Source organism: Anabrus simplex, chromosome 10, assembly GCF_040414725.1.
Source record: "Anabrus simplex isolate iqAnaSimp1 chromosome 10, ASM4041472v1, whole genome shotgun sequence".
Lineage (NCBI taxonomy): Eukaryota > Metazoa > Arthropoda > Insecta > Orthoptera > Tettigoniidae > Anabrus > Anabrus simplex.
In genome coordinates, this window is record NC_090274.1 from 49,612,666 (window position 1) to 49,684,754 (window position 72,089).

A 72,089-nucleotide genomic window follows, 5' to 3' on the forward strand; every position below is an offset into this window, starting at 1 on the left:
TAAATAAATCGAATGTGTTCAGTAAGGAAATATTTTGATGATGATGATGATGATGATGATGATGATTGTTGGGTTTTTATTTGCTATTTGCTTTATATCGCACCGACACAGATAGGTCCTATGGCGATGATGGGATAGGAAAGGCCAAGGAGTGGGAAGGAAGCGGCTGTAGCCTTAATTAAGGTACAGCCACAGCATTTGCCTGGTGTGAAAATTGGAAACCACGACAAACCATCTTCAGGGCTGCCGACAGTGGGGCTCGAACCCACTATCTCCCCGATGCACCTCGCTCGGTGTTAGTTGTTTAAAGGGCCTAACAGATAGGTCATCCGCCTAATGGCACGAAGTGAAACGAAATTAAAAGTAAAACTTCAAAATGTATCCACTGACTAGAATCTAAAACAAACACAATCAGTGGATAACATTCACCATGCCTTAATTACTGGGATGATGCATTATTATCTAAGGAGGTCCAAAATCCAGGTCAGTGGCCCCTCATAATGGTACAAATCACCGGTAAAGCAGAACCACGGTGTTCCTCCTACAGTGGTACTAATCACAGGCCACGTATACTCATGGTGTTACTCACATAAAGGCACTACTCCCATACTAATCCTCCCCCGGTGATACTAATCACAGACCCACTTGGAGGGCATAGCGGTTCGCGTTCCTTAACAAGTGGTGATTACAGCTCTAAAAGGGAGACAACCAGAAACGTGCATTAGTACTAATCGCAAGTAAAATCGACCCATGGTCTTCATCGCGCAATGGTCGCAAGTAACGTCGAACCGTGTTGTTCCGCACGTAATGGTACTAATCACATGGTTTTAATATCATCATGCCCTGGTCGCCCCTTTTATTCAGCTCTTGTGACAGGCAGGGTGTATTCTTCGTCTGCATACCCCACCCACAGGGTATTACCACAATCGATGAACGCTGCACTGAAGAGTAAACAGCGTCTCTACACGTGCCATTCTCAGAGCAACGAAGTCGTCAAGACCACGACTGGACCGACTCCTCGACTCTGAAGGCCCTGGAGTGAAGTACATTTCCAACAGGATCTCTCTATCTTGAGTCTAGTTACTATGGAGTGACAGTTGCCACTAACATCTCTGTTATTGCTCTGAAGACGATCCTGGTTGCAGGTTTGAAACGCGTCTGCACATATTATGTATTCCACGATCTAACGTCCCCAAAATTATATATTATAACTAGTGGACCCGTGCAGTGCTCCACAGCATTCCTTATAAATAGGTCAGATAACTCGTCTTGATACGCCTGTCGTAGTCACATTGTCTTTCCTGCCCATTTCAATAATTTTATGAACATTTAATACCGATAATATAGTTTGTGGATTTTCCAAAAATAAAAAATAAAGTGTTTATTTTTAAAGAAGATTCCAAATACCAATTTTAACGTCTGTAACATCTTCAGTTGTACGATCCCGCCCGTATGTGTGTCTTACCCTACAGTTTTCTTTCCCAAACAGTAAGTCATAATACTGTATGTTTACCATACCGATTGGGAACGAACTTTGACTTAAACGGCATTCAAAGTGTCACAGTTCATCTCAGCTACCCCAAACACTGTGAATTCGTCACTAATATCGTCATTTTCGGATTTTTAAGTTTCACCCACTTCCTTTAGGGGTGCTAGGGTTTTTTTGCCCCTACAGCAATTTTTCCAGATAAAAGTAGAAATAAGTTTTAAGGAACGCATCATAATCTTAACATACTGTTGGGTAGGCAACCCGCTGATCGGACTTGTCTTGCAGTTAGCTTATCTTCCCCTATTTTATTTTTCACCCCTTAGTGCCGAACTACCAATCAGATTTCGTTCAAACCACTTCATAATCCCTCTCAGATGTAATAAGAACAAACTGTGAAAATTTCAGCGAAATCGGTCCAGTAGTTTTTGAGTCTATTAGCTTCAAACATACCAACATCCAATTTTATATTAAAAATGTCATTATTTTAGTAGTCGTGAGAATGCCAGGAAAAGCTGGACTGAGAGATGTCTGAGCGGAAGATCCTTCGCTAAATAATGGATTCTAAGATAACAGATTCATATCATTTTCATTATCTAAAGGCTTTGCCTTGTCGCTGCAACCATTGATCTCGTCTTTCTGCGATCCTTTCCATCTCTCCATAACCTTCCCATCCCATCATCTCAAATACTTCTTCAATGATCTTCTTCCGTGGTTTCCCTCTGCCTTTGTTTCCCATCACCTTGCCTTCGAACAAGTTCTTTATGAAGTCATTATGCCGGAGAATGTGACCAAAAACTGATGCTTTTCTCCTTTTATCGTTGTTATTAAATGCCTCTGGGGGTTTATTTCTCTAAGCACTGCTTCATTAGTTTTCTTCTCAGTCCAGCCAGTTCTTGTCATCTTCCTCCATAGCCACATTTCCACTGGCTCTAGTCGTTTCACGTCCTCCTTCAAGAGAGTCCATCCTTCACAGCCATATAGCAGCACACTCCAAATGAATGTTTTGATAAACAGTGTCTATTTCTCAGTATCTAAGGATTTATTAATTACGAGCTGCTTCTTCTCTTCTTTTTATTTCCACAGTGCATCTGTTGTCATCGGTAATAACTGATTTTAAGTAGCAGAACTTGTGCACCTGTTTTATTAAAATATTTCCAATTCTGAAATGTGCCTCTGGCTTCATTTTAAATTTGCTTACAACCATAGCATTAGTTTTATTTACATTAATGTTAAGTTGGATATCTTTTAAGATGGTTTTTAATTTGTTGAGCATGATCTGCATGTTCTTCTCATTGTCAGCCAGAAGTGCAATGTCGTCCGCCAAATTTAATACAGTGTACAGTTGTTCCATTTATTTTAATGCCAAGTGTTTTTGGTTTAAAATTTTTTATGGCCTCTTGAATGTACAGATTAAATAGAAGTGATGATAAAGAACACCCCTGTCTTACTCCTTTCCTGATCATCACCCTGCATACTGTTTCATTACTTTCAATGTTTATTTTTTGATTGATGTAGAGGTTTAGTATTGCTTTTCTGTCTTTCCAGTCCAAATGAATATCCTTCATAATTCTGAGCAGTCTTTACCACTGAACATTGTCAAAAGATAACAGATGGACAGTATAAACTCCGAGGAAGAGAAGAGGTATAGAGGGATAATGAACGGCTGATGAAGTCAATAAGGAAACGACGATTGAATTTCTACGGACATCTGTTCAGGATGGATGCAACCCGACCAAGGAAGCAGATTTTTAATGTGTTCGACAACAGACCTAACGTCTCGTATAAGTGGTTCAAGGAAGTAAGGAAAGACCTGAAGAGCATGGGACTGAATCAGGAGGACATCTCTACCCCATCAAAATACAGATCAGTGATCAACAACTGTAAGGGCTTCCACGATGAGCAAAAGAGGGAAGACAGGCGACCAGAGAAATAATGCAACGTTTTGGGGCTGCGAAAAAAGGTTTCCAGAAATATTTTATACTTGCTTGACGTGGTCTCTAATGACCCTAAACGAGAATTACAATAGTGGTCCTGAAAGTCTACGTCGTAAAATATACGCGGATCTGGAAAGATGAGATGAAAGACGAGGTACGCAAGAAGATTATTATTATATCATGAACATCTCCATATCTCATCGCCTACAAAACAGTCCGTAGGGAGGCAAGAAGATTGTCACTAACAACACACATTTTAATGTTAAAAACATTCCTTCGCAGACAAAGAGGGGGACACGAAATGAAATGAAATGGCGTATGGCTTTTAGTGCCGAGAGTGTCCGAGGACATGTTCGGCTCGTCTGGTGCAGGTCTGTTTATATTTGACTCCCGTAGGCGACCTGCGCGTCGTGATGGGGATGAAATGACGATGAAGACGACACATACACCCAGCCTCGTGCCAGCGAAATTAACCAATGATGGTTAAAATTCCTGACCCTGCCGGAAATCGAACCCGGGACCCCTGTGACCCAAGGCCAGCACGCTAACCACTTAGCCATGGAGCCGGACTGGGGGACCCGAAACTACGCAAAACGTAAACTTAAGCAATTTCCTCATTGTGCCGAACGTTGAAGAGATAAAGGGCCCTGAAAGGTATCAAATTGCGAGTCTCGGATAGCTCTATTAATGAAAGGAAATTTCAAAAATAACTTCCGGCCTAAATGTAGTTCCGAAAAAAACCTAAAATCGCTTGTTTCTTTACTCGTTTTCTTTTGTATTCAAATCCTAGCCAAATTAACTTATTTACATAATTCTTTCTGTAATGTGTTCCCTGGTTCAATACCCACAAGTGTTTTTTTGATTTTTTGAAAAATGTTCTCACCGAATGTAGTTATAAGGGCTTAAGTGAAACTCTGCATTGACTTACATTAGCGCTCATAGTGGTGATTAAGTGAAACAATGCACTGACTCACATTAGCGCTCGTAGTGGTAGAAAAAGGCAAACTACAGGGGTCGAGTCATAAGTCAGGGCAACTTTTTTTTTCTCGCGAACAGGAGACAACACGGAAAATCTAAGATATGCATTAGGAAACGTACGGTATGTACTTGCGTATGATGCCATTAGATGGTGTATGTAAACAACAGTGTGGGTCTAAGAATGCCCACAAGTTCAGTGTGTGAGTGAGAGCGTCACAAAATGGAAGTCAACAAGCAGGAGCAACGACCGTATATTAAAATAGCAGTTCTCAGTGGCAGAAATGTACGCCAATGCCATGCAGAGCTGCGGGAAGCATTAGGTGTGTGACTATGACCTAATCTCCAAAGTCAAGAAGCCATTACGTGGACAACGGTTTGCTAACAAAGAGGACATCGTAACAGCATTACGGAGAGAGGTGTCACACACTAGCGATACACATGCAGCGAATGGTGTTCAGCGACTGCCCCACCGCTGGCAACGCACAGTGGAAACCTTGGGTGATTATTTCGAAGGTCTGAAACAAGTGGATACCTGTCCTTTGTACGTAGTTTTGTGTATTTGCTGTTTATACCATAATAAAACAATGTTTACCAATGTTCTGTCACTTTCCTACGAGAATCTCCTGAAGTCAGAATTTGTCTTCAGGCACTGTGCATAAGTACATGCCCTATGTTTCCAAATGCATATCTTAGATTTTCCGTGACGTCTCCTGTTCGCGAGAAAAAAAATAGTTGCCATGACTTATGACTCAAGCCTCGTACCAATCTAATCGACCGGAGAACGATGATTAAGGAAAGGATTGTAATATTTTGGAATGCATAAGAAATATATTATCATACTCTAATATAGTTTACTAGCTGCCTCTGTGGATCAGCGGTAGAGTGTCGGCCTCCGGATCCCAAGATAGCGGGTTCAAACCCGGCATAGGTAGTCGGATTTTTGAAGGGCGGAAAAAAGTCCATTCGACACTCCATGTCGTACGATGTCGGCATGTGAAAGATCTCTGGTGACACATTTGGTGTTTACCCGACAAAATTCATTAAATCTCAGCCATAGACGCCCAAGAGAGTTTCGGTTTACTCGGTGTGCCATCTAGTGGGGGCCTAGAGTAAAACGGAACGTCGAAATTGACGAGCAGACAGCCAGATGGCGTCAAATTGAAATGTCTGCACACGGTAGCTGAGGCCATACGATTATTATTATTATTTTTATATAGTTTACTTACCTAAAATTCGTAGCTGCTATTCCCTACGATGTTTTCAACATTGAGTTGTCTGAGGGATTAGAACTGTGGATTTTTTATTTGTTCGCTCTCACATATTGAAGGTTTTCGGCGACGGAAGGATACCGACGATGGGATTCGAACCTACCCATCTTCAGATTGCAAGATCACAGCTACGCAACCCTAACAACACACAGCAAAGTCATCTCCGTACAGGCCATGAAGGCCCTTGGAGGGGTGGAAGGTAAAGCTTCCACCATTCGTAACCTCGGCACGGGATGGGGTAGAGTGGTTGCCTCTACGCCCGGCCGCCTTTGCCCCCAGGAATTAACCTGGTACTCAATTTTGGTGTAGGCTGAGTGAACCTCACCGGAAGTGGAAATCTCGTTTCTTAAATTTTACGACTTCCTGACGGTGATTTGAACCCCACGTCCTTCCGGGCGCCTTTACCGCCTCGGCCAGGCAGCCTCTACCCTAGCAACACGATGTTAATAATTAATGTTATTGGTTTTACTTCCTACTATCAATTTTTACAGTTTTAGAGGACGCCGAGGTGTCGGAATTTAGTTCCGCAGGAGTTCTTTTACGTGCCAGTAAACCGAGCTCGATAGCTGCCGTCGCTTAAGTGCGACCAGTATCTAGTATTCGGGAGATAGTGGGCTCGAACCTCACTGTTGGCAGCCCTAAAGATGGTTTTACGTGGTTTCCCATTTTAACACCAGGCAAATGCTGAAGCTGTACCTTAATTAAGGCCACGGCCGCTTCTTTCCCATTCCTAGCCCTTTCATGTCCCATCGTCGCCATGAGACCTATCTGTGTCGGTGCGACGTAAAGCAACTTGCAAAAAAAAAACGTGTCAGTAAATCTACCGACACGAGGCTGACGTATTTGAGCACCTTCAAATACCACCGGACTGAGCCAGGATCCAGCGTGCCATGTTGGGATCATTAGGCCAGCGCCTCAACCGCCTGAGCCAGTCAGCCCGGCCAACAATAGACACTCGATATGTAAAACTTTATGAGAATCTCGACAAGAGAGGAGAACCCGTTAACTACCGATTCATATCAGGACAATGCAAATTGTAAGCCAATTACTGCGGCATCAACCAAACGAGCACTTCGCTAGGAGACTGATGAAAAGAATTAGCAGTTAAGTTGGTCTGTTTCAGGGGCCAGCTCTAACCCTTATCTCTGTATGATAGTCATGGATGAACTGTCAAAACACATACGAGATGAAGTCCAATGAAGCATGCTCTTTGTGGACGATACAGTACTTGTGAGTGAAAGAACAGAAGCATTACAAGGAAAGCTTAATATTTGGTAGGATGTTTTGGAAAGAAAACAGCCGTCATGGCGAATTATCGAATGTCGGGACAATTTTTGAAACATGGAAAGTCAGTCATTGGCTACTTGTCACAACAATGATCCCACACTCGTTCAGGTTAACCCTAGAACGATAGCGCTGCTCGCATTGTTGTTATCGTACACTTTTGCTAGTTTTCATGAATTGTTATTTTTATTGTCGATTTAAGAGGGTTTAAATAATTGTTAAAATCCGTATTGTAATGGTAATATTCTTCTTATTCTTCTTATTCTTTTCATCATGGGGCCTCTAAATATTAGTTCCTAATCAGCGTCGATCTCTAAGATCGTTTGCTACCATGTTTTTCCTTCATTCCCACCTAGATATACCTGCTCCCTTCACAAAGCTGCAGGTTGTTCTTATTGGGTCTTCTTCTTGGATTTTTTTCTCTCTCTTCACCTGGTAGTCCTAGAGTGGAGAGTCTGATTCTACCCAGCGTCTCACATTCGAAAAGTATGTGTTCAGCCGATTCCTCTGCTTCATTGCATTTCCTACATATATTGTCTCTTATTACTCCAATTCTATGTAGGTATTTTTTCAGATGGCAGTGTCCTGTCAACAGTCCTACTACCCATCTTATATTTTCTCTGCTAAGTTTCAACACTTCTTTAGTATGCTTCTTGTTTGGTCCTTTTATCAGTTCCTTTGCAAGCCTGCGCCCTGGAGTATTTTTCTAGTTTTCCATTTGTTTCTTTTGTACCCATTTTTCTATGTAGTATCGGGCTTGTCCGTAGAAAATCCCGCATACAGGTTCTGGGTATCAAAATGTGGCTCTGCCCATTTCGTGGCCAGTTTATCTGCCTTTTCATTTCGTTATATATCTGCATGCCCTGGTACCAATATTATTTTGACAATGTTGTACTTTGAGAGCTTCAGGAGAAGTGAGTGGCAATACCAGACAATTCTGGATATTATCCGGACTGCCTCTAGTGCCTTAATGGTCGCTTGGCTGTCCGTAAAAATGGAAATGTTCTTATTCCTATAGTTCATTTTCAGATTTTCTTCAAGACAATGGTTAATATTAATGACATGTTTCATTTTTTTATTTGACATGACTAAATTATAATTACAAGTACATCTCAGATTTAGTGAGGTACACGAGTAGGAGCGTAGGAGCAATATAGCAGTTACCAAACCAAACCCCATGGCACTACAGCCCTTGAAGGGCCTTGGCCTACCAAGCGACCGCTGCTCAGCCTGAAGGCCTGCAGATTACGAGGTGTCGTGTGGTCAGCACGACGAATCCTCTCGGCCGTTATTCTTGGCTTTCTAAACCGGGGCCGCCATCTCACCGTCAGATAGCCCCTCAATTCTAATCACGTAGGCTGAGTGGACCTCGACCCAGCCCTAAGGTCCAGGTAAAAATCCCTGACCTGGCCGGAAATCGAACCCGGGGCCTGCGGGTAAGAGGCAGGCACGCTACCCCTCCACCACGGGGCCGGCTATAGCAGTTACACGGAACATTTTATAATAGACAATGAATAATGTACATGACGCACTATTCAATTCTAATGTTGGTCATAATAATGTTATCTTTATCTACCCCTGTATCCGGCCCCATGGCTAAATGGTTAGCGTGCTGGCTTTTATTCACAGGGTCCTGGATTCGATTCCCGGTGGGTATACATTCCGGATCTTTTTCTTTCTTTTGCTAGTTGTTTTACGTCGCACCGACACAGATAGGTCTTATGGCGACGATGGGACAAGGAAGGGCTAGGAGTGGGAAGGAAGCGGCCGTGGCCTTAATTAAGGTACAGCCCCAGCATTTGCCTGGTGTGAAAATGGTAAACCACGGAAAACCATTTTCAGGGCTGCCGATAGTGGGGTTCGAACCTACTATCTCCCGAATACTGGATACTGGCCGCACTTAAGCGACTGCAGCTATCGAGCTCGGTCATTCCGGATCTAGACCACTGTCATCTTCTTCAAAATCGTCATCTTGTTCAAAATAGTCGATTTCTCCTTCGCCATCAACGAGAATATTCTGAATTTCTTCTTCCGTGAGATCTCCATCCATTTCAGACTGTTGACCATAGACGAAAAATCTAAAAAATATAGATACAGAGTTCCGGTGTATATTTTTACACAACTACTAAGTGCAATATTCAACTTTATGTAATCAAATGTAAACTCTACGGTGATAATTGGTAGCAGTTCGCCTTGGAGACGAAATAAATAGATTTTAGAAACTAATCCTAAACAATACTTACCTCATCTTTTTCGTCCACTCGTTCTGCTAGCAGGAAGGAGGTTAAACATTGCTCTATGCACTGCCAGACCTAAGAGGGGATAGAATAAAGGGGGGAATTGGGGAAAGGTGAAGTGTATCATATGTTCGTCGCGGAGGCGAGCTCTACAGTTCTAAGGTTAAAACAGGTAAAGATCTGGTTCGATAATCTTGTTGGTTTCATTCTTGGCAAGTGGCCATGAAATGCAATTCTTCTTCTCCGCATGACATCAGAGATCTCCTGGACATGAATTACAGCTCATGGTTATGTCGACATCTGTATTCATCTTTCTCTGTAACTGGGCCCGAATTTTCCTCAAGAACTTTCTTTCTTTAATTTCCAATTTTTTTTTGTTCATAGCAAGGCATTCTGCTGCATACAAAGCCTCTGATCTCATGACAGTGAAAATAATGTCCGAGTTTTGCGTTCAAGGATATGGACTTCTGTCATAAATCTTTGGTCAGTTGATAAGCCAATTACATTTTATTTATGCGAGACCGAAAGGTTCTTTTACAGAGATGTTTGGTTCTATCCACTCACCAAGATATTTAAACTTAGCTGTCCGTTTGATTAACTCCTGGTTTACTTTTAGCTCTCTTGGTGCTGGCTCCATTATTATTATTATTATTATTTTTTTGCTAGGGGCTTTACGTCGCACCGACACAGATAGGTCTTATGGCGACGATGGGATAGGAAAGGCCTAGGAGTTGGAAGGAAGCGGCCGTGGCCTTATTAAGGTACAGCCCCAGCATTTGTCTGGTGTGAAAATGGGAAACCACGTAAAACCATCTTCAGGACTGCCGATAGTGGGATTCGAACCTACTATCTCCCGGATGCAAGCTCACAGCCGCGCGCTTGTATGCGCACGGCCAACTCGCCCGGTATTAGGCTATTATTACTATTATTATTATTATTATTATTATTATTATTATTATTATTATTATTATTATTAAAACTTTAAGGCCGAAGAAAAAACCTTTCTTTTTAGATACGTTTCGATGCATAATTTCCTGTAAGATACAGGACACGAATCAGTTTCATTTATATAAGTTTTTACATTAATTTGTTTACAAAATATTTCTTACACGTCCCGGATTCGACATTTTAATATTGCAACCGTAGGAAAGCCTAATCAAAAGTGTTTTGTGCTCACATTCTGTATATTTTCTAAATGATCAGGCTAGAATCTGTTCATAACTCTATTTTCATGGGGCAATTTATTATTTGATTATGTAGGAAGACATCTGATAAAGTAATTTGAATGTAATTTCCGGGTCGTCTCTCCCTTACAAATATGAAGCTCCACCCAGTTTTCTTCATATTCCTTACATTCAAGCGAGGCGTTGAAATGACAAAAGACATTGATCGAATTCCGCGTTGAATCATGGAAGTTCTTTGCTCATCTTTTGTGAACTGCTGATGACGTTCTCTTTCACCAAACCCACGATGACGTCGCCAAGGCCGCTTCGTAACACGCAGTTACAGTTCGCCCGTCACTTTTTTTTTTTTTTTTTTTTTTTTTTGCATTTGTTCTCTTCCCTTCTCTCTCTGCCTCTCGTTCTTTCTTGGCAACTGGATCTCGTGAGAGGAATCTAGTTCGATGTTGAAGCAACATTTTAGACCTGAAATGATTCCCCATTATCCACATACCATTCAGTACATTACAGTCTTAATATGAATGAACTAACGTATAATAGAGCAATTCACTGTTGGGTGCACCCTCCTTCAATCTCTCTCTCTCATTTTCATAACCTACGGAGCCAGTACGTAACAGATAATAGCTTCAGATAATAGGATCTAGAAAAGGCATTCGATAATGTTGATTGGATCAAGCTGTTTGAGATTCTGAGAAGGTGATCAGGATCAGATACAGAGAACGAAGAAGTATCCACAATCTGTACACAACTCAGTGCGAGGGCTTCAAAACAGAAGTAGCAATCCAGAAAGGAGAAAGACAAGGCTGCAGTTTGCACTCCCCCCTCCCCCACATCCCATTTCAATGTGTATAGAGAACAGGCTGTAAAGGAAATTAAAGAAGAATTTGGAAAGGGAATTACAATCGAAGGAGAGGAAATCTAAACCATGAGATTTGCCGATGATATCATCTGCAGAAGATCTGGGACCTGTTCCACGAACGAATTTTGCTACTTTTCAACTTTGCACTTTTCACGTTTAAATTCTTGTAAAGTGGCAATGTCTTTCTGTTCCGCCCTGATCTAGGCTGTACTTTTTAATTTCATCGCAAAGTGAAAAGTCTTTGCGAATGAGTGAACCGATCAAGTTTATTCCATGGGCAAACTGTATAATACTCTATGATTTTAATGCTTTATTTTTCGCGGTGAACTTGACGGTATAATTGTAGTACCGTTAGTTTTAAAGTTTTGATCATGGGAAAGAAAGGTTATTGCAAGAAGTTGTTAAGGAGAAACGGGACATCCTTTTTGGCAACTTTAAAAATAACCTCTCAAATGACGACTAGCATCAATGCCAACGAGAGTGCCGTCAACACATCCACACACAGAAGGAAATTCGCCCTTCATTTGAAATCCCGTCGCTATATTATGTGGATTATCAGGTCAACCTACTATGTTAGGAAATATTACATTTACTATAACATCTACGACTGTGGTAACAGTTATGCAAATAATTGGTTTGGATGTCCCATGCATTGCTGCTACAACGTGCAGCTGGGCACCATTTACTAACCAATGTAAGCATATAAGAATTTGTTCTTTTTCGGAAAGGGATCGACTTCTTTTTATTGCATGACCGATCATTTCAAGAATGAGTTAGCCTGTGTTGAGGTAATACGAAAACACCTGCGAAATTCCGTTGAAGTGATGATAATTAATCCTGTCTTTGTACGTTCTCTTATTGGATTCTTCATCACTAGGGCCCGGATGTTTACGCAGTAATAGGTTAGAATGCAAATTACTGAAGCGAGTAACAAGTAGAGTCTACCCGGACGACGGTAATGCTATGAGGTTTGCATAAACATTAGGGGTTATTTAGTAACAAAATTATTTAGTAGGAAATGTCGACTAGCCTGCTCTAACGTAGTGTAGTGGGAGTAACATAAATTCTAGGGGGTTCTAATGGGCCGAACCCCTAATGTTTATGCAAGCTTCACAGTATTACCGTCGTGGGGTAGATTCTACTTATTACTCACTTCAGTAAGTTTGCATTCTAACCTAATACTGTATAAACATCCGGGCCCTATTCATCACTGTCCTTACTTAATGATAACAAAAGCTTTAGTCGTAACATGTTTATATCACTAAACCAAAATCTACGCCGAGAAACTGGTGTACATACTGTACTTGTTAATTGACAGATGAAAAGGACACCATCCCTTTGCATCTCTTTGCAAGATTTCTGAAAACTTTTCACTTCATTTCTTCGCACTTTGCATATCTATACCAATTGAGGAACGTAACAGGCTTGAAAAATGAAAAGATTCCTAACTTTTCACTTTGGAAGCTAAATCTGAAAGCGTTGGTGGAACAAAATCTGAACTGAAAAGTGCAAAGTGCAAAGTGAAAACTTGCAAAGTTCGTTCGTGGAACAGGCCCCTGGAAAAATTGAAGGGTTGGATGCAAGAACCAGGCAGCTCCATTTTTGCTAATTTTTCAGGGGCTAAAAGAAAACTGTGTAAAATAATTATGAATGATGGTATAAATACTTATTTCTGTCTCTACATTAATTATGACCTCCTTGATGCATTCAATCTGTACTGTAGTAGAAATTTCAATTTTCATGCCTTTTATAGCAATACATTAATTTTGGAGCCACCTCCCGAGGCTGAGTGGGCCCCGTTCCAGCCCCCGTACGACTTTCAAATTTTTGTGGCAGAGCCGTGAATCGAACCCGGGCCTCCGGGGGTGGCAGCTAATCACACTAACCACTACACCACAGAGGCGGACGACGATACTTTAAGAGACGGAATTAGCCATTTCTCCTGGATGATGAAAGCTTTAAATATCGATTTACGAAGGAATATGCTCGAATTCTTATTAACACAGTCAGAAATGACTTAATCAAAGAAGCACGAGGTGGATCTATATCGTGCTAACTTCCAAGTTCTCACAGCACTTCATACATGGGCGAAGAATGAGGTTAGTAATTGTTATTAGTAACCTCATTCTTCCTAATGAGAATAATATACCGCTGAAAGGTGTGGATTACTATTCTATTCTTGTTTATTCGAACATGATATCGTAACTTTTCCCTTGCTTTGTCAAGAGTTACAAGATGATTCGGCTGATCTTCACGGCCTTTTCGATATGTTAAGTATATTCGTGCTACCATACGACTTTTAAGAAAGTTTTGCTCGTGGATTACTAGCAAAAGCGATCATAAAGGCGGTGAACGTGCAAAATACGTCAGTGAACTACAGGAAGAGATTCCTACGGCTTGGAACGAGTGTATACGTGCTGTATAGTAATACTGTCGGCCGTGGTAATACAATGCATATACCGTGTTTATTAGTAAGAAAAATATGCAACGCTTATACAGGGTTTATTCATTGTATAACTATAAAACTATCACTATACAGTTTTATTAGTAAGACGGCACGAATATTAAGGTGGTCATATACAATAGAAATATTTTTTTAAATAATAATCTCTAGCAATGTTAAATTCTTCTTTTGGTTTATTATAATCAAACTAAGAGATTCTGAAGTTCATTTTACACTATTTTTATGTTAATTATTTATTTTAAAAATGTATTTGATGCTGTTTACACCGAGGTACTTAAAGTCGTCTATCTCTCACATTTTAAAACCAAAATCCATGAACTTTGAACAAAAGCAATCTACGTTACATGGGGAATGTTCCCTACCACGTTTGTTTGAATCAGTCACAAGTAAGGGTTTTAAAGTTATATTATAATGTAAGTTTCTTCAAATTTTGTTTGACAAAATTGTTTAAAAGGTTGTTAAAATTGCATTTTTATGGATATCATTTCCTCAGTGCTAGGGAACATAGACACATGTATTAGCTTTAGTTTAAAACAAAATTCATGCAGATACCATTTCTGTGACAAAAGTTAAAGCATTTTGAATGGCTTTAAATGTCAGAAAATGAATTAATGAATAAATCGCATTTAAAGTTTACTTAGTATGTTTTCACTCACATGCTGTTTTTATCACATGAGAAACCTCTTGGGACATACAAAGGTCCTTCCTTGGAAGCTGTATGGCCTTCCTTTATCTTTGTCCGGACTCTAAGGTACCTCCTTCTTGTAGACTTTCACACACGAAGTTGGTCTGAACGCTTCACTGAGTTTACCATGTACTTTCCAGGAATTATGTCCATTCTTTTCATTACCTGAAGCTCTATTCGTCTTCCACAATTACAGTGACATACAGCATCCATCACAGCTTTTAATGTGATGAGACCAACATAGGAGGTTTTCGGACACCGCAGCCAAATGGTGCCATTGAACGACTCATTATTTTGTATCTTGCCATGCAGAGACTTAGCAAGCATATCAGGAGCAGACAAGTGTTGTATTCTGGTGTGATTGCACATGCACTAATATGAAACAAGTGAAGAACGATATGCTACTTGACGGAAACCAGTGGGAAATTATAGAGAAATTCAATTTAGGCTCGAAAGGAATTTTATAGATCTACTGATACGCAAGACATGACAGCTGTCAGTCAGAACAGTCACGCCCTCCCACAGTAAATAATATATTTCGACATGAAATATTAACTGTATATTTATGAACCAGACATTTTCCAAAACTAGAAGAAATTTCCTACAAAATGGAATAAAAATTTTAAAATATGAAATTTCAGAAAAATTGTGTATATGACCACCTTAACCTCATACTTCGTCGTTATATCAGAAGGAAGATACCCAAAAAAAAAAAAGACATATGAAACTATACAAAGTCAGGAAACGAACAGGCCACGACAAGCCGGTGACAGAGTAAGTCCACCTACGAGTCTCAGAATCTCAGAGATAACATGAGGGGTCGACAGAAATGTAACCATGCATATGTTAAGTAATATTTGCGTAACGAGTGTATCATTGAAATGACAAAGACATGGAGCGAATTCCGCACTGACTCATCTCATGACAGTTCTTACGAGGCGATGATAATCTCGAATTGTCCCTTAAGAATCACAATTACCGCCTTTACAACTTCCTCACTTATATCTTTCTTTTAGAATAGAATACTCCCATTCCCAAGTTTTGGATCATCTGCAACTGGGGTGGATGTAATACGTTATTGTAATTCAAAATGGATTTTGATACATTGTCACTGTTTATCTAATACTGCATTATACATTAAACGTGTTAACCATTTCAACCCAATTTCTAAACTGGAATTTTTAATATTTAATTAATTTATTTAATTAATTAATTTTATTTATTTATTTATTTATTTATTTATTTATTTATTTATTTATTTATTTATTTATTTATTTATTTATTTATTTATTTATTTAGTCCTAGAAGTTAACAGAAATATATAGTCTTAGGACAAACCCTCCCAAGTTGTATTAGCGCTTACTTTTGTGTCATAAGTCTTTATAGAGTTATTTTACAATTACAACACACATTTTGAATGAATAGAATGAATTGAATGAATGTCTTCTTAATTTGTGAATGCATCATTTCATGATTGAATTGTATTCGTGCATGAATGAATGGATGAAGAAAGACTCTTTTTCATCTAGTCACGGATAGCCATCAACTGGGGAGAGAGCATTCGTTAATGAATGAATGAATGAATTAATTAAAATAATGCTCTCAGCCTATCGCTGGGGAACCCGGCAGTTAAGGAGAGAAAATTCCATTTTCTATGAATGAATGACTGAATGTATGTATGAATGAATGAAAGCATGAATGAATGGATGGATGAATGAACTGACTGAGTTCCTGTAGAAAAAATAAATAAAAGACCTTCTTTCTTTCCCACCCACTCATATTAGGGGCGCACAGTTTGCAGGACGTATGCGGATAAGGGCCTCAAACTGAGTATAATTACCGGTTTGCTTTTATTTTGCTTGTTTGAAGCTAGTCTCTGTCTTATTTTTTTAAAACCACCCTTGGATTCTTCTCTTCTTCTTCTTCTTCTTCTTCTTCTTCTGCTTCTTCTTCTTCTAAGAGGTTTGCGAAGCCCTACAGAAACTAGCATCAGTTTCATCTATATTCGCCGGGTTCTCCGTTTCATCCATCCTATTTGACCTCGCTTGACCAACATACGCTCATTGCTCAATCACACCAAACCCCGCGGCTTAACAGGCTCAAAGGGCCTACCAAGCGACCGCTATGAGGTGTCGTGTGGTCAGCACGATGAACCCTCTCGGCAGTTATTCTTCGCTTCCTAGATCGGGGCCGCTATATCACCGTTAGATAGCTCCTCAACTGTAATCACGTAGGCTGTGGATCTCGAACCAGCCCTCAGATCCAGATAAAAATCCCTGACCTGGCCGGGAATCGAACCCTACACCACGAGGCCGGCGTCATTCCTCAGCAGTTGGAATTATTTCCTCTACTTATTTTTTTTCCTTTTAATAGTAGTTTAACGTCGCACCATTGAAGGTTTTAGGCGACGGAAGGTCTAGGATTGGGAAGTGGTGGATCCGACACATCGAAAAATGAAGGTATCGGCCATAGAAAGGCAGGAGCCACGAAGGCGTGAAAATGAAAGACTCCCTAGGCCTCGAGTGCTCGAATACCGTCGGAGTCGGAAGAGAACAAGAGTCGACTAAGAGAGGTCAGATAGGATAGATGAAAGTGAGGAGCCTAGTACAAATAAGTGGAAGCAATACCAGAACTCAACTCATGGCCCTGTGGTCGCCAACGCACCCTCCCAAGTTGAGAGCCCCTGGGGCCCCTTTTAGTCGCCTCTTACGACAGGTAGGGATACCGTGGGTGTTCTTCTACCGCTCCCACCCACTGGGGGAATAGGATTGGAAATGTAGCGGCCGTGACCTTATTTAAGGTACCGACCCACCAGGATTTGCCTGGTGTGAAATGGGAAACCATGGAAAACCATCTTCAGGGCTGCCGACAGTGGGGTTCGAACCCACTATCTCCCAAATGCAAGCTGACAGCTACGTGACCTAAACAGCGCAAGCACTCGCTCGGTATGCATTCATCCTTTCACACTTCCAGGTTGCTAAGACTTTTAAATATCGGTTTTGGAATTAGTTTGGCAGTGTTAATTCTTGTTTATAATGTTAAATCTATATTATAAAGCCAAAAGGCTAACTCACTCACACACTGACATTAATGTTTACCCACTTCCAGATGTGCTTGAAACTTGAAATTCGGCAAACTGTTAGCTGTTAGGCTGTGACCTAAAGAATAATTCCAAAAAGTCCAAATGTTAAATGTTAACCCCCCCCCCCCCCTCCACAGAAGAAAATGGCTGACGTAAACTTCTCTTGGCCAGCAACCGATGGAAAAATTTCAAAAAGGTCCAATGTTTAACATTTTACCTCCAAAAAATAACAAAATATGGAGGCAATTTTCATGAAGGTGCAGACCATCGTTTCGAGGTATTTTGTGGCTAAACGGTAAGTCGTATTGCAAAACGGACAGCACATTCAGTACCTATCATGAAGAGATCTATAACTTTGGTCCTATCACTTTTAGTCGTACCGTATTTCGATCCCTTATGCCTTAAATAGATCTGCATTTTTTAAATTTTACGTCAATTTTGTACATTTTCAATAATTAATTTTTCTGTTTGGCACACTTACAAGACTGATAGAATAATGAAAATCAACAGATTCGTTGGCACGTCCGTGGACTATATGCAAGTCAAATCGCATGATTCTACCTGCCGTGTAAGTATGGAAAAGCGAAAGAAATGTGTGGAAACTGTGGATACGTCTAAACGTCAAAGAACCAGAACTGTAGATCGTTTCAGCGTCGATACGCCTCCTAACTTCCCAGACTGTAGCTGTCCATTAGGTGAGGAGAGTCATTTTTCAACGTGTGAAAAACGTACGGAATTTGCCCCAGAAGGAAACGTTTACGTATATCGCCAATATACGTAAAATGTCCGAGGACTAAACACTTCGGCCACTAAAAGCGCCGTCTGGAGGTGCAATCAATTTGTCGATACGACATACCATTTCTCCACAGTAATTTTTTAAATGACCACTTATAATGAAGAGCAACTGGGGGTTTGGGGGCCGAGCCCCCAACGAGCAAAAGCGAGTCTTGTTTATAATACAGTATCTTAATGTTTGGCCTTTCTCCAAAAGCAAATCTTGGATATGCAACTGATTTCCCTATACATACAAAGTCTTTTAGTTTATTTAAGAATTACCGGAAAGGAAACCATGCAATGTTCGCTGTTTGGTAAGTCATCTCTGACAACACGCTGAAAGAATCTCTGCTTCTCATTTCTCACTATCTCCAAGTAAATGTCAATTCGGAGGAACACAACCTTGAAAATAGCCACGACTTCTTCATTACTGAACCCTTTCTCTTGAGAGTTTCATTTGAAGGCCGTTCTCTCTCCCTCTCTCTCTCGTCTCGTTCACACTCGGGGACCCCACGAAGGAAGTCTGAACATTGCCAAAACGCCTACAGAAACTTCACCGTACTTTTAGTCAAGATAACAGAACATTGCGACTTATAGATTTAAATTAAATGCTAATGTAGTACCAACGTAGCTACTAAATGTGATCCCCAAGATGTGACAGAAGTTGGTTATATGAAGGAGATACTACACTAGCGTTGTCCTGCCCCTTGGTGAAATAGTCTTCGGTTCAGTGGGCACCATGTTCGATTTCCGCCTGGGTCGAGAATTTTAGCCGCGTTTGCTTAATTTCTTTGCCACGCGGACTAGATGCTTTAGTTCGTTTTAATACTTATATCTTCATACACACGCCGCACACACCGCAATACAACAACCACACAAAGACGCAAGAATGTGAACACCACCCTACGGATCGGCTTGGCGTCAGGAAAGGTATCCGGTCGTAAGACTAGGACTATTCCAGGAGTGCAAATTAGCAGACGTCTAAATTCCTTCCGCGGGACCCTGAGATATCGTCAGGACCTGTAAAGATTGCAGAGCAGGAGGACCTTGGAATTAAGAGGTCCCGCAGACTTCGCCACAAAAATAAATAAATACATACATACATTATCATTAAAGACTGGTATGCCTTTCAGCGTTCAGTCTGCAAGCCTCTGTGAATTTACTAAACGTCACCACAATCCTCTATTTGCAACTAGTGCACTGGCCTCATTTAGTTCTATACCTCTTATCTTTAAATCGTTAGAAACTGAGTCTAACCATCGTCGTCTTGGTCTCCCTCTACTTCTCTTACCCTCCATAACAGAGTCCATTATTCTCCTAGGTAACCTATCCTCCTCCATTCGCCTCACATGAACCCACCACCGAAGTCGGTTTATGCGTACAGCTGCATCCATCGAGTTCATTCCTAAATTAGCTTTTATCTTCTCCTTCCGAGCACCCTCCTGCCATTGTTTCCACCTGTTTGTACCAGCAATCATTCTCGCTACTTTAATGTCTATTACTTCTAACTTATGTATAAGATATCCTGAGTCCACCCAACTTTCGCTCCCGTAAAGCAAAGTTGGTCTGAAAACAGACCGATGTAAAGATAGTTTCGTCCGGGAGCTGACTTTCTTACAGAATACTGTTGATCGCAACTGCGAACTCACTGCATTAGCTTTACTACACCTTGATTCAATCTCACTATATTACCATCCTGGGAGAACATACAACCTAAATACTTGAAATTATGCACCTGTTCTAGCTTTATATCACCAAGCTGACATTCAGTTCCGTTGAATTTCTTACCTACTGACATCAGTTTAGTCTTCGAAAGGCTTATTTTCATACCATACTCATCGCACCTATTTTCAAGTTCCAAGATATTAGATTGCAGGCTTTCAGCACAATCTGCCATTAAGATCAAGTCGTCAGCATAGGCTAGACTGCTTACTACATTTCCACCTAACTGAATACCTCCCCGCCATTTTATATTTATAACTAACTAAATAAATAATAAATAAATAAATAAATAAATAAATAAATAAATAAATAAATAAATAAATAAATAAATAAATAAATAAATAAACTCTCTTACATTCTCTTAAACTGCATCCTGGAGAAGATCATAAGGGAATGGAAGGCGTTATTGTCCGGCCCCGCGGGGTAGGGGGCAACGCGTCCGCCTGTCACCCGGTGGCCCCGGGTTCGATTTCCGGCCGGGTCAGGGGGTTTTTAATTGTAAATGATTAATATCCCTGGCCTGGGGACTGGGTGTTTGTGCCGTCCTTAACATTCACAACACTCTACACTTCCGCAATTCCAATTACACGCAGATTCATATCATATGTTGCAAGTAGGGGCAAAAGACCTCTACAGGTCGACGCCCCGAACAAATAGCATTTTTAATTAATAATAATAATAAGGCATCATTACCACCAGGACTAGGACTGAAGCTAGGGTACAAGAAAGACAACCTTAATGTCTCATGCCTATCCTTTGCCGACAACTTCACCACCATACTAACATTATAGAAAAGGCTACCCACTACCTACAGAACCTTCATATTGTAGCGGGTAGGGCTGGCTTGAAGATCAACATCAAGAAGACTGAATTGATGACCAATATCAATGAAGCCCCTTCCACAATACCACTAGAAGACACCACCATCAGGAAGTTCCCGGCGGTCAAGTACTAGAAGAGTGGATCTCAGCAAACCAGAATGAAAACCTAGCAATAGACACCAGGTGCACCTACTCTGAGAGAGCTTATCACTCCTGCAGAAGCATAAACTCATCAAAGTACCTCTTCAAGAACCTCAAACTCAGGATCTATAAGTGCGGTAGTAAAATTATCTGTTCTCTACCCCTCTGAGTGTCTTGTGATGACTAGGAAAGGCCCTCTCAGGAAACTAGAACTCAAAGAAGAGGAGAATACTGGGACCCATATGAGAACAGGGAGCCAACTACAGAATTCGGCACAACGATGTGCTATACAAACATCAGGAAGACATCGTTACTTGCATAAGGAAAAGGCTCTTGGTCTTCTATGGGGACCTAACCCGCATGAAATCCTGCAAACTTACCAACAGGATCTCCGCTTTGGCAGGTAGAGAGAAGGCAACCAGGAACAAGTAGATCTCTACGGTCAAGTCGGATCTGGAACAACCGGAGATCCTGCGTAAGTCTATACATGACCACCCACAGTTTGGGCAAGCCATCCAGCGGGGAATTTTTCCAATGTCACTTACAAGTAGGAAGAACACAGGAACCAGCAGACTTATGTGGACGGAGGAAAGAAAGCTGACTCACAGCCAGGAAATGAAGTAGTACTGGAAAAGGAAATAACAGAAGGCCCAAGTGACGAGAAGATACGGGCCCCGCGAACCTCAGTAGACCCAAACGAAAAAGAGGAATAATAATAATAATGAGAATTTTACTGGAATGTCCTTCTGATCGCGAAAGATTACGAAACTATGCTTTTACAGAATGGGTTGAAAGAGTTTGTTTTTACAGTTCCTACGTGGATATCAGCTTATCATTTCTTGTATCCTTGAAAGCGAGTTAATATCCATCATCGACTTGCTGTCCAGCTCCCTGGCTAAATGGTTAGCGTGCCAGTCTTTGGTCACAGAGGTCCCGGGTTCGATTCCCGACAGGGTCGGGAATTTTAACCATCATTAGTTAATTTCTCTGGCACGGGGACTGGCTGTATGTATCGTCTGCATCATCATTTCATCCTCATCACGACGCGCAGGTCACCTACGGGAGTCAAATCAAAGGACCTGTAGCTGGCGAGCCGAACATGTCTTCCGACATTCCCGGCACTAAAAGCCATACGCCATTTCATTTCATCGATTTGCTGGCCCGTCGTAACTTCACCAGAGCCCCTTTAGCCGCCATCTTTTTCAGGATTCCTGTAGGGCCTTCACTGCTACAGTAGCGGTCTCGGAGCACGCACTTCACTCCCACAGGCTCTCCCTTACTTTATGACTTTGTCCATCTCCCACGACGTGGACTAAAGTTTGGACTTGTGGGAATGAATGGAATGAAACAAAGAAGGAGAGACATTTGAGAGGGATAATGCGTGGAGCTTAGGAAGGTAGAATTTCCAATACCTGGGAAGTATCAGAGTAAAGTGGAAGAAATAATAAGGAAATAATCGAGCGTGGAAGACAAGTAGAAGAAAAGTGTCAGAACCCTGAATTGGAGCAAGGATGTCCCTCAGAGAAGCAAAAGAGTGATATACAGGACGTATTATGTACCTATTCTGACGTACGCAGCAGAAACTTGAGTAATGAAGCAGAGAGCCGTAACTAGGATACAGGCAAGTGAAATGAAATGTCTGAGAAGCAGGATAGGAGTGACAAGAATGGACGAGAAATTAGATGGTTAGAGATATAGTAAAAGAAGATCCACTACAGAACAGGATAGAGGCATCTAGACTCAGATGGTATGGACACATGAAGGAAAGGATACCCAGGAGGATGCACAAAACGGAGTTAACAAGAAAACGATTGAGAGGAAGAACCGAGAGGCAGGTGGATAAAAAGGAGTGGAAGAGTGTGTACAAGGAAGAGAAGCGGACTGGGCAAGAGTGACGAGGGAGAAGTGGTGGGAATACAAGAGGAGATGGAGAGGTTTATGTCCCATGCAAACCTGGTCAACAGCTGGAAACTGCATATGATGATGAAGAAGTGGATGTCAGGTAAAATTATTACAGTCGAATCTCGATATCTCGAACCTCGATAACTCGAATTTTCAGTATCTCGAAGTAACTTCAATTTCCCGGCCGTTTGTGCTATTCTTCACGTGTATTTATTTCTCTGTTACACGAATTTCTCTAAAAAAACATTTCCTCCCTTGAAGCAAAACATACTCTCGAATTTTGTGCAATACGGCATTTATGGTTTGTGAGGAACATTTAACAAGTAATTAAAGGTTTACAGTGATGCTGGGAGCTATTATGACGGGGACCGAAAAACTAAAAATTCTAATGATCGGAAAATCGGCGAAGCCTCGCTATTTCTCGGGTGTGAATTAATTACCGGACACGTACGAAAGCAATCCCCGAAGTCGCGGATGACAAGCTCTATTTACGAATCCCGGCTGCGTGGTATTGACAAGAAGTTTGAACGTGAAGGGAGGAAAGGTTAACCGTAACAAACAGAAGAGACTAACGGATTTTTTTCCAACGGTGTTAACCGAGGTATGTTTCTTGTTTCACTGCTGTATGTACTGTACCCTGTCTTTAAAAAAAAAGTTACTTTAATGAGGGTTAGAATATTAAAGTGATGCTGTAAAATAGAGTTTATTTGTATATTCTTAAATCATCATCATCATCATCATCATCGTCTCTTACCCTCCAGGGTCGGCTTTTCCCTCGGTCACAGCGAGGGATCCCTCCTCTACCGCCTCAAGGGCAGTTTCCTGGAGCTTCAGACTCTTGGCCGGGGATACAACTGGGGAGAATGACCAGTACCTCGCCCAGGCGGCCTCACCTGCTATGCTGATCAGGGGCCTTGTGGAGGGATGGGAAGATTGGAAGGGATAGGCAAGGAAGAGGGAAGGAAGCGGCCGTGGCCTTATGTTAGGTACCATCCCTGCATTCGCCTGGAGGAGAAGTGGGGAAACCACGGAAAACCACTTCCAGGATGGCTGAGGTGGGAATCGAACCCACCTCTACTCAGTTGACCTCCCGAGGCTGAGTGGACCCCGTTCAAGCCCTCATACCACTTTTCAAATTTCGTGGCAGAGCCGGCAATCGAACCCGGGCCTCCTGGGGTGGCAGCTAATCACGCTAACCACTACACCACAGAGGCGGACATATTCCTAAATACTGTTCAAAATAATGTATTCATTATAAGCCCGTAGTCACATATGATTCAATTATGTGCTCTACATGCTCACAAATAGTATTCTCTATATGTCGGAACTTCGATAACTCGAAATAAAATTTGGATCCCGAGGTGATTCGAGATATCGGGGTTCCACTGTATTATTATTATTATTATTATTATTATTATTATTATTATTATTATTATTATTATTATTATTATTATTATTAGTCTTGCACTGCTGTCTTTTGTAACATGAGTGGCACGCTCTCTCACAAATCACGATGAAAAAAGAAATCACCAAGACAAGCTCTGTAACTGAATTTAAACAAGTCTATTAGCCTAGTAGTAGGTTCTTCCTTTTACTGTTTCTTCCACCGATCATTTTCGAACTAGAACTTATAAATAACTAAAAATGAAATAATATGAACAGATTAACTGAAATTAGCCTCTACAGCATCCGTCGGGTCGGAAGAGAACAAGAATTGACCAAGGGAGGTCGAACAGGAGAGATGAAACTGAGGACGTTGGCACAAGTAACTGGGAGCAATGCGAGAACTCGGCTACTGGCCCCGTGGTCGTCCGTCAGCCCACGCTCCCAAGTTAAGAGCCTCTGGGCCCCCTTTTAGTCTACTCTTACGACAGGCAGAGGATACCATGGGTGTATTCTTCTGCCCCCAGCGGGTATTTGGGAGTAGAAATGACATGGATGTTTCGTTAACGAGTTAGAAAATAACCTGGGAAGAACCACACTAGGAATGAGTACAGCAAATCACTATACTTCGCGATCGGAACGCTGATCCTCCCTCGGTCTGATGGCTCATCACTGCTGCCAACTTGACTAGATATATACTGAAATCACCAGGCAAAACCGTAACACACTAACCTGAATGTAGACACGATTAATGGAGGTTACCTTACCCAAGTAAGTGATAAATTAAGATATTCATAATAAAGTCGACTTTCAAGCTCAATGAGGAATTAAGGATATAAACACCCTCTCTCACCCTCATTCAATTTAATGTTTTATATTTCTGTCTTGTCCGCCTCTGTGGTGTAGTGGTTAGCGTGATTAGCTGCCACCCCCGGAGGTCCGGGTTCGATTCCCGGCTCTGCCACGAAATTTGAAAAGTGGTATGAGGGCTGGAACGGGGTTCACTCAGCCTCGGGAGGTCAACTGAGTAGAGGTGGTTTCGATTCCCACCTCAGCCATCCTAGAAGTGGTTTACCGTGGTTTCCCACTTCTCCTCCAGGCGAATGCCGGGATGGTACCTAACTTAAGGCCACGGCCGCTTCCTTCCCTCTTCCTTGCCTATCCCTTCCAATCTTCCCATCCCTCCACAAGGCCCCTGTTCAGCATAGCACGCGAGACCGCCTGGGCGAGGTACTGGTCATACTCCCCAGTTGTATCCCCCGACCAAGAGTCTGAAGCTTCAGGACACTGCCCTTGAGGCGGTAGAGGTAGGATCCCTCGCAAAGTCCGAGGGAAAAACCGAACCTGGAGGGTAAACAGATGATGATGATGATATTTCTGTCTTTATTTGGATATGTGCATTAATATTACCGTATTCTTCCGGTGTTTTGGCTGGTGTAAATAATTCAGCCCCCTACTTGGTCCGACTGAAGTGAAATCACGCTGTAATAATACACACAAGTATATTAAATACACATATGCCATAAGTCAATATCAGTACACAAGACTGCAAGCCGTACCAAAGTCGACAAGACAAGGTTAGGTTGATAACGAAGTTTCCTTCCATTTCAACTGATTTTCATTATGAGAGAAACTTAGGCCTATCATAGAAACAAGATTAAATAATCCCCTATTAATGTTACAACTCTTATCATAAGTTCCGTATCACTACGAAATGATCATTGACTTCCCTTTTAAATAAAATCCACACAAACTGTTTTCAGTAATCTGACCGGGTTAGGAATGGAAAGGAATGAATGAAGCCCCCTTCTAGCGGCGAGGATGGGAATTATGCCGGCTGCCGAAGCCTGTCGCATTCTTCTTGGTCTTCCAGCTGGTCTTCTACCTGTTCCACATAAGCACATGGTAACCTTGTGTTATTCATTCGTTTAACATCCGAAACCATTTAAGTCTAGATGACCTAAGTCTTTCCTCCATCGATTCATTTATACCTAGGTTAGATCGGATCTCATCATTTTTCACGTGATCAAGTCGTGTCTTTTGCAGGGCAGTTCTAAGAAATTTCATTTCACAGGCTTGAATCCTACTACGATCCTTTGATGTTAGTGTGCAGGTTTCCAGAGAATATGTAAAGATGGGAATGAAATATGACTTGTAGAGGGTCATTTTTGTTCCTTGTGGGACCTTCTTATCCCATAGTAGGTGTTCTTACGCTACTCTTGCTCCTAATCACTACGGGATCAGATAACGCTTCACCTACTCTAGACTAAATCTCTGAGTTCTATTTTCTAGAAATGTAGCCACCCATTCAACCTCTCTACTATCAAGTCCAATAGCCCTCATTTTCGTCTGTAATCGCAATGAATGAATGAATGAATGAATGAATGAATGAATGAATGAATGAACGCTCTCAGCCTACGGGTACGGAACTCCAGAAGCTGAGGAAAGAACATTCCATCTATTGTAACCTTATTCCCTTAGTGTAATCGCTTACATGCCGAGTAGTTTCGTTTATCTATTTATGAATTTTAAACAATCAGAGAAAATAATAATTGTCTGTTAGAATAAAATAGTAATAATAATAATCGTATGGCCTCAGCTACCGTGTGCAGACATTTCGATTTGACGCCATCTGGCTGTCTGCTCGTCAATTTCGACGTTCCGTTTTACTCTAGGTCCGCTAGATGGCAGACCGAGTAAACCGGATCTCTCTTGGGCGTCTATGGCTGAGATTTTAATGAATTTTGTCGGGTAAACACCAAATGTGTCACCAGAGATCTTTTACATGCCGACATCGTACGACATGGAGTGTCGAATGGACTTTTTTTCCGCCCTTCAAAAATCCGACTACCTCTGCCGGGTTTGAACCCGCTATCTTGGGATCCGGAGGCCGACACTCTACCGCTGATCCACAGAGGCAGCTAATAAAATAGTAATAATTATAAACATATTGTAAATAGTTGCATAACATTAATAAAACAATAAGGTGCGAGCTTAACCCCTTGGTAATTGATACTTGAAATAATAATAATAATAATAATAATAATAATAATAATAATAATAATAATAATAATAATAATAATAATAATAGTTAAAAGCTGATGTAGATGAACGTATCTCAAAAATGGAGAGAGCTTATAGACTTACTAAAAAAATCTACAACAAGAAATGCATGTCATGGAATGCCAAAATAAGGCATTACAACACTGTAGTAAAAGCAGAATGTCTGTATGCGAGCGAATGCCTCTCGATGAATTACAAATTGGAGAAGCTGAAGAACCTAGAAAGAAGAATAATACGGAGAATCTTGGGCCCAATCCAGACTGAAACCGGCTGGAAACTTCAGAACAACAATGAAGTCTACAGAAATGTGGAGAAAATTTTAGAGACCATGAAAAAAGAGAAGGTTACCATTTCTCGGACATTTGTACGGAATGGACAAAACGAAACTAACCAAAGAGTTATTCGACTACCAGTGAAACAAGAAGATAACGACGGCCTGGATTAAGGAAGTTCGTAAAGATCTAGAGAAGTCCAACATCCAGGAAACTGAGATGTCAGACAGGAAAATATTTCGGACCATGACTCAAAATTTGGAAGGGTTTCAAGTCGAAAGAACTGCAAAGACGGAAACATCCTCGACGGATGAACAGAAGAAAGAGCATAGCGCCCATATGGAGTACTGGAGGAAGAGGAAACTTCAACGAAAAAATGGAATTGTAGCGTGATCCTCAGTGGTCGATTCGCAAATAATAATAATAATAATAATAATAATAATAATAATAATAATAATAATAATAATAATAATAATAATGTCGCCTCTGTGGTGTGGTGGTTAGCGTGATTAGCTGCTATCCCCGGAGGTCCAGGTTCGATTCCCGGCTCTGCCACGAAATTTGAAAAGTGGTACGAGGGCTGGAACGGGGTCCACTCAGCCTCGGGAGGTCGACGGAGTAGAGGAGAGTTCGATTCCCACCTCAGCCATCCTGGAAGTGGTTTTCCTTGGTTTCCCACTTCTCCTCCAGGCAAATGCCGGGATGGTACCTAACTTAAGGCCACGGCCGCTTCCTTCCCTCTTCCTTGCCTGTCCCATCCAATCTTCCCATCCCTCCACAAGCATAGCAGGCGAGGCCGCCTGGGCGAGGTACTGGTCATTCTCCCCAGTTTTATCCCTGACCCAAAGTCTGAATCTCCGGGACACTGCCCTTGAGGCGGTAGAGGTGGGATCCCTCGCTGAGTCCGAGGAAAAAAACCGACCCTGGAGGGTAAACAGATTACGAACGAATAATAATAATAATAATAATAATAATAATAATAATAATAATAATAATAATAATAAAAATAATAATAATAATAATTTTATTGGCTGAACGTCCCACTAACTACTTTTACGGTTTTCGGAAACGCCGAGGTGCCAGAAGTTAGTCTCACAAGATTTATTTTATGTTCCAGTAACTCTACTGACATCAAGCTACCGAGCTCGATAGCTGCAGTCGCTTAAATGCGGCCACTATCCAGTAATCGGGAGATAGTGGGTTCGAGCCCCACTGTCGGCAGCTCTGAAGATGGTTTTCCGTGGTTTCCCATATTCACACCAAGCAAATGCCGGGGTTGTACCTTAATTAAGGCCACGACCGCTTCCTTCCACTTCCTAGGCCTTTCATATCCCATCGTCGCCAAAGACCTATCTGTGTCGCTGCGACGTAAAACAAATAGCAAGAAAAAAAAAAGACATCAAGCGGACGTAAATGAACACCTTCAAATACCACGGGACTGAGCCAGGATCGCACCTGCCAAGTCGGGTTCAGAACGCCAGCGCCTCAACCGTCTGAGCCACTCAGCCCGGCAGGAAGATCTGCTTTTTTCCCCTCTGTCTTGTGTTCCCTTTTTATTTTCTTTAATCACAGTTTTATTTACGGGTTAAATTGACATTTCTCACTTGGGAATAAAACCGTATAACCCAGTTATAAAATCGATATCGTTATAAACTTAAACATAGAAGCAGTAAATGGTCTCATTGATCAAGTTAATAACCTTTTAAAAGTAGATTTGTTGTTTGAGAGAGTACAACGTTTTTAAACTGTACTATATAATTTCTCATTCTGTCCCAGTCACACGTTCTCTCTCACACAACTACATTTCTCCCCTCTTTCGCCTTGGTATATTGTGAAAGTAGTTCCCCCTCTCTTCCCCTGTCGCGGCGCTCGCCATACACTCCACTTTACCAGCACTCTACCCCTCCTACCTCAACCTCTCTTCCATCCTTCCCCTCTCTCCCCTCTTCAACGGCATCATTCCCCCGCTCATATCTCCTACCATTTTCCGGATCCAAGCTAGTGAAAGCAAAGAACACGCCGTAAAGTAGACTGACCAAAGCTGCAGCAATATCCCTGCTTGCGTATTAACAAGTTAGTTACTTTTGGTGGGGAGACGCCGCTAACGTAAACACAACACTTACAGTCACAGTTTCAAGTTAAAATCACAAATTACTGTGCAGAAAGTGATATCCTATTTTTTTTAATCAATGCATGGGCATTATTTAATTTTTGTTAAGTAGTAGAAGAGAGAAAACTTTATGTATCTAAGATGAAGATACGTTTTTCCAAATTAGTGCAACGACATGATAGCATGTACTGAAAAAGAGAAGAAATGTGTCGTGTGATTGTGTTACGTACGTCGACCTTGAACTGGCCACCAAAAGAAGAAGGAAAGGAGGAGAAAGAAGAGGAAGGGGAAGCAGATCTAAACACACGAGTAGCAACAACAAATAATAAAAATAAATTATATGAAATGTAAAGGAAAAAAAAAATACACAAGGAAAGGAACGAGCAAGGCGAACACTTGAATGCAGCTGCAGCAGTTAAATGTTGACGACTACGACGAACCAAGGACTAACGTACTTCGGATGTTCTGTATTATTTACCTTCTCAGGGCCTTAAACACAACATTGTATATATAACTGTTCATCGATAGAAACCAAAGAAGTGTACAAACACATGTTTTTTTTTTCTTTTTTAAGAACACACCAAAGACTAGACGGAGTGTGAAAGTGTGATTTTCTGAGGTACCACGGTGTTACATATAGACACAGACTCTCACTTTCGTTCCTGCTGCCTGTCGTGAGTCGAGAGAAACGCTGGGAGTGTTGGAGGCCTGATCGCTGTGGTTGGTTGTGGGTGCGAGCGAAGAAGGGAACAAACAAAAAAATCTTGTACGGACATAAAACGAGGCTGGATACCCTGACTGGATGAATTAATAATGTGTGTGATAGTGTGTATAAATCGTTTTTTTAAAACAGTAAAATAACGAAAAACCTCTTTTGTGCATGCGAAATTGAAAGTTACATAGAAAGTTAACTTCCAGAAGAGTACAATTATTTATCTCTTTAATTTATTAAAAATACAGTGATGTGTATTTTGAAAACGGCTAATTTAGAATCGTGACAGTGAAGTGTAAAGATATACATATGTCTGAATGGAGTATATAATATATTTTAAAGAAAAATTGTGCCCTGCATTACATACGCCACTCGTCCATAACTATCGAACGCGTGTGAGATTTTTAAAAATTATTATCATCAACTATGATGGCAAATGTAAATAGTGTTAAGTGTATTTGTGTCAGAAGACGTTACTTTCAAAACTGCTGTTGTGAAACTTCGCGAGGACTAACCAGGAATTGACGTCTAAAACATCCTGCTAACGCCTTCTACGTGCCTTATGGACTAATATCATCGCTGACCATTTCTGGATTAATTTGGTAAGTACTGATTTAAAAAAAAGCTACAATGGTGCTATATGTACGTGATTTATAAGAAGGTGTAGGAACAAACTGTACGATTTTGTAACTCAGCTGGTTGGTAACTTTCACTTTTCCGAGCTACCGTATCAACAAGAACACGGAGGAGATTACTTTATTTTCCTTGTACTCATTTTTAAAAGAAAAAATGTTCACATTTTTCTAAAGCGAGTGTGCTATCTATGTTTGCTGCACTCGTTTAAGGATAATGGAGAAGTGAAAAGCAGAACTATTGGAACAATTCACACGTACAGACTATAAAGTCGGGCGAAGGCAACAATCGATTAATATTCCTAGTTTTCGTTCATCATTAGCAAACTGCAACAAGAAATCTATTTTACATCCTAAAGTCTTGAGAGAATATAAGCTGTCATAAAGTCTCTGCAATATTTTAAAAATATTCTTACCCCATATTAATTAAAGAGACATAACATGAATGACGTCTAATCGTGAGGAACTTCATTCTGACCTCGAGTTTCTACTACTGGTACTGCAGTTCGACTCTCCAAATGTTGAAAAAATATATATGAACAGGTATGCTCTGTTTTTTTAATCAATGAATGCAATGAGAATGGTATGAAAATTAGCCTCTCGAAGACTAAATTGATGTCAGTAGGTAAGAAATTCAGCAGAATTGAATGTCAGATTGGTGATACAAAGCTAGAACAGGTCGATAATTGCAAGTATTTAGGTTGTGTGTTCTCCCAGGATGGTAATATAGTAAGTGAGATTGAATCAAGGTGTCGTAAAGCTAATGCAGTGAGTTCGCAGTTGCGATCAACAGTATTCTGTCAGCTCCCAGACGAAACTATCTTTACACCGTTCTGTTTTCAGACCAACTTTGCTTTACGGGAGCGATAGCTGGGTGGACTCAGGATATCTTATTCATAAGTTAGAAGTAACAGACATGAAAGTAGCAAGAATGATTGCTGGTACAAACAGGTGGGAACAATGGCAGGATGGTACTCGGAATGAGGAGATAAAGGCTAATTTAGGAATGAACTCGATGGATGAAGCTGTACGCATAAACCGGCTTCGGTGGTGGGGTCATGTGAGGCGAATGGAGGAGGATAGGTTACCTAGGAGAATAATGGACTCTGTTATGGAGGGTAAGAGAAGTAGAGGTAGACCAAGACGACGATGGTTAGACTCGGTTTCTAACGATTTAAAGATAAGAGGTATAGAACTAAATGAGGCCAAAACACTAGTTGTAAATCGAGGATTGTGGCGACGTTTAGTAAATTCACAGAGGCTTGCAGACTGAACGCTGAAAGGCATAACAGTCTATAATGATAATGTTTGCATGTATGTATGTATGTTGATTTAATAGTTCCCGTAGTCCCTGAATTCAGAGAGAGACAACACTATCAAACTCGTGTATTCTGCCGGTGTGAATTATGTCTCAGATTCTGTGTTATTGTTGTCTGTAACAGCTGGGTAGTCGTTTTCTTACGTCGCACCGACTGGGACTGATCTTAAAGGGATGATAGAACAGGACTGGGAAGGAGTCTTTAGTGGGATTCGAACCCACCACCTCCCGAATGCAACCTCAACTACATGACGTGAACACATAGCTCCGTTAGGTTAAAGAATTATTTTGTGGACGAGTTTTATAAATGTGCGTGAGGACTAGAAAACAGGAATTACGAGTTTGGGAAAAAAAATCACGTTCAGAATGGTGTTACCATCAAGAATCGAACCTAGGACCACTGAAACAAGGATATTCCCAATCTAACATAGCATAAACTTTGTTTTAAGGGAAAATATAGCACTTCAGAAAAAAATATGGAACAAAGAAATGCAGAATGTTGTTTTTCTTCCTGCGAGGAATTTGCCTATTTTGAGATTTCAATTATAATGTTTCGTGAACATTTTATTCCACTGAATGAAATGTGTTAACGTTCGACTACGTAAGTTATTTGTTTGTAGAACAGAACAATTTTTTTGTACAATCTTTCGGAATAACACGTTGAGTCCTACCTCACAAGTATCCTAATAATCTATTATTATTATTATTATTATTATTATTATTGGTAAAACTTTGGTTATCCTTGTAAGCGACGCTATTTTATGATCAATCCGTCAATTTGCAGGTTCAGCGAAATCGATAACTCCAAGCGAGCGAGATGCTTAGACTAATTTCGCAGACGGTCGCCAAGGTTCATTATCTTGCCGACGTTTATGGCAGAGAACCAGAATTTTACTTGATTAAAAAAAAAGTAACCCGACAATTGCAGTCTTATTTTTAAAAAATTAAAAATACAGTGGATAAGCATATTTAACTTTAGAATTTCACTCTACAGCCCTAGGTTGCAATGAGTTCTCGTATTACGTGTTTCAGTAACTCGCGAATTAGATTTTAGAAATTACTGAGCCCACAATGTTGAATTGTATGCACTGTGTATTTATCTCACAGTAACTTAATGGTTTACAGAACGATTTTTTGTTGGGATCAGTTAAATTACTAAGTCTACGTGAATAATAATAGTAGTAATGTTTTCTTTACCGTCTCATTAACAACTTTTGCGGTTTTCGGAGACGCCGAGGTGCCGGGAGTTTGTCCCACAGGAGTTCTTTTACGTGCTAGTGAATCTATCGACATGAGGCTGACGTATTTGAGCCAGGATCGAACCCGTCAACTTGGTGTCAGAAGACCAGCGCCTCAACCGTCTGAGCCACTCAACCCGGTTTAAGTCTACGTCGTAGGAAATTACAATAATCATCATCATCATCATTTACTGTTCTGCCTTCCACTTATTCGCCCTCCATTCTTCCTCATTTTTGTAGGCCCCCTCTTGTTTTGACTATATTGTCTAACACTGACAACATCATCATCATCATCATCATCATCATCATCATCATCTTTCTTCTTCTTCTTCTTCTTCTTCTTCTTCTTCTTCTTCTTCTGACTATCCTTCCCGGTATTAATCCTTCGAGTATCTCCACCAGCTAGCATCCCCTTCTTAATTATTATTATTATTATTATTTTACAAGTTGATTTACGTTGCACCGATACAGGTGGGTCTTATGGCGACGATGGGGTACGAAAGGGCTAGGAGAAAGAAGGAAGCGTCCGTGACTTTAATTAAGGTACAGCCCCGGCATTTGGCTGGTGTAAAAATGGGAAACCACGGGAATCCATCTTCAGGGCTGCCGACAGTGGGATTTGAACCTCTCCTCCTTAAATTGTGGTTGGAATTTGTAAACACTTATTAAAAAAAGATTACCAGTATATTTATTTCAGAATGTCTTGGAATATACGTGAAAGAAAGAAAGAAAGAAAGAAAGAAAGAGATTAACCGTAAAGCAAATGTGTCGTTTGGAATTAGTGAGCTCCACTTTTAGGAATTTCGTATAAGCCATTAAATTGCGTTCATTGTTGCTGTAGAACAGTGGTGGCAAACTAACACGAAAACAATTAGGAGCAAAACAATAACATTATCTTGAATGGGAATTAATCCAACGCATTGCCTTGATTTTTAGTTCGGGAGATTAACTAACAAGAAAAATAAATTGACTGTCAAAAAAGTTCATGAATGAGCCATGTTCGAATGTCTTCTGTGTTAACGAACTGTTACCGGTTTATATTTCCACATAATGTCCGAACTGTTGAAAACATGGCTTTCGGTTTTTTTTTTCCTTGCAATTAGGGACTCTTTTTAACTCGTCTATGCCCAATGTAAGTAACATGTTCACAGTTCTTTTATTGTATTGGCATGTGTTTCCTTAATTTTAATCAAGACATGAGAAAGGCATTTTCTCAGCCTTTCCCTGGTGTTGAATGAGATAAGCCGCGAACAATCATTACAAGTACAGCCGAAAGCAAGGATCAACCTATTTTCAAACTGAAAAACTTCGACACTTCGTTGCATGTAGGCAAAATGTTTTATTACTAAAGCGGCAGGCTGTTTAAATGTTTGAGGTTTTGAAGTTAGCTAAATTGTTTTGACCAGGCTTTTTGTTACATAAAAATTATAAACACAAAAGTTTTCCACCTATTCAATACATAATTATATTTACAATGCGTGTATTTACATTACATGTAATAAACAATATTTGACGAAATCCTAAAATATGTTTCAAAGCAGTGAGAACATTAGGAATATATAATATAATACAACTACACATCATAGTGTTAATTATATATTCATAATGTTCTCACTGCTTTGAAACATGTTTTAGAATTTCGTCAAATATTGTGTGTTTGTTTAAATATGGCTGATGATGACCCCGAATAGGGTTGAAACTAGTCCCATGTAATGTAAATACACTCATTGTAAATATAACTATGTAATAAATAGGTGGAAAACTTTTCTGTTTATAATTTTTATGTAATCTCAGTTCAATACGCATCAACAACATGAAATTCATAACCCTTGATAGGCTTTTAGTTATTCATTACAGTCTTTACAATGGAATAGGACATGGAAACTTAATGTAATTACTGCAGCTATTTTACGTATACCTAGATAATATGTATTTCCAGATTTGACTGATAATTTAAAGAAACTCATTAGGCTGCATTTACTTCTACCAAAAAATGAAAAGTACTGTATCGTCGTGAAGTAAACCTAGTTTTATAACTGCCTTCAGCTACAGTTCAGCTTCAGATAAATCTGTTGATTTGGAGGTTGAGAAGCCAACATTTTTCGAAAGAGTTAACAGATTTCAAGAGTTTGATATCAGAAGATGTAATTTCAAAGAATTTCAGGCAAGGAAGATCCTTGTAAGACGTTTTCAACAACAAAATTGACTTGGCAGTCTATGTTTGGCATTTGTTTTCGTCTGTGGTCCACGAACTGTTCATCTGCGAGAACATACTCTCGATAGGATATTTCAGCTCCCTAACAGAAAAAAAAAAAAACAGGACGTTTTGCGTACTAAATAGTTCGATTTTGTTGTGACACTAGGCCAAAATTCCTAGAAACAGGACGTCTGGGATGCCTAGCCGGGTCCATCTGTAGTTACATCAGTGGACAGCCCAGGAACGCAGTTCCTTATTAGACTAATTACAGTTTCAGAAACAACACGATAATTGGGAAGCTCTCCATTGTTACCCTTCTTAAGTAGCAGGTTTTATTCATTAAAAATGCACCTGCTAAGAAACATAATTATTCGCTCATTAATGTGTTTTCTGTTCGATACCTGAACACTTTACGTGTAATTCGGTTTGGCTGAGAGTAAGACATTAATTCATTTATTCAGCCATACATTTTATTAACTGATTTTCAATTTCACGATTCTAAATTGAATTTTTAGTCTTTTATAGCTATTCATATAACAAGTAGAGAAATGTGTTTGTACTATACGCACTTTTTGGACGCAGTACATACAACTGAATTGTAATAGACTTACTCATTTCGGTGAGAGAAAAATTGTTATTGTTCAGATATTATTACAGTCGTGATGTTTCCAATGAAAACTGGTTGCTTTGGATTTGTTTTGGTTAGATTATTGTGTTCGACGCCATTACCATCAAACTCGTTATTCAAACTTCAGCTTTTATCAAGAGAAAAGTGTAATGATTCTATTAAAAATGAGCTAAGAGGAAGAACAATTAGTATGTTATCTTTAAATATTGAACTCTGTAACTTGAGTAATAATGCTGTGAATGTCTGTAATAAATGAAGAGATTAAAAGTCGTTATTTTTAATATTTCTAATTTTAAGCAAGAGAGAGAGTAGCTGATTTCGAAACGAAAATTAATGTTGAAAAGACACAATTATAATTTGGCCGTCTAAAAATTCTTTTCAGTTTTGCTTTCATAATCACAAATGTTCTTTATGAATACAGAAATAGTTATTAGCCTCTATTCCAAGATATTCTAACTTAATGGAGAGTAGGAAATGCTTTATTGAAATGTGTTGTGCAATACTGTCTTTCGGTAAGGCGCAGTTTACAGGTTTCGTAAAATGCCCATCTTATCCATAGAAGTGAGCCTCAGGACATTTACTTTAACGGGATGTTACGGATGATTGGAAACTTAAGGAATTATGTGCATGCTTACTTTTTCAGAAATTTAAGATATTTTTTCTATCATTTCTCTGGCAGCTGCACGCTATCTTAGTTCCTTCCAAGTTATGATGCATGTATGTTTTCCGCTCTAATTTTAACATTCTTCGTCTTCAGGTCATGTAAGTTGTTAGTTGAGCACGAAGGAACATCACCTTTAAGTGGTCTACAGACAGATTTTTGACAGAAGGTTGCATGTTGTTAAGAGGCTTGAGACATCGTAGCCACCAGTCCCGTGCATTTGAAGCATGCAAATTCTTCTCGGATTTTCTGTGATTGGGAAGGAAGCTTGTGTCCCTTATTGTAGGGACTGTCCCTACACTCGCCGGGATTTGTAGAGGGCAACAACGGAACACCACATTTAGAGTAGGATGGCGAGAATGGTATTCGACGTGTTTTTACGAGGATTAATCCCAACCCGATGGCACAACTAGGAATCGAACTCGGGTCAACAAGACAGACAGCTCTCGACTATGGCGGCAGAGAGATTGGATTCTACTAAAAGAGATGAAATCAGATTCTCAACTAAAGGCGAATCTATCTCACGCCCATATCCCCTCGGCTAGGCATCCCCTAAACCTCCATAACAATGATCTTCTTCTTCTTAATATGTTTACCCTTCAGGGTCGGATTTTCCCTCGGACTCAGCGAGGGATCCCACCTCTACCGTCTCAAGGGCAGTGTCCTGGAGTTTAAGACTTTGGGTCGGGGGATACAACTGGAGAGAATGACCAGTACCTCACCCAGGCGGCCTCACCTGCTATGTTGAACAGAGGCCTTGTGGGGGATGGGAAGATTGGATGGGACAGGCAAGGAGGAGGGAAGGAAACGGCCGTGGCCTTAAGTTAGGTACCGTCCCACGGAAACCACGGAAAACCACTTCCAGGATGGCTGAGGTGGGAATCGAACCCACCTCTACTCAGATGACCTCCCGAGGCTGAGTGGACCCCGTTCCAGCCCTCGTACCACTTTTCAAATTTCGTGGCAGAGCCGGGAATCGAACCCGGACCTCCGGGGGTGGCAGCTAACCACGCTAACCACTACACCACAGAGGCGGACCCATAACAATGATACTACTTTTTTATATCGATATTCCTAGAAGATGGAGGTAAGTGCAAGGATCATTATAACAGACAAGACAAACGCGAAATCATTAACACGTTGACACAAAGGTTGTTTTATATAGGATCCTCTGATATCTGTTTTGATATTATATATTGGTTGAGAATTGAGAGGCATTTGTTTATATTGAACTTCCTAAAATCACTTCATGGATGGCTATGGTATGATATTCACACCTGTTCTGTTTTTCTTTTGTGGCATTCGGGACAAAGCCCAATCAACCAGTGAATTATGTAAGGAATGTATATTTTATTTCTTGTTGGGACACAGGTGAGATGGCCCTTTGTGACTTCCAGTGGTACATGTGAGTACGCCAGGGAACAGAAGGAGGCAGGAGTGGTATAGTTCTGGTAGGTTAAGATCGATGCTAGATGAAGGTTTTAGATTCACAATCCAATGTCAGAAAGAAATGCATTTAACTCAAGGTAGGCAGATTGGTTACTTTTGTGAAGTATTGACAACACAAGAGTGCAGTAGACAAGTGGTGTCCACATCCAAAGAATATGAGATTAAGATCTGCAGCTGTATCAGCTGAACATGAATACAACAGAGATCGTAGTACTTGGATTTTGTGGAGGTGCTGAGAGATCACCCACCCTTCTTCTGAATTCACGGGCGCTCGCAAATTCGCTAGCATTCTACCGAGCGCAGTTTCAATAGCCCGTTGAAATTATTTATGTACTTTTTTACTAACACTTTTCCAGTCCAGAATAATATACATCCAGAGTATTGCACATGCTTTGGCTGTACCATTGTTGTATCTGGTGCTATGAAAGTTGGCATATATCATAGACAGATATTCATAAACATTGGTTTAACGTCGGACTACCACGTCGAATGTTTTCGGCGTCGTAAGGATTGGAAATGACTAAAAAAATTGCGAATGTGGCGTCCGAGGTCACAGCTCCAGCATTTGCCTGGTGTGAACATGGGAGACCACGGAAAACCATCTTCAGGGCGGCCGACAGTGGGGACTATCTCCCGGATGCAATCTCAAAGCTGTGCGCCCCTAACCGCACTGCCAACTCGCCCAGTATCTGATTAGTGTCAGTAGAGGATGGTTACAAAATTGTTCTTCCTTTAAAAACAACTATCACCATCACTTAATTTTACGCTCATTATTGTATTAAATTTCTGGTAGTACTGGGAAACACCGGGCGAGTTGGTCGTGCGGTTAGGGCCGCGGAGCTGTGAGCCTGCATCCGAGAGATAGTGGGTTCGAGTCCCACTGTCGCCAGCCCTGAAGATGGTTTTCCGTGGTTTCCCATTTTCACACCAGGCAAATGCTGGGGCTGTACCTTAAGGCCACGGCCGCTTCCTTCCAACTCCTAGCCCTTTCCTGTCCCATCGTCGCTATAAAACCTATCTGTGTCGGTGCGACGTAAAGACACTAGCAAAAGAAAAGTACTGGGAATAGAACCCGGGCTCCCGAGGACAGGAGCTAAAAGTACTAACCGTTATGAAACGGGGGGCGGACAATCAATATAAAGGAAATTTCAGACTTGGAGCCCAGTGGATGAGAGAGCTACAATTCCCTTCAAATGCACCATTCTCCTTCGCAGCGCTTGATCGATTCAAGCAAGACCTGTTGTAATAGTTTAATAGAGAGCTTCACGTCTCCCATATCAGTCCAGTCGTCTGGCACTTCACACGCCTTGCTTGGTAGTCATCCAAAGCTTTTTTACGCTTCCCTGGCTTCATCGTTACCTCTCCTGCATTACAACATTCGCTTTCGCAGGCAATAACTATCCACATTTCAACCATATCTCTCCACAGCAAAGGGAACAAGAAACTTTTGTGTCAGTGGTCCAGTTCTATTATATTAATAACTAGCAAAACCCGACAGACGTTGTCCTGCCTGTGTACATTTATTTACCTCAGCATATACGACACTAATATCGGTCGTTTTCGATTACTTTTACATTTCATTCTCTCCCCTTGGGCTGGGAAGGCTGCCCTGCCACCACACTATTTGATAAAAGCAGAAATAAGTTTTAAGGAACACATCATAATCTTCACATACTGTTGGGTAGACAACCCGCTGATCGGAATTGCGATTTGCTTATCACCCCCTATGTTATTTTTCACCCCTTAGTGCCGAACTACCAATCAGATTTCGTTCAAACCACTTCATAATCCCTCTCAGATGTAATAAGAACAAACTGTGAAAATTTCAGCGAAATCGGTCCAGTAGTTTTTGAGTCTATTAGCTTCAAACATACCAACATCCAATTTGATATATATTATTCATAATAATGTTATTGCTTTTTACGTGTCATTAACCACTTTTGACGGTTTTCGGAGATGCTGAGGTGCCGGAATTTCGTCCCGCTGGAGTTATTGTACGTGCCAGTAAATCTGTTGCCTCGAGGTTGACATATTTGAGCACCTTCAAATACCATCGGATTGAGCCAGGATCAAACCTGCCAAGTTGGGGCCAGAAGGCTAGCGCCTCAACCGTCTGAGCCATTCAGTCTATTTAAGTATTCCATGTTGCCTGAGTACTGTTCTGACGTGTAAGTCCTATACTAAACGTAACATACCTAGCAAATAAATAATAATAGGCCTTATCATAATAATAACGTCCGCCTCCGTGGTGTAGTGGTTAGCGTAATTAGCTGCCATCCCTGGAGGCCCGGATTCGATTCCTGGCTTTGCCACGAAATTTGAAAAGTGGTACGAGGGCTGGAACGAGGTCCACTCAGCCTCGGGAGCTCAACTGAGTAGAGAGGTTTCAATTCCCATCTCAGCCATCGTGGAAGTGATTTTCCTTGGCTTCCCACTTCTCCTCCAGGCAAATGACGGATGGTACCTCACGTAAGGCCACGGCCGCTTCCTTCCCTCTTCCTAGTCTATCCTTTCTGAGCTTCCCATCCCCCACAAGGCTCCTGTTCAGCATAGCAGATGAGACAGCCTGGGCGAGGTACTGGTCCTCCTCCCCAGTTGTATCTCTCCGACTCAAGGTCTCACGCTCCAGGACACTGCCCTTGAGGCGGTGGAGGTGCGATCCCTGGCTGAGTCCGAGGAAAAAACCAACCCTGGAGGGCAAACGGATTAAGAAATAAATAATGATAATAATAATGCGATCGCGTCTTAAGAGGCTTATTAAAATGACCGTATAATAATAATAATAATAATAATAATAATAATAATAATAATAATAATAATAATAATCTTTCTTTTCCTTTTCCTGCCGCTTTTTCCCACACCTGTGGGGTCGCGGGTGCGAACTGTGTCGCACATGTGGATCTGGCCCTGTTTTACGGCTGGATGCCCTTCCTGACGCCAACCCTCTATGGAGGGATTAATAATAATAATAATAATAATGGCGTGTGGCCTCCGGAGAGGCCTGGTGCGGGTCGTTTTCTCGTAGACGGCCTATTAGGCGACCTGCATGTCTGAGAAGATGAGGGCTCTACCTAGGATGATTTCTAATGCTGAATACGCCACACACCCCCAGCCCCCGAGCCACTGGAATTAACCAATTAAGGTTAAAATGCCCGACCCGACCGGGAATCGAACCCGGGACCCCTCTGGACCAAAGGCCAGCACGCTAACCATTTAGCCATGGAGCCGGACAAAATGGCAGTAAATACCATCGGAAAAACTTTCCGCAACCTTTGATTCAGGTGGTGGGAAATACCTTGTTGCTCGTATGTGTAACTGAGGATAAATATAGTATTACCACGAAAGGATTCTACAGGCCATTCTCAAAGTGGAGTCGATGGACTCCGCAGCACTTCCCGGCGTCTGCCAACGAATATTCCGAATATGGAATATTTTTCCTTCGTTCACAAGAATTGTTTAGATGTGACAATAATGGCAGAAGCGCGTTGGGTATAAATTCGTCGACTGTTGTTGGTACAACTTCTGAATGCGTTTAATTATTGCCGTCAGCCTTCATGGGTGCCGGCCCCGTGGTGTAGGGGTAGCGTGCCTGCCTCTCACCCGGAGGCCCCGGGTTCGATTCCCGGCCAGGTCAGGGATTTTTACCTGGACCTGAGGGCTGGTTCGAGGTCCACTCAGCCTACGTGATTAGAATTGAGGAGCTATCTGACGGTGAGATAGCGGCCCCGGTCTAGAAAGCCAAGAATAACGACCGAGAGGATTCGTCGTGCTGACCACACGACACCTCGTAATCTGCAGGCCTCCGGGCTGAGCAGCGGTCGCTTGGTAGGCCAAGGCCCTTCAAGGGCTGTAGTGCCATGGGGTTTGGTTTGGTTAGCCTTCATGGGTTATTCAAGAGTACAAGAGTGTTAAGTTTTGTCTATAATGGACCGTTGGCTTAAATGTCATCATGAGAGCCCGGAAGTTCAGGCATTTATATTTGCTAAAATAGGCGAATCTATCTCACGCCCATATCCCCTCGGCTAGGCACCCCCTAAACCTCCATAACAATGATCTTCTTCTTCTTAATCTGTTTACCCTTCAGGGTCGGTTTTTCCCTCGGACTCAGCGAGGGATCCCACCTCTACCGCCTCAAGGGCAGTGTCCTGGAGCTTCAGACTCTGGGTCTGGGGATACAACTGGGGAGGATGACCAGTACCTCGCGCAGGCGGCCTCACCTGCTATGCTGAACAGGGGCCTTGCGGGGGATGGGAGGTTGGGAAAGGATAGACAAGGGTGAGGGAAGGAAGCGGCCGTGGCCTTAAATTAGGTACCATCCCGGCATTTGCCTGGAGGAGAAGTGGGAAACCACGGAAAACCACTTCCAGGATGGCTGAGGAGGGAATCGAACCCCCCTATACTCAGTTGACCTCCTCCCGAGGCTGAGTGGACCCCGTTCTAGCCCTCGTACCACTTTTCAAATTTCGTGGCAGAGCCGGGAATCGAACCCGGGCCTCTGGGGGTGGCAGCTAATCACACTAACCACTACACCACAGAGGCGGACCACTAAAATAATTAAGGTGCTTTATTGTAAGCTACATAACAACACCTGCACCAATTTTTAGGAATCTTAGTTCTTAATGACAGAATAGCGTCGGCGGTATCCCCTGTCTGTCGTAAGAGGAGGCGACCAGGGAGTGTGGGTTGGCGACCACGGTTCCTCTAGCTGAGTCTGACGTTGCTTCGACTTACTAGGGTCAGGTTCCTCGCTCTTACCTTTCCTGTCTGACCTCCCTTGGTCAACTAGATCCGCGAGGCCTGGGGAGTCTTTCATTTTTACGCTCTTCCCTTTCTTTTCCTGATACCTCCATTTTTCGAAGTATGGGACCTCTTCCATTTTCCTTCTGATTAGAGTTTTTTAATTTACAATTTGTTTTACGTCGCACCGACACAGAGTTCTTATGGCGACACTGGGGTAGGAAAGGCCTAGGAGTGGGAAGGAAGCGGCCGTGGACTTAATTAAGGTACAGCCCCAGGATTTGCCTGGTGTGAAAATAGGAAACCACGGAAAAGCATCTTCAGGGCTGTCGACAGTGGGGTTCGAACCCACTATCTCCCGGATGCAAGCTCACAGCTGCGCACCGCTAACCGCCCGGTATGGTATCTGATTAGTGTTAGTAGAGGATGGTTACAAAGTTGTTCTACCTCTTAAAACAATAATCACCGAGCTCGATAGCTGCAGTCGCTTAAGTGCGGCCAGTATCCAGTAATCGGGAGATCGTGGGTTCGAGCCCCACTGTCGCCAGCCCTGAAGATGGTTTTCCGTGGTTTCCCATTTTCACACCAGGCAAATGCCGGGGCTGTACCTTAATTAAGGCCACGGCCGCTTCCTTCCACTTCCTAGGCCTTTCCCGTCCCATCGTCGCCATAAGACATATCTGTGTCGGTGCGACGTAAAATAAATAGCAAAAAAAAAAAAAAACAATAATCACCACCAGCACTTAATTTTACGCAGCAAGGACGGGACCTGGCAACCCTCTCGACCATTTGACTTGTAGAGTTTTCAGTAAAGATTTGTGTAATATGAAAATATCGCTTATATAAATGTTATTTTTATCTATTAAGTTAAAATGAAATTTTCTTTATTGTTAACACAGTAAATTGAAATTATACATTTTTCTTTACATTGATTAATTTTAATACGTAAACAACAACAGAAAATATTCACAACAACTTTAAAAAGGCAAAAAAGGCATTCCAGACGTACGGAAACATGTTTGTTTCTATGTGACAATTCTATGGGTATATCCACCCAGATAAAAAAAAGGCATTTTGCCTAACTACCGGGCTCTAGTCATCATAATACAAATGAAGATACACTTGGTGACGTTGAGATGTGCATCTTGTAGTTCTGTTGCTCATCAAAGAGATCCAGTTAAAAGAATTCAAGGAAATATTGTTATGAATATGTACAGGCCCCGATTTACAAATGGGCGGACTGGGCATTCGCCCAGGGCGCCAGTTTTTGAGGGGTGGCGGCCGGCGGATCGAGTAATTATGGCCTGCGTGAATTACGTCTTAATTACACTCAAATTACTTTTACATTCCACAAATTATTCCAACTATTTTATTAGCCTATATAAAACACTTTAAACTATTCTAACTTAAAAACCTGAATTTAATCTATATATTTAAATTTTATGAAAAAATGTGCCTTAATTCTAAAATACATACAAACTATCAAACTGAACCAACGGCTTTTTAAATAAAAATAAAAACAGCCTGATTCTTATTTGGCTGTTACCTTTATTTGGCTTGATAAGTTTAATTATGAGAATTAACTGTATTTGCATAATGTGCTGTTTTAAAACTCATAATCTTGAAAACTGTAATATTTAATTTGTAAACAATTATTTTTTAGAGGAACAGGAAAACGAGCAGAGGGGCGGGCGGCTAAATATTGTTTGCCCAGGGCGCTAACTACTTGAAATCGGGGCCTGAATATGTACCTACAGGTTGTTATATTTTTTTACGTTCTACCCAACGAATGAATGGAACATGTTAAGCTTCGTGGCATATTAAAACAATACATGTGGATTATTCTCGTAAATCGTTTTATTTAAACAATCCAGAGAAATTAAAGATTTTTGTCCTACAATTTGCTTGACGTCGCACCGACACAAATAGGTCTTGTGGCGATGGGATAGGAAAGGGCTAGAAGTGGGAAGGAAGCGACCGTGGCCTGCATTTGCCTGGTGTGGAAATGGGAAACCACCAAAAATCATCTTCAGGATGACCGGCAGTGGGGTTTAAACCCACTATCTCCCGAATACAAGCTCACAGCTGCGCGGCCCTAATCGCAAGGCCAACTCGTTCGGTGAGAAAGATTAATGAAAATATGTGATCGAAAAAAAATATATCACTGAAAACAATAATGAGGAAAAAAAGGAAGCAACACCTTGCTTCAAATGAAGTGTCATAATTCATATTTTGTATAGTTTAAGCCTTAAATAAAGAGTTCATATTGATATTTTTTTCTTTTACTTATGCGTTCATCAATACCATCATAATCTGCATCTCTTTTTTTCTCCTTCTTCTTCTTGCTAGTTGGGGTGTACGTTTATGGCAAGCTTCTTCCACCACGGTTTCATCATTCTTGGTCAGTTGTGTTCTTCACCGCGTTATTTATTTTTTTTTTTTTGTACCTTCCACATTGAACTTCATTGGTGTTCTATGACATGTACTAAAGGCACTGGGTTACAAGATTGTGAGAGGCTGCAGGGTGACCTCGATAGTGTTGTGAGATGGACGGTGGGCAATGGTATGATGATAAACGGGGTTAAAAGTCAGGTTGTGAGTTTCACAAATAGGAAAAGTCCTCTGAGTTTTAATTACTGCGTTGATGGGGTGAAAGTTCCTTTTGGGGATCATTGTAAGTACCTAGGTGTTAACATAAGAAAAGACCTTCATTGGGGTAATCACATAAATATGATTGTTAATAAAGGGTACAGATCTCTGCACATGGTTACGAGGGTATTTAGGGGTTGTAGTAAGGATGTAAAGGAGAGGGCGTATAAGTTTCTGGTAAGACCCCAACTAGAGTATGATTCCATTGTATGGGACCCTCACCAATATTACTTGATTCAAGAACTGGAAAAAAATCCAAAGAAAAGCAGCTCGATTTGTTCTGGGTGATTTATGACAAAAGAGTAGCGTTACAAAAATGTTGTAAAGTATGGGCTGGGAAGACTTGGGAGAAAGGAGACGAGCTGCTCGATTAAGTGGTATGTTCCGAGCTGCCAGTGGAGAGATGGCGTGGGAGGACATCAGTAGACGAATAAGTTTGAGTGGTGTCTTTAAAAGTAGGAAAGATCACAATATGAAGATAAAGTTGGAATTCAAGAGGACAAATTGGGGCAAATATTCGTTTATAGGAAGGGGAGTTAGGGATTAGAATAACTTGGCAAGGGAGATGTTCAATAATTTTCCAATTTCTTTGCCATCATTTAGGAAAAGGCTATGGAAATAACAGATAGGGAATCTGCCACCTGGGCAACTGCCCTAAATGCAGATCAGTAGTGATTGAAGAGTATTGAAGAGTATACTGGTATTTGAAATCTCCTTTAATAATAAAGAAACACGCATTTTTTTGCGGGGGTGGGGGGGGGGATCAGTTTGGTAGGGGGAATGAAATCGGAGATGAATTCCTTTTACGATGTTACATATATTTCAAAAACTGAAGATGTTACAGTGGTGATATTCGTATTTGGAAGATCTTTTAAAGAAACGGGTACTGTTTATTTTTGGAAGATTCACTTAAGTGGGGAAAGTAAAAGGAAGTTTAAAAAATGAATTCTTTTTATGGAGAAACTTATATCTCAAAACTGAAGGTTACAGACGTGGAAATTGGTATTTGGAATCTCCTTGATATATAAAGAAACACACTATTTTGGGTGGGATGAAACCAAGTTAATGGACGGGGGAGGAGTGAAAAAGGAGTTGAATTTCTAAACCTTATCCCATCACATGATCTCTTTCTATGTGACGATTCTATGGGTATATCCACTTTCACAGTATCTCGGATTTTCTGATTTGAAGTGTATTTACTCCTTAGCATTTTCATGTTGGCTACATCAACGTCTTGCCTTCCAAAATTTGTTGTTACCTACATTTCTGTTCTATATATCACTCTAGGTCTCTGACCTTTCCTTTGACTTCACAATTACGTAATTCTTCAGTCATATAGAATCCCTGATAGCCCTCTTCAGTTCATTCAGTCTGCTTGAATTCTGTGATCTACCACCATATCGAAATATCCACTACTGGTCAGGGTCGATCCCAGTTCACTTGTTTTAAACCTTGTCCGTTCATCCGAACAGTTTCATTCTGGTTACCGGTACCTGTAAGATGTACTAATCAGTGTTCTTAGTTTTAAGCTCTTCAGTGCTTGTCACCCCCCATCCCCCCTAGTTTCCATTCTAAAGCACAACGGACTTACTAATAAAGATAAAACGGAGACACATTTGTTTTCCTCCCCAAGATGAATAGCTTTTCCTGGTTTTCCTATTCCGGTTGGCCTGTTAATCCCTTGATGAACACTGGTGTTATTAAGAACAAAATCTACTATCTGACAGACATACAACAATTGTTTTTAAAGTAGTTCTAAAGGGGCCCTGCGTGAGACTAATATCGAAAACGATATATCTTGTTTTTATTAATGAAACATGAATGAGATTAAAAATGTTATGCTGTAGGGTATTTAATTTGTTCCCACCCCAGTGATAGCTTATAATCTCATTCATTAAAAGATCTCCCCTTTTCCAGTATTCCTCCCTCTGACTGCATTCCCTTTCCAGAGATTATCACTAGGGGAAGGATTTTAAGATGAAACGTATGGTCAGAAACGGGGGAAGAAAGGTTATGAAAATACATACAAAAAGGTGCAAAAAAGATGTATATGAAATCACGTTGCATAAACTTTCCTTATACCATTTACTGGGTTCTGATAAAATTAATAAACTTGTTATATTGAATTGCACACAACATTTCAATGTTTTTGACAGTAAGTCGCCTTAGCTTCAGTAGATTCTTTTATAGCGAGAAGAAGCTCCACTCGACAAATACAGAAACCAATGAAGCATATCATTTCAACACTCGTAAAGGGAGTTCGGTCAAATTTGCAAAGGTTTCCACATCTGGAATATTCTTAATTTAATTCAAATTTGTTGTTAGTAAATCCAACAAAGTTCTTCCAAGCACTCATCAACTTCTTCCAGGCTCTGAATCCCATCAGGCAGATAGGCTACTTGTAGCTATGCACTGCAAAAAGTTCCAACTCTAGGTCTTTGTTGGTGAGTAATTATTGGGTCTGCTTGATGGCTTCTGCGTCCATTGAGTCTAGCACACATATGGAGTATTTGATTTTATCAACATTTTTGCCCAAGAAAATCTATCGACACGGTGCATGGTGACAGTGATTTTTTCGGTGTATTTGTAGAGATCATCATTTTTATATTCCTCCACTCCCTATCAGCATTTTTCTGTGGTCCTAAAATTGTCCTTAAGATTCTCCTCTCCTTTTTTTTCGAGTTCTTGAAGCTCACCCTTTTTATTCATTGTCAGGCTCTCTGAAGCGCAGAGACCCTCTGCCTTTACCACTGTCCTGTAGTGTCTAAGTTTCGCCTTGTAAGATATTGCTCTTTTGTTGTATCTGTTCTGAGTTAACCTGTAAGCTAATTCTAGTTTTCTAATTCTTTCCCTATTCGCCTCTTTATCCAATCCGTTAGGTTCTATCCATTTCCCTAGATATTTAAATTTCTCAGTTCTTTTTACAGTCCCATGCTTCACTTCTAAATGTCTCTCCCCTTGGATGACCATATTCTATGTATTCCGTCTTCTCATATGAGACTTTGAGACCCGTTTTGTCAGCGATCTCATGTAGATTATTCTGCATAATTTCGGCATTTTCTCGGTTGTGTGCCAAGAGGGCAAGATCATCTGCGAAAGCTAAAAACTTAATTTCGAAGTTTTGTCTTTTCATCCCTAAATGTATTCCCCTTATTCCTTTCACTTCCGAGACTTTTTCCCAGGTTCTAATGATTTTTTCTAGAACAATGTTAAAGAGAATTGGTGATACGCAGTCCCCTTGTCTGACTCCCGTTTTAATTTCAAATGGTTCGGAAATTTCACCGAACCATTTGACTTTTGAGAAAGTTCCTGTCACGGTTTGTTTTATTAACATTCTTGTTTTCCTGTCAATTCCGAATTCCTCTAGGACGTTAAATAGAGTCTGCCTGTCAATTGAATCATATGCTTCTTAAAATCCTTTCACTATATCACTAATCATACGACAGTGGAATGCTTTATTTTATTTGCCTAACTTGCATAAAACTCCATTAATAAAGACGGGGAATAATAGTAGCCATTTCAATTGTTTTGTTTAAATTGCGCATGTTACCTTTTGTAATTAACTCCGACTATTTTCTTTAGAAAACACCTCGTTGTATTAATATAATTTTAATAAGATTGTAGTTGGTGTGTGATGTAAGAGGACATGAAAATGTTATACCAGAGTGATTATGTGGCTACTTACCAAAGGGTGAAGTCAAGGCTAAAGAATCTACCAGAATATCTATTTGGACATAATTACAATTGTTAGAGTTGTAATTATTAGAGCCAGACTTGGCATGCTCGAACAAGTTGAAACACAGAATTTAACATACGTAAGGGAAGAATTTTGTGTGCAACCGATATAATTTGGTATCGGCCTAAGAGGTATATACCTCATTCAAGTCAATAGTTCACCCTTTATAGGTCACTGGTAGAATAATTTATCATCTTGTTCTCTATTTTAAAGGTTTTATATCATTCTGGTATCACTTAGACGGATTTAACCATAAACAGGTGTATTTCGCACGATGTCATAGGATCCAGCGATGCTCATTTTGACAACAATATAAAAGATTCGCCGCGGATGGAACATGATTTTGTACGTTAAAATGGAGTATCTATGCTAATTTTATAAAGAGAAAATGATTTGTATGTTTGTTTGTAACGGATAAACTCAGAAACTACGGAACCGATTTTAAAAATTCTTTCACCTATAGAAAGCTATATTACCAGTGAGTAACATGGACTGTATTTTATGTCCAAGAAATTAGAGATCCTTACGAAAATTAAAATAATGTAACCCAAGGTAGCCTATCAAAAATGTGCCTATAAAAGTCATTATAGGCCAATATAGATGAAATATGGAATTTGTCGTACAAGGACGATAGACAGATCACTTTAAGCCTCACGACGCGAAGAACAAAACTCGGTAAGGCCCCAGGATGACTGTGAGGTAACGTTCGATCCGTTGTACCGTCTCACGAGAGAGGTCAGAGGCATGGGTGAGCCAGTCTGGGTCCCGAAAATCATGTTTTAAGGGCCTAAAACCAACCGTTATGGAGACATTGCCATCACACTGCCCCGCTATGGGAATCGGATGAAGAAATGACCAGCCGTAACTATGGCAACTTCAACTCAAGGTTTCTACAGCAGAATACAGGCCTGCGGATCGAAGTAGGCACGTGCTTAAATGTAGGTTAGACCAAGGAGAGATTCTGCTACACATATGACTGTCTGAAAAAAGAAAGCACTGGGGGGGGGGGGGTAAGCCACCCCTATGGGTGGAGGTGGGGAGGGTGTGGCGTATAAAAATAATCGAAGATATTGTCGAATCCATAGGTTTCGGGGTCGTTGAGATGAACATTGACACTTCACATGTTGTTTAAGACCAAGTTCAGCCCCCATCGGCACAGGGGGTGAAACAAGTCCAAAATGGCCCAGATTGTGGATTTATGTGTGTGCACCCCTCTGGGCGGGAGTGGAAAGGGGGTGAAGAATCATTTCACGTCACAATAACGAAATCTACAGAAATTTTCTTCACACATAATTAACAGGTAATAAAATATTTAAAAATAACAATAAATTGCCCGGGCAGCGCCGGATAATATAGCAGCCTCCATAGTTCAGGTGGCAGTGCTTCGGCCTCTCACCGCTGGGTTCAGTGGTTCAAATCCCGGTCACTCCATGTGAGATTTGTACTGGACAAAGCGGAGGCGGGTCAGGTTTTTCTCTGGGTACTCCGGTTTATCCTGTCATTCATCATTGCCCCAGAGAAATGCGACAGGCTTCGGCAGCCGGCACAATTCCTATCGTCGCCGCAAGATTGGGGCTTCATTCATGCCATCCCTGACCCAGTCACTGACTGGAAAACAGATTGTAGTTTTCATTTTTCTATATAGATGTGGCATCTCCTTGGGGGTGTTTTGTGATATACAGAGTCAAGCCGAACTTTACCGACAAACGTTCGGAGGTTGTTCAGGGATACCTTCGGAGTATATTGGTAGAAGGGACCTGTGGTCTCCGAATCAATGCCAGGCTAAGTTAGAACCCGTGGTCGCCACTCCACGTTTGTAAGTTGTGAACTGCTTGGTGGAAAATAGCGAGGGGCATATGTGAATAATCCTTATTGTTACAAAGATACGGCACGGTTTTAGAATATGGTAGTCATGTCGAACGTTCAGATCTGAGAGGGATTTGAACCACAGCTCCTAAACCGATGCAGTTGTGATTCATTCTCAAGTGGGAGGTAGTTCAAATCTTGTTTATGTGTCTGTCAAGAGATGAATAACGCTCTGATAACTTGCTTTCACCTTCATATTTTTGATAACACCTGATAAGAGATGTCCTTGTTTACCTCTTGTGAAAAATTCATGGACATTCTTTTCGGTCCATCTTTGTTTCTTTTATCAGTCCAAGCACCAAACGTGTGGTCAAGGCCGGCGACAGAGGGCTCAGAGGGGCCGGACCCGAAATATGAATTAAAAATAAAAGCCAATAAGAATACAAAAATACGAAGAAAATTGCGCAAATTTTGCACTAAAATTACTATCTGCGTCTCACGAGAAGTTGCGGCAGCTTGTAGGTATGGCACAAGCAACAGCTTTACACTAACTACAAACATGAACAGTGCGATAGACATGGGAAGATTCTGAATGAGTGATTCATAATGAACGAATCATTGCACTGAACGATTGAATCATGATTCAGTAAACGAAATGAATCGACTCGTTTATGAATCGAGAGATGGCAGCCGCAACTCGTTCGTTCTGATTCATATCGCCGATGACAACTTGTGAAGAGCGACTCTGTTATTTTTTATTTAACCTGAATTAAAAGTCCGGTTTACAAGTTAAATACCCCTAACCTAACCTTAGAGAAAACATTTTTTTTTAACAAGAAATTATCACGTCGTTTCAAGTCACACACTTCACGGAACTGACTCAACTTCCAGATCGTTAGGTTTAGTTTACTTCAAGGTTCCCGTTCTCGTGAACTACTGTGAACTAACGCCTGGAACATGACCACAAAAATGTTCCTATCTACTATACATTTCGAATTTTATTGTCGTATAGTTTCGAATGGTAGCTACTTAAGTTTGGAAAGGATTAGTTGGACGGTTGTGTGACATTTCCCGACTGTACCTCTAAAAAAGGATATTACTCTTGTTAAAATGCTAGCAGTTACTATGAACATTTCACTTCTTGTAACTTGTAAAGCAGTAGCAGTTATAAAGAACATGACGGAATGGTTCATCTGAGTCCATGGTTTCGCTTTCGGCTCTCCGTCACGGGATAATCGAACGAACGAATCATTTTAGTGAATCGATTCAAATGAATCGGTTCTTCTACATGAATCAGATTCGCCATCTCTACAGTGCGAGCTCTCTGAAAAAGATGTGTGTTCATTATTAAAGTCTTCATTATGCAGTACTTACAGTGAATATGTAACTAAAGCACAATTGCACTCCCCATTTGAAACTTCAGTTCACAAGATTCACCGATGTTTATTGTCATGCCTTGAGATTTGAGACTAGCGCCTGCGCAACAGCCATGCTTACCCTCCGCACCCCTTACCCCGCATGCACACGACTTCTCATCAGATGACCACAGCACACCAAGGTGATTCCACAAATGCACCCAAATCCTTGGCGTAACTCTGGAGCATTTTTTAAGCAAATTTGGTTTCAACAGCACCTAGTGTTGAAAATAGAGAAGTTTGAAAGAAAAATTTCGGTGTACTTTTGACGCGAACTTGGTGCAGAAATTGTCTGATTACGTACTTCATTTTTGCTATAACTATGGTGTAAAATGCCACCTCTCTTGCAACAACTTTATTGGTGAAAAAATTATGTAAATTATTGTGAAAAAATATGTGGTGTAATTAAGGTGCCATTTTGGTGCATTTTTCATTGGTGTTAAATCGTTACATCCACTGTCGCTCTTGCATCAAAGTAGCAACATAAATACTCCATGTTTGCACCGATAAAAATTTTGCAGAAATTTTACACAATTATTACACCAATTTTTGGTGCAAACTCTGCCGTCAGGGGATGATAATCAGGTAAGTCTTGGTTATAAAATAACCTGCAAGTTCACAGTTCTGGTGTAAATTAAGAGAGGAGAGGAGGGGCGGGGGTATACCGGGATTTAGGGGCCCGTACCCGTCAGTGGCCCAGAGGCCCGAGAAGCGTGTCACCGGACCTGGGTGTGATAGATCATCTGAAACAACAAACAAAAATAAGCTATAAAATCCAGACGTCTGAAGTGTACCTCATTCCGAAAAGACAAACTGAAGAAACAAGCATATATATGTATATATATATATATATGTATGCAGACGATATCGTGATTGCCTCGAGGTCCAGCGAGAAACTGCAAGAGTCACTTGACGCGTTGATGAAGTAGACAGAAGAGAATCAACTTCAGTTAAATGAGTTAAATGAGTTTTAATTACTGCGTTAATGGGGTGAAAGTTCCTTTTGGGGATCATTGTAAGTATCTAGGTTTTAATATAAGGAAAGATCTTCACTGGGGTAATCACATAAATGGGATTGTAAATAAAAGGTACCGATCTCTGCACATGGTTATGAGGGTGTTTAGGGGTTGTAGTAAGGATGTAAAGGAGAGGGCATATAAGTCTCTGGTAAGACCCCAACTAGAGTATGGTTCCAGTGTATGGGACCCTCACCAGGATTACCTGATTCAAGAACTGGAAAAAATCCAAAGAAAAGCAGCTCGATTTGTTCTGGGTGATTTCCGACAAAAGAGTAGCGTTACAAAAATGTTGCAAAGTTTGGGTTGGGAAGAATTGAGAGAAAGAAGAAGAGCTGCTCGACTAAGTGGTATGTTCCGAGCTGTCAGCGGAGAGATGGCGTGGAATGACATTAGTCGACGAATAAGTTTGAGTGGCGTTTATAAAAGTAGGAAAGATCACAATATGAAGATAAAGTTAGAATTCAAGAGGACAAACTGGGGCAAATATTCATTTATAGGAAAGGGAGTTAGGGATTGGAATAACTTACCAAGGGAGACGTTCAATAAAATTCAAATTTCTTTGAAATCATTTAGGAAAAGGCTAGGAAAGCAACAGATAGGGAATCTGCCACCTGGGCGACTGCCCTAAATGCAGATCAGTATTCATTCGTTCATTAATTCATTTTTGGTGCAAACTCTGCCGTCAGGGGATGATAAAGTCTTGGTTATAAAATAACCTGCAAGTTCACAGTTCTGGTGTAAATTAAGAGAGGGCAGGAGGGGGGGGGGGTATACCGGAATTTAGGGGCCCGTACTCGTCAGTGGCCCAGAGGCCCGAGAATCGTGTCAGCGGACCTGGGTGTGGTAGATCATCTGAAACAACAAACATAAATAAGCTATAGCTCATTCCATGTTAAGAAAACAGTATTGCTCTTATGGGAACAAGGTTGAACAGCTTTGTTCAGCAGCATCATGGGAAAATGGAGGCATGTAAATGTGTGAAACTCAGTATTCAAATTCGAGATAAAAGGTACAAGAAAATACGCTGTAAATTAAGCAACTTACTCTGTTTCTTCCTCAGCCTCATCCACAGAGTAAATACGAGGTTTGTCCGGATAATACGTATAAATCCGTCGGGGTGACGTATCACGTATCGTGGAGGCGCCGCCAGGTGACACTGCTGTTGTCGCCAATCTTCTCAACGCTCAGTTCGAATCGGAGAGCTCTGCGTGTCAGTAGCAGTGTGCGGCTGCTTGTTGAAAGTTACCCGTTTTCACCTGCCGTCGGTATGGAGCTCTCTCTGATTGAGGAACAGCGCATCAACATCAAGTTTCTTGCCAAACTAGGTAAGAATGGCCGTGAGATTTTTGAGTGTTTGCAACAAGTTTACGGAGACAATCCTTCTTCACGACAATGCGCCCGCTCACACGTCGCTCGTTGTGCGTGAGTTTTTGGCCCGAAGCTCAATCACCGTGACAGACCACCCGCCTTATTCACCCGATTTAGCCCCTTGTGACTTCTTCCTGTTCCCGAAATGCAAAATGGTGCTTCGGGGGCGGCACTTGGGTGATGTGGAAGCCATCAAGGGAGAAACGACACGGCAACTGAACAGCATCACAACTGAAGACTTTCAACAATGTTATCAACAGTGGAAACGGCGTTGGCAGAAGTGCATCTTGTCTCAGGGAGAGTACTTTGAAGGAGACCATATTGTAATACCTGAATAATTGTCAAATAAAGTTATTATTCAACTTTTATACGTATTTTCCGGACAAACCTCGTAAATCACTCTAGTGTTAAAGAAACAAAATCACACATGCAGTCTAATTAATCACATAATACCCAGGACGAGTACACATTGATATAAAGACTGCAAAAAGATACGCAACACAAAAATAGATTACTTTTCTACAACAGTTATTAAGCTGCTAGAATTCACAGCGTAAAGGATTACGCGTTACATTCTACCATAGCGACACAGAAGGAAAAGCAACAAAGCTATGGCTGCTCCCGCCATTGTGCTTACTCCCTGCTAATGTATCTATGAAATTGAAAACCTTCAGTAGTTGTCTTTCATAATAAAACATAAAGTATATTATAATATTCCTTCATCACGAGGAATTATGGGCGTCTATGAGGAGGTGTGTTCACTCGTTGTAGGTCTATAAGAGCAGTACTGTTTTCTTAACGTGGAATGACTTATAGAATCCAGACGTCTGAAGAGTACCTCATTCCGAAAAGACAAACTGACCTATTTTCAATTCTATAGGTGTAAGGTGTATAGGAGGCTTACAAACAGAAAGGAGTATGGCAGGGATGTACTTTGTCACCAGCGCTGTTCAACCTGTATTATAAGAAAGGCGCCGAGGAATGTAAAGAGGTTATGGAGGGGAATGGATCAATGGAATGGAAGTCAAAATGATAAGATTTGCTGATGACATAGCTGTCGTTGAGAAGAACGAAGACAACTACAAAGAGCATTAGCAAGAATGAACCAGATATTCAGAGGGAAGTATGACATGAAAATTAATACAAAAAAGACTGAAATTATGGTATGCAACCGCCAACATATTGCAGTTGACGTAAGAATGAATGATTTACCATTCAGATAAGTAAATGCCTTTAACTATTTAGGCAGTAAAATCACTTCTGATGGATAAAGTTCACCGACATATAGAGCAGAATTGCCCAGACAAAAGTCGCCCATTACAGGAAGAGGGTGTGCTTACATCAAGAAATCTAAAATTTGAGTTATGAGTAGAGTGTGGCCTTGTATTGCTCAGAAACGTGGACTATGGTGCATGCGATAAGAAACGTCTGGAGGCGTTTGAGATGTAGCGCTGGAGGAGAATAGAAACGATCTCATGTAGAACTAAACTCACAAATGGAGAAATTCTTAGTAAAATAGGTGAGAAAAGATGTTTATTATCAACGATAAGACAGAAATGAAATGGCGTATGGTTTTTAGTGCCGGGAGTGCCCGAGGACATGTTCGGCTCGCCAGGTGCAGGTCTTTTGATTTCACATCCGTAGGCGACCTGCACGTCGTGATGAGGATGAAATGATTATGAAGACGACACATATACCCAGTCCCCGTGTCAGCGAAATTAACCACTGATGGTTAAAATTCTCGACCCCGCCGGGAATCGACCCCGAGACCCCTGTGGTCAAAGGCCAGCGCGCTAACCATTTAGCCATGGAGCCGGACAATAAGACAGAGAGGAGACCAATTAATTGGCCATCTCTACAGGCACAATAGTTTTATAGTTAATGTCATGCAAGGAATGATTCAGAGCAAGAGAAGAAGAGGACTGCAATAATCTAGACAGATCAGATAAGGCTCGTGTGAGTAAATGAAGAGATTAACAGATTACAGAGAGGAGTGGAGAAGAATTGCTGCCAACCAATCTTCGGAGAGAAGGAGGTCAAAGGCAAAGACACCTCCGTACAGGCCATGAAGACCCCTGGAGGAGTCGAAGGTAAAGGCTTCCACCATTGTTAACTGCGGCACGTGATGGGGTAGAGTGGTTAGCTCTACGCCCGGCCGCCTTTGCCTCCAGGAATTAACCTAGTACTCATTTTTTGGTGTAGGCTGAGTGAATCTCAGGGCCATATCCACCTCCGGAAGTGGAAATCTCGTTTCTTAAATTTTACGACTTCCTGACGGGGATTCGAACCCGCGTCCTTCCGGGCGAACCGAGCACGCCTTTACCGCCTCGGCCAGGCAGCCCCTGAGAAGGAGGTCACCCTGCGAAAACAACGTAAAACCCTTAATAATTATCCTTCATTCTCAAAGGTGATCGTAATGTACTTTATATATGGTAATTTATGGATAGTAATTTCTCTCCTCCGAGTGTGCTTTTCCATGTTTCGGCGAATGACATGAATATCCATGGAAAAAATTCGTCCAGTTACTTGGAAGTTGTCACAATGTTTGTCTCTCCCGTGCTAAATTACTCATATTTAGATTCTAATAATTACACTGATGAGCCAAACCTCTGTGATGGTCTCTCTGATTTGATCCTCTGTGTGCGGCGAGAACAATCCCCACACCCACGAGAGAAAGATTCGATTCCATGATTAAGTAGAAGCATCCTTGGATTTCCGGCTTCGATTACTGGACAGACTGTGACAACCTCAAATAGTTCATATCTATAGTTTCAGGACTGAATATTTGTGTAGTCACTCTGACATTACATTACGCTCTCCTCCCAGGGATGCCAAATCAGAAATAAAAAATTCCGGCCAAGTATTTGACTGTAATCAATGTTCACACTATTGACAAAGCCAAACAATGTAGGAGCTTAAAAAGGGCTTGTTTGAAAAATGAAATGGCGTATGGCTTTTAGTGCCGGGAGTGTCCGAGGACATATTCCGCTCGCCAGGTGCTGGTCTTTTGATTTGACGTCTTTTTCAGGCTCATCAGGTCGCATATTAAAAGTAAATTAAATCAAATGACACGAATAATTAATTTGTCATGTACACTTCAAGAAGATCACTTCAAATTCAGAAAAATCATTTGTAGGGCACTCAGGAGGAAATATCGTAATTTATCGTGTCCCATGAATAATTGTATGTTTACAAAACTGATTTTTTTCTTTTAAATGTATGTTTTGTACGCATCGGCCTTCAGATGAAAGAAGTGGAATTTAGAAATAAATTATTGTCATGTCACATTCACAAGAGCTTTACGTCTTCTTTATTCCCAGCTTACAGAAAAAACTTTCTACAGCCAGTTGAAAAAATACTTTGTCATGAAAAAATCCCGTAGTGTAGTGTAACATTAATGGTTTATATAAACAGAATCTATGTGTTTTACGCGTTTTCGAGGTCACTGATTTTCAATTTAATTTCAAAGTTGAAAAATTGAAAATGGCGGATCAAATATCAACGTACCGTCTTACGACATCCAAGCGATCAATTTTAAATTCCACCGCATCAGTGCCACACCCGCTTGCCATTGCTTACGAGAGAACTTTTTGCTCTTTGCTGCCACTTCATCGATCTCTAAAAATATTTTTGGTAGTGCACAATTTCGAAAAATGCCTGACTACGACCTGCTGCGGTGAAATGGAGAAAGGTGGCAGCTAATTATTTTTGTTTCTGTTTAAATACATTCAAACTCATTAGGAGAGATTTTTTTTCAAAGTGGAGAACATGTTGTAGCCAACAATATTAGTAAGAATGTCGTGATTACGCAAAAGAGGTTAGAATCCAAAGCAAAAGCAGTCATCTCCGTACAGGCCATGAAGGCCCTTGGAGCGGTGGAAGGTAAAGGCTTCCACTATCCGTAACCTCGGCACTTGATGGGGTAGAGTGGCCGCCTTTGCCCCCAGGAATTAACCGGGTACTCATTTTGGTGTAGGCTGAGTGAACCTCAGGGTCATGTGCACCTCCCGAAGTGGAGATCTAGTTTTTTTTAAATTTTACGACTTCCTGACGAGGATTCGAACCCACGTCCTTCCGGGCGAACCGAGCACGCCTTTACCGCCTTGGCCAGGCAGCCCCTGGTTAGAATCCACAGTGGATATATTAGATATAATACTTTCAAAATGTTTCGACTTACCTTCTGAGGTGTTATCCATTACAGATCCTCAAAAACGTGGGTGGAATATCAAATAAACACTTTGAACAATTCACGGTTGGAGACTTCAGAAACGGACAATTTATGTCGATCTGCTTACCGGCAACATTGGCAGCACGTAGGCTGCAACACAGACCTACATAGCTGTTACGTCCGCATCACAGAGTAGTGTGAACCAATGCCATCTAGACACAATTTAGTGCAACTAAACTCGGAAGGCGCACATTTTTCCTTTTTTTTTTTTTTTTTTTTTTTTTTGGCCAGGTAGTGAGGTGATTTGAACCACTATGTGCATTTTTGTTCCTGTGTATTCTGGACGATTTGTGGATGGGCAACATTCCAGCAGTTGAGGATCGCCCGACAATGGGCTGAAATACTCTTAATGTCTGGACACGTCGATAACTCCGCAACTCTTCGTTGCTGAAGATTCCCTTCCCGTATCACTGTCGGTAAGCACTTACCATGCCTGACGGTAAGCATGGTGCAAGCCATATCGATTCAAAATGCCTTGACCCAATCATCTGATGACTATAAATTGGCCCTTGTCTAAGTTTCTCATAACCTCAACATTCATCGTGCACCTACGTAATGTGAACTCACCGTCTAATATATACCTAGCCTTGAAATATGCGACTGTTGAGGTCATTCGATTGTTCTGCAAGTGATCTTAATAGCTTCGCTCATACTTGTTTATCAGCGAGACTTCATTCATTTCAAGGAAACTTCGGCTGAACAGCGACTAGTTTGGACTAGTTCTAATTCTCTTTTCTGTATATTGTCGTCCTCGAGTTTTCTCTGAAGCGACGGTCTGACGACTTCTGAATCCAAAACCTCTTGCATCCACTCTTGTTCCTTCTTTTTATCTCGTAATTTTGTATTTCTAAAGGTGTTCACTACACTAATCAGCTGTTCAAAGAACTATTGAGTTTCATCCTGAACAGGTTCAGTAACTGGAACAATTTTCAAGATGAGGTAGTCAATACCGTGCCCAAACGCAACTCAGAGACCGTATATTCTGTTCCTACGGGGTTTTATCCCGTAAAGGAATCCCCTATTTTTAGGCTCTCATTTAAAGACACCTTCATCCTCGCCATACGGAGAACTTGTTGGGAACACATAGTCGATTAAATTAAAAGTTTCTCGAATTGTGTAGAACATTCCAAGATTATATCATTATTTTTCACCCTGTTTTTAATCGGAACTTGAAATCTTCACACGTTTAAGCTGGGTTGTTTGGGATGAACTCTGCAAGAGAATTGGTAGAAAGACAGAAATACCGAGTCATTCCCTTCTAGCCGTTATGAGTAAAGAAATCGAATGGTTATAAGTGTAATAGGAACTTGGATGTTTACCGATTCACGAAACACAGTGGTTCTTGACTTTCGTGCAAACTACAAGAGATGGCACGGGGGGGGGGGTTAGTCCATTCGTCCGTCGCTCTTTTGCATCGTAGACCTGAATAAGTTATTGGCGGGCAGGTGCCTTTGCCTTTTGACACGATTTCCACATTCATTCTTTCTCCGTCAGGGTCTTCTAGGGACCATGTGACAATTTCAATGCTTCACCCTTCATTGTTCCTTCTTCTTCCCCCAACCATTTTGAGCCTGTTTTCTTTCCCTCCCGACATTGGAATCCTTCCATTTTTAACACTTTATTTCTAAAAAACTATCTCTCTCTCCGTTGCTTCTTCTCCTCTTATATTGTTTCTTTCTAAATCTTTCTTGACTTCGTGAATCCAGGTTGTTGTTCCAAAGATACTTGAAAATCTGTTTGGTTAATCTGTTGTCATCCATTCTGTATAAATGTCCAAAAATATTAATCGCCTCTTCCGCATTGTTTCTCTTATGTTTTCTACGTCCCTATATATTTCATCATTACTTCTTGATTTCCAGAGTTCTGCAGTTCTTAGCGGGCCGAGTATTGTTCGTATAATTCTTCTTTTCAGTACTTCTAATTTATTCGGCTTGTAATTCAGTACGAGGTATTCACTCGCATATAGATTTTCCGGTTTGACTACTGTGTTGCAGTGTTGTATTTTGAGATTTTTAGATAAACACTTTTTGTTGTATAGGCTATATTCCAAGTTATACCATATGGTCTTTCCATTTTGTATATCCTTTCTTCTATTGGGGATTTTTCCAAACCGTTTTCTTTTAATTGTTTCTCCCAAAGATATGAATTTATTTTACCTTCCTTATTCGACCAATTTCTGTTATTAGAAATTCTGGAGCATATTTCCACATTATTATTATTATCATCATCAAATGTGAGAGTAACATCCGTGATTTCACATTATGAAATTCACTTGCTGGTAAATGACTTACGCCTCGTTTGTAATCACTGCTCTTACTGGGAAGATCTGTGCTGTGAAGGGGAAACATCACGATCTACAGTGCTAATGCTCCTGAGAGAACGGATTCTCTTGTCACGAATTGGAACATCGCCCTTGAATATCTTTCACACTCAGGCGATGATGAATAAACACGAAAAGAGATTAGCATCATTCAGAACTGGTGTATTTGTATAGTTCCCGTTCTGGAAATACCATTTAATGCAGTCATTTCTTCTTCTTTCCTCCATAATTCAGGTAAGTGGCCAGGTCTCTTATAAATACCTTTACTTCATTTTACCCTCTACTGACATTTCGTACGGCCTGCGATTAAGTGGTGTTCACTGTGTGCAACTGCGAGTTTAAATGAACATTGGAAGGAAGCAGTAATTACAACAAATTCAAAAGAAATATTAAGAAACATTTATGTACAAAATTTAATGCTTTTGGATTTAGCCTATTTAGATCAACTTACCAGGTTCCATCTCGAGCTACAGTTTATGGTTCTGTTTATATAAATCAATCAATGAATCAATCAATCAGTCAATCAATCAATCAATCAATCAATCAATACTGATCTGCATTTAGGCCAGTCGCCCAGGTGGCAGATTCCCTATCTGTTGTTTTCCTAGCCTTTTCCCAAATGATTTCAAAGAAATTAGAAATTTATTGAACATCTCCCTTGGTAAGTTATTCCAATCCCTAACTCCCCTTCCTATAAATGAATATTTTCCCCAATTTGTCCTCTTGAATTCCAACTTTATCTTCATATTGTGATCTTTCCTACTTTTATAAACGCCACTCAAACTTATTTGTCTACTAATGTCATTCCACGCCATCTCTCCGCTGACAGCTCGGAACATACCACTTAGTCGAGCAGCTCTTCTTCTTTCTCTCAATGCTTCCCAGCCCAAACTTTGCAACATTTTTGTAACGCTACTCTTTTGTCGGAAATCACCCAGAACAAATCGAGCTGCTTTTCTTTGGATCTTTTTCCAGTTCTTTAATCAGGTAATCCTGGTGAGGGTCCCATACACTGGAACCATATTCTAGTTGGGGTCTTACCAGAGACTTATATGCCCTCTCCTTTACATCCTTACTACAACCCCTAAACACCCTCATAACCATGTGCAGAGATCTGTACCCTTTATTTACAGTCCCATTTATGTGATTACCCCAATGAAGATCTTTCCTTATATTAACACCTAGATACTTACAATGATCCCCAATAGGAACTTTAACCCCATCAACGCAGTAATTAAAACTGAGAGGACTTTTCCTATTTGTGAAACTCACAACCTGACTTTTAACCCCGTTTATCAACATACCATTGCCTGCTGTCCATCTCACAACATTTTCGAGGTCACGTTGCAGTTGCTCACAATCTTGTAACTTATTTATTACTATATAGAGAATAACATCATCCGCAAAAAGCCTTACCTCTGATTCCACTCCTTTACTCATATCATTTATATATATAAGAAAACATAAAGGTCCGATAATACTGCCTTGAGAAATTCCCCTCTTAATTATTACAGGGTCAGATAAAGCTTTGCCTACTCTAATTCTCTGAGATTCAAACACAGCCTTAAGGTACAGCCCCAGCATTTGCATGGTATGAAAATGGGAAACCACGGTAAACCATCTTCACGGCTGCCGACAGTGGGATTCGAACCCATTATCTCCCGGATGCAAGCTCACAGCAGCGCGCCCCTAACCGCACGGCCAACTCGGTCGCTTGTACTGTTCCAATACGAGCATTAGCTCATGGAATCTTTGAAACAATAAAATAAATAAATAAATGTTTGAACCATAAAAACATCATCATTATATCACAATTGCATCGTCGTAGTAACGGATAATTTCTTTACCGCTGTTAATATCGTCGAAGAAGATTATTGCAAGTTCCGGTCTGTAATTTAAACATGCGCATCTTATTATCAAGTACTTGATAAGATAAAAGAAATGGCCGATTTACCTTGACCAGCATTCAGCTCAGATAAGAGAACGCGTCTAGTTAGATTCAGATAAACACAATAAATTATATTTTTTCTTGAAAAATGTTTTATTCCTGGATTTACCTACCGCAAGTTTCTCAAGGAAGGGGAACTCCACGATATAACAACAAGGCAGCTCTGTTGTCCCAAAATTCTCACTCTTTAAATAAAGTCAGAGCGTGACAAATCCCGAATGTCAGACCCACCCTGGTGTTTAAAATTAGTCGGTTACAGCTAGTTATAACAAACTTCCCTCGATTTGGCATAAATCAGGTATATGGAAAATATTGTATTATGACAAAGAAGAAATCCATGTTTTAATGTACTAGTTTGGAAATCTTTATTTGCTTACACAAGTAGATTTTTACTGGACCAGCTTGAAGCTATTTATTTCTTATTCTTATTCTTATTCTTCTTGCGTTCTGGCCTTCTAAGGACTACGTTACAATTTCAATTGTTCCTCCTTAGTTGTTCTTTCCTTTTCTTCCAGTATTCTTTCATTGTTTCACTGTGCTTCTTTTTCCTGTCTTCAGTCCACTTTGTGCCTGTTTTCTTTTCCTTCCTCCCTTGGATGCCTTCCATTTGTAAGACTTTCTTCTTAAAAATCTTTCTTTCCAATAATTCTTATTCTCGTATGTTGTTCCTTTCCAGGTCTTTCTTGACTTCTTGAATCCTGGTGGTAGTTGATTTCTTTTCCCAAAGGTACTTGAAGATTTGTTTAGTTAGTCTATTGTCATCCATTCTGTAAATGTGTCCAAGAAATAGCAATCTCCTTTTTCTTATTGTTTCTGATATGTTTTCTACGTTCTGGTAAATTTCATTGTTACTTCTTAATTTCCAAAACTCTGCAATTCTTAGAGGACCTAATATTTTCCTTATAATTCTTCTTTCTAATATTTCTAATTTATCAAGCTTGTAGTTCAGTGCTAGACATTCGCTGGCATAAAGGCATTCTGGTTTCACTACTGTGTTGTAGTGCTTTATTTTAAGTTTTCTTGATAAGCACTTTTTGTTGTAAGTATTCTTAGTTATACCGTCCGCTCTTTCCATCTTTTGTATCCTCTCCTCTATAGCAGATTTTTCTAAACCATTTTCTTGAATTGTCTCACACAAATATTTGAATTTCTTTACCTTTTCTATTTGACCAATATCCGTTACTAAAAACTTCGGGACACTTTTTATATTCGTCAAAAATTTTGTTTTCTCAGCAGAGATTGCTATTTATTATTATTATTATTATTATTATTATTATTATTATTATTATTATTTTCAATTTGCTTTACGTCGCACCGACACAAATAGGTCTTATGGCGACGATGGGACAGGAAATGGCTAGGAGTGGGAAGGAAACGGCCGTGGCCTTAATTAAGGTACAGCCCCAGCATTTGCCTGGTGTGAAAATGGGAAACCATCTTCAGGGCTGCTGACAGTGGGTTCGAACCCACTATCTTCCGCATACTGGACACTGGACGCATTTAAGCGACTGCAGCTGTCGAGCTCGGTAAGCTATTTATTAGAATACAATCTAAGGTGCCTCTTTCGATTTGCGATCACACTTTCACTAGAACTGGTGTATGTTGCATTACGATGGTCTTGCAGCCACGTCTTCATGTATTTCTCAGGCTTAAATCAGTCAACGGGTAGAGGCATTTGTATGCATGAAGATAACGCTGGAGACGTGGTGCTTAAATGAGCAAACGTTGACACCCCCAAAACAAGTGCTAATATATGATTGGGCATCTAATTTTGATATGGCTGAATGAAGCATTCCTACTGACTGAAGTCGTCTACCAAATCTCAGTGAGATCGGAGACTAGACTCACAGTTGGAAGCGTTTCCTTGTGAGTTATTAGTCAATAGATCTTTTTTCTGGAAATTGTTGATTAGAACTAACGAATGAACGCTTCAGAAACATGTTCTTAAATGACTAGTATCCTGACCCTGATTGTGAACATTTGTTAGTCCTTTCATTGTTTGGAACAGATATCTAGGTCCTGTGGTCAGGTATTTCGATGTATAACTGAACTCTGAAAGACTCTTAATTCCCAATCGCCGCTACTGAATTCAGTCCCGAGTAAATGTAATGTGAAGCTGACGCTTGAGATCCACTCCACAACTGCTACAACTCCAGAGGAGAAGAAACATCGCACAGCGGCAGCCTGCGGTAGGATTATATCAGACATGCTACGCCGTATTATCCATTAATTACGCGGCAGATTACAAGTGTGTCCGGAAAATAATGGACAACACATTGAACATTTAATTGTGTAATTGAATGTGTACAATTCTCTGACAAAGGTATTCCATACAGTACACAATTCTTACAAGAACAAAGTTAATAAAATGTTGGCATGTGCATGCTGCTTATGTTTTATTTCTTAACAAACCAGAGCCTCCGTGGCTCAGACGACAGCGCTTCGGCTTCTCACCGCTGGGTTATGTGATTCAAATCCTGGTCACTCCATGTGAGATTTGTGCTGGACAAAGCGGAGGCGGGACAGGTTTTTCTCCGGGTACTCCGGTTTTCCCTGACCTATTTCATTCCAGCAACACTCTCCAATATCATTTCATCTGCCATTCATTAATCATTGCCCCAGAGGAGTGCGACAGGCTTCGGCAGGCGGCACAATTCCTATCCTCGCCGCTAGAGAGGGGCTTCATTCATTCCATTCCTGACGCGGTGAAATGACTGGAAACAGGCTGTGGATTTTCATTTTTCTTAACAAACCGTACATGCTACTAAGTTACATTATCACTGTTCTTCCTTCATATTGAGTGTATCTCAAGCGTCAACTTCACATTTCAATTATTCAGCGTTTAATTTACTTATAACATTGTAAAAGTCGATGTAATTAATCCTAGTTTTCTTGCTTTCCAAACTTATGCTAAAGATAATACGGGTTTTTCCATTTTAAAACACGTAAGTTTGTGTTGAAAATTATACTTCCGAACCTGTTTTATATTATTATTATTATTATTATTATTATTATTATTATTATTATTATTATTATTATTATTATTATTATTATTATTAGCGAATTCTCCCAATCTTGGAAGACGTTAAGCAAATAACTCAATCATTTCTTCTGTGGGTTCTTCTTGTTATTCCAATAGGCTTTCGTTCTTTGCGAGAAGGCTTGTTTACTTTCTTCCGACCACTTTGGTCTGTACTATTTTTGTTTATATTATTATTACAAGTTGATTTACGTCGCATCGATACAGATAGGTCTTATGGCGACGATGGGGCAGGAAGAAGCTGGTAGTGGGAAGGAAGTGGCCGTGGTCTTTTAAGTTACAGCCCCAGCATTTGCCTGGTATGAAAATTGGAAACCACGGAAAACCATCTTCAGGACTGCCGACAGTGGGGTTCGAACCCACTATCTCCCGAATGCAAGCTCACAGTTGCGCGCCCGTAACCGCGCAGTCAACTCGCTGGTAAATTATTTCGTTGCTTAAGAAATATAGACGGTGGTAATGTCAGTTGACTCGCCTTGCATTCTACCACAGGGATCTACTTTCATCACATTACATAGAGTCTTAATACCATATTCTGAGGTATCCTGCTTTTCCTTCTAACACACACTCACAGAAAGTCCAAGTCTCCTAATTAACTAAGGCTCGTCCAATGGCCTCACATGCTCCCATTAACCACGAGACTGATATGATATGCAGTCTCATATAACGTGCACTTTTCCAACTGAGCCTTGTCTCTTGACAGCAAATACGCTTTTACCCACCCGCCTTCACTAGCTATCCTCGATATATTTGCGTATTATCTCTGATATAAAACGTATAATAAATCTAGAATCCGCATCGCTTTCTCTTTCGAACAGGAAACAGAGCGATGTAAGAACTGTTTGGCCTACGGAAACATTTCCTACCTTCCGAAGTCATAAGCCGAGATTATAAGATTTTTACTAGAATGGAACACACAGAGCCATTTTAAGCCGTACAGAAAATTATCCATATAGTCAACATTATGAACGTAAAGCCGACATATTAATATCTTGTCTAACCAAGTAACTACTTCGAGTCAACTCTTTTTCTCAATCCTCAAAGTAGACTGATTCACAAAAATGTCTTTTCCCGTCTGTAAAATGTACTTTCTTTAATTCTGCCTTCTCAACGTAGTTTCTTCTCTGCCTTACACCTTCTCCAGACCAACTAAACAAATACTGTAGGTATAGAAAGACATTCTATTTGTAGTATTCCTCAATTACATTGTACATTGCACATATCTAGTGTTAAGGGCCCCATACTCGCGCAGACTTAGTCGGAGGTAAGTCTGCGCAAACCAGTCTCTTCAGACATGTCTTTGTGTGTATGGCCGAGAAATCTGCCGATAAAAAGTCTGCCAGCAAGTCTTTGACATTCTGGCGCTACTTTAATTCAACCGGAGACTTTGCGACAAAAGCGCTACCTCAGAGTTGCGGCAGAAAATGTAAACGTGGTAACCTACTAATATGAAAACTCCAATCTTTCTTTACGCGTCTTCTTCGTGCAGAGCGCTACATTATGTCCAAATAACAACTCATATTCTATACCGACTATCTAATCAATTTTAATTCGTATACATTTTTCAGAAATCAAAATGATGCGATTTGCTGATGACATAGCTGTCATTGAGGAGAACGAAGAGAAACTACAAAGTGGATTAATAAGAATGAATAAGATATTGAGAGATAACTAAAACATGAAAATTAATACAAAAAAGACCGAAATTATGGTATGCAACCGCCAGCACATTTCAGTCGACATCAGAATTAGTGATATACCACTAAGGTAAATAAATGTCTTTACCCACTTAGGAAGTAAAATCACTCCAGATGGCAAAAGTTCAGTCGACATAAAGAGCAGAATTTCCCTAGCAAAGATTGCTTTTTACAAGAAAAGGATACAATTTCCATCAAGGAATTTAAATGTGGAGACCAAGAAGAGATTTGTTGAGTGCTTTGTCTGGAGAGTGGCGTTGTATGGTTCAGAAACGTGGACTATTAGTGCATGTGATAAACGTCTGGAAGCATTTAGGATGTGGTGCTGGAGGAGGATGGAAAAGATCTCATGGACAGCAAAACTCACCAATGAAGAAATTCTTCCACGAATAGGTGAAAAAAGATCCCTTTTAGCAACAATAAGAAAGAGAAGAGACCAATTAAGTGGCCATCTCTATGGGCACAATGGTTTCATAGTTAATGTCAAGGAAGGAATGATTCAAGGTAAAAGAGGAAGAGGAAGACCTAAACTGCAATATTCAAGACAGATCAGAGATGACGTAGGAACAGGCCCATATGTGGAACTGAAGAGATTAGCGGATTACAGAGAAGAGTGGACGAATTGCTGCCAACCAATCTTAGGATTGAGAATTGAGAAGAAGATACATTTTTCAACCATCCGAAGCGCATAATCTTAAACAGAAAACAGCTGAGCGCGTAGTATTCAACTTCCCCGGTAAATAATCGTTTAGTCTGAGCGTGTGTGGGCAACTGCATACTTCCGACTTACCTCCCGGAGGCAAGTCTGTGCAAATAAGTGTTTCAGAAGTCTGCGTGTGTATTATCTGCGCACTTTTTATCGATAGATTTGTGTACGGGTTTGAGGAGTAAGGAGGGAGCAATTCCGGTTCCGTAAGTACTGCCAACTGAATGGAAATGAAATCTGAATTGAATCGATAATATGATCGATCGATATGAATTTTGCTAAACCTTTGTTATTTTAAGCCAACAACTGTACCACACACACATTATATAACATTTCTCGATGCGAATCTTATTCCTAGAGTGAATTCTATAGTTTGGTTTTGCTGTGTAAATAACAACAGTACTAGTACGTAAAGTATACGCCAGATGTCGCACAGCGATGCATAAGCGATTCATAGTTTGTGTTTTAAAGGTTGCCAGTACGAATCTCGAAGATTGCCGAGGTCGACCAATTCAGCACTAGGGTGTAAATCTATCCAGAAAAGGTGCGCAGATAATATGTAGTCACACTTTGCGGCTGAAATCGCTCTACATTCCTTCATCCTTCTCTTCAGCATTGATTACAATTTTTTTCCACCAATACCTGTAAAATATTTGCCGATTCATGATAACGTCAGTCGAATTTGCCATCCTTCCTGTTCCTATGTTAGGTGCAGTTGCTACATTCGTGCAGTCTAATGGTGCCTGATCTCACCGTTTTACGAAACCATCTAATAACAATATTGGTCATCTATTAGAGATGAAATGTTAACTATTTGCTTTATATGGCACCGACACAGATAGGACTTACGGTGACGATGAGATAGGAAAGGGTTAAGCGTGGGAAGGAAGCAAAAGTGACCTTAATTAAGGTACAGCCAGGTGTTAAAATGGGAAACCACGGAAAGGGCTGTCGACAGTGGGATTCGAACCCATCACCTCTCCCGAATGCAAGCTGACAGTTACGTGATCCAAACCGCACAGCCACTCGCCTTCACTTCTAACTTTTTCGATATTTCTGAAACATTATTTCAGGACGGGCATCCGGCCGTAAAACAGGGCCAGGTCCACATGTGCGACACAGTTCGCACCCGCGACTCCACAACAATAGTGCGAATAATAATAATAATAATAATAATAATAATAATAATAATAATAATAATAAAAGTCGCTTAAGTGCGGCCAGTATCCAGTAATCAGAGATAGTGGGTTCGAGCCCCACTGTCGGCAGCCTTGAAGATGGTTTTCCGTGGTTTCCCATTTTCACACCAGGCAAATGCCGGGGCTGTACCTTAATTAAGGCCACGGCCTCTTCCTTCCACTTCCTAGGCCTTTCCTATCCCATCGTCGCCATAAGACATATCTGTGTCGGTGCGACGTAAAGCAAATAGCAATAATAATAATAATAATAATAATAATAATAATAATAATAATAATAATAATAATAATAATAATAATAATAATAATAATAATAATAATAATAATGTAAAGTCGGATCTGGAACAATCGGGGATCCCGGTGACCGTTCAAGATTCGCACCAATGCCATCTAGCTTTTCTTCTGTTAAAACTATTCGTGTGCGCGCATTTTTTTTATGAGCACTGAACTAGTAGTTTCAAATGTATTTACAATTACGTGAATGTGCTCATGAAGGTGGCATTTCACCAGTCAATTGCTGAACAAATTCATCGCATCCCCGTCGGCAAATTTACTGGCACGTAAAAGAACTCCTGCGGGACAAAATTCCTGCACCTCGGCGTCTCCGAAAACCGTCAAACAAATAGTGGAATGTAAAAAAATAATATTATTATTTTTAAATTTCTTGCATCTGCCTTGCCTCTTTAGGCTTAAGTAACAAACACCATAAATCATCATATCATCTAAGAATCCCTGCGTATAAATTTCTCCTCTGTTAACGCTTTCTTAAATCTATAACTCATATAATCAAAAGTTAGTGAGGGATATTTCATTTTTCCAATACATCCACTTGTTATTTTCATATTTGTCCTATCCGGCTGTTCACAGTTATTATCCTGTCCTCGATTAATGTCAACTTTCTTAACTGTATTACTTTGTTACGTAAGTTCTCCGTATGCATGAGAGTGCTAACCCCGAAAACTGGACTTTCTTTCCTTTATGGAAAAATTCCAAGATGTTCAATTGAGTAAATTTTTCGCCCCGAAAAATATCGAAATATGGAGGTAATTTTAATGACGGAGCTGACTTTTGTTTAGGGGTAATTGGTGGCTAAGCTGTAAGTCAGATCGCAGAACAGATAACACAATCGCGGCTCAATTAGGTGAGATCTACAACTTTGGGCCTATGACTTTTTGTCATATTTCGATCCCTTATACGTTAGATAGAGCTGCATTTCTCGTTTACAATCAAATCCTCCCATATCGATTGTGACTGACATTAGGAAAAGATCGTTGTAGTGAAACCTCCCCATTTCCATTGTGAATTGCAGTAGGAAACGTGGCCTGCCATTATCATCAAAACTCCCCAACGCGCACCTTATAGCGGAAACAACGTATGGGGTCCTTCCCATGGTGTTTCTCGGATAACGCTATGAGACATGCAATTTAATATAATCTTACTGCGTGTACAGTAATTTACGTAGAAATCCGCACACAATGTAGAATACCGTAACGAAGCTCGGGCACATTTGCTAGTAAGTAACTGGCAGATGAACAAGTTGTGCCGAGTGCCACCGACTGGTGGATCTGAACCAAGGCAAATGGCCAGGCAATGTACAACATCCCTAGCAAATTGGAGGCAATTTTCATACTTATAAGAAAGCTAAATGGTCCCCCTGGAGGCAATTTATATCACCCCAAAATGCGACAAAATCGCTTAGCATGATGTATAGTTATCTAGAATAGGCTGAATCCACCTAAA